Below are 72,089 nucleotides of genomic sequence, written 5' to 3' on the forward strand. Positions count from 1 at the left end.
GATTAAAGAAATTTTGAAGTTTTGGGTTTTTTTCTCTCTTTGTTTAACAGAGGAGAGGTAGAAGAGATGTGGAAATCAAAGAAACACTTTTTACCATGCAGAAGAAAATGGGGGGAGGTACTAGCTAAAAACCCAACTAACAAACTGACAAGTCAATTTTTTTATGTTTGGATATATACTCATAACGTGTTTCTTCTCTTCTAGCACCTCTTCACTTTACACCTAAAATATATGTAATATACCCACAAAGGCTGTAGACCTGACTGTTGTTGAAAAGGGTATCTTATTGATGCTCAGCTGGCTTTCTCTACCCTGAACTACTAAACTCCTCAATGACTTTCATTCCTTCATGTAACATGCTTCCTGAATGATCAGAGGGTCTTCACTGTACCCCATTGCAGCCAAGTGCAATGAGTAGGTACATGCACCATTGAGTCTGTCACTGACTGCTATGACAGACACTGATGTTTGCTTTTAACAAGTCTAAATGTGGAATCAGGTCTCAAGAGCAAAAGCAGAAAGAACTCTCTTCTTCATTTTTACTGAACCCTCCAAACAAGGCTACAACAACAACAACAACAATCATTCCCCCCCCCCCCCCAAAAAAATACTAAACTGAAAAATGCACAAATCAAAAACTTGAAAGTCAGGTGTAGGTTAAGAAGACTGGAAGAGAGTGAGTGGAAGGGAAACAGGCGGACAGAAGATGAGGGGGGAAAGTGTTATCAAATGAAAAATGATTCTGAATAATACAACTTCAGGAGACTGAGCTAGAAAGGATCTAGGTTTAAGCAAAGAAAGATGGAAAATAAACAGCTTCTTGGTCTCACATGATGCTTCTTAATGGTTTGGAGTTATAACAGGGAATTTAACAGCTCACTGGGCTGTAAGTGAAAGAGAAGAAAGAATGAGAAATGGAGTTTTGATTCTTTTTTTTTTTTTAGCAACCTAATCTAGTGGATGGTGTCCCTGATCATAACAGAAGGGGAAGCCTAGAACATTCCACACTTAGAGTCTGGTTGTGTTTTGTCTGGAAAAACCCATCGCACATTGGGTTGAGATGTGGGAGGGGGATGGAGTTAGGGAATTGGATTTTGGGCCATCTCAAACCATGACAGTTTTGGGGGGTCTGGTATCAGTTCTTACCCCCAAGAACTCTGTAGAACTCAGCTGCTGACTCTCTTTCCCTCAGGTCTCCTTCCAGGAGTCCCTTCTCTGGTGCTGCATGTCTTTGTTGCTTCTTCGGTTCAGTTCTTATCTGTCTTGGCTCTCTGCCACCATTTCTCCGGTCAGTGCCGGCTGCTGCTTTCTCCGGCCACTGCCACGGCCACTGCCCACGATGGAGAAAACATCTCCCAGCATAACTATAGGCACCTAGCCCAGCATTATGCTGTTCCAGGTCCCCACAGGCCCCACCTGGGGCTGGGGGCCAAAGCCCCCCTGTGGGGCTCAGAGCCCCTTCCTCGTGGCTCACAACATGGCCACCTTCTTCTCCCTCAAACTACAACTCTTCTCTTCCGTTTGGTTGTGGTATGTTTACATTTCCGCAGGAGCGCTCATTGGACAGAATTTCAAAGCTTCCAGGGGTTTCCACCCCTTGGGGTCTACCACTTTTTTATCCTCTGGGGGAAAACAAAGTCCAAACCACTACAATGTTCTTTAAGGTCTCTTCTAAACCATTCTATGAATTTATGATATTATTGGTCTGGCAACTGGAATGGCACTTCATTGACAGGATGGAAATCAGACATTCATCAGTTAGCTCAGGGCTAACAGAGTAAGAAAATTAAGACTGAAACAACAAAGCTTAAAAAAGGGCAGGGACTGAAAGACGTGGGTGAGAGAAACTATGTTGAGTCAGGAAGCAATTGAATGTAAAAAAGTAAGATGTGGTTGAAACTAAAGCCTGTGATCACATAATTAATTGTAATAGAATACAGAACAAGACAGTTTGAGTTGCGCTTCATGGAGTTATAGTCATTCTTGCAACACTTTCCAAACTTCTGTGTGCTTAATTTCTAGGACTAGTACTGCAGTACCTATATCCTGTTTGCAGGAAAAGGTAATTTTGTTAACAAGGAAAGAGGTAGCAGGGCTAAATCTTAATTGAAAACTTACACAGCCTAGTGGCAGCCCTTTAATTGCAGTTGTTATAGCAGAAAATGTGTACATTTTCTCCAAAGACTTGAACCAATGTATAAAGACACTGGGTTCCAGTGTCATAATCCCTGTGGTTAGAATGTTTTTATCATATGCTACAGGGGTCTACCATTTTGTCATGTATGTTAGTCTTGGAGATGGTGAGTAAGAAAAGTTTGAAGGATTCATCTGCAAGAGCATGTTTATCCCATGGCTTACCTTCACAAGTCTTTTTACAGAGAAATATTTCTTATATACATAGTAGGAAGAAATGAAGTTTCAGGAATAGCCATGATAATGTAAATAGTTAGTAATGTAGAAAGACAAGTTAAATCAAAGCAACTGCTTTTCACAACACAAAACTGTGGAATCATAGAATTGTTTAGATTAGAAAAGACCTTCAGGGTCATCAAGTCCAACTGCTACCAGCAAGGACTGGAAAATGCTCAATGATTGAGCCAGGTGCAAGGAATCTGTTCAACCAAACAGTTAAAAATCATTGTAGAACAGTTGCTTTCCACACCAGTGCTATTCACCTGGAGTGCACTGATGTTGGCAGAGACCCTACTGAGAAAGCAAGATGAGGCTGTACAACTAATCAGCATCCCTGGCTAAAGCTGAAGATACAAAAAGGCACAGATGTACCTGTACTTTGGCAAATGACCAGAAAGCTTGAAGCAAGAAAAAAATACATTATAAATGTAGACTTTCTAGGCATCTCTGTCTTTGGCACCCACAAAGATTCATCGTATTACTGAACCAAAAAGAATTGGTACAACATTCTTCACCTGACCATGACCCATTCACTCAACTGTGCCAGGACATAGCACAGGACTGCTTATGGTTGAGATTCAAGGCTGCAATTCAGTATGCAGTGTTGCTGACACACTCTGAAAAGAAGGGGAATGGGCAAAAAGAGGGAGAAGGTAGAAGGTTAGCATGTTCCTGTGGGCTCAGGACAAGTTCTCCAAAATCATTTCTGGTTTGTTTGTAGGAGTAAGCAGTAAACAGAGCAGTGTTTATGTGTATGGTTTCTGAGACCACCTTACTTTACTGTCAGCCAACTCACCTATTCTTTCTTTAGAAGTTGCTAAGGAAATTTTAAAGAAACATGCTGATTTTACTGTTTGATTTTATCTTGCTAGAAGGACTGAAAGTGTACTCATAAAAACTAAACGAAACCTGCTGTAGGAAAGAGTATCTTTGGTACCTCAGTGGGATACACTTGATGCTTTCATGAGGGCACACGAGGATTATGTGAGTGCCTTAGGATTTCTAGGATTTTTAGCTTTTTGTAGATTTTACTATAGCTGTGTAGTTTCTCACACTTTAGAACAGCAGCTGACACTTACCCAGTCTTATTCTAACACTCCATACAGAATTTTCTAAATTCTTCAGGCTTGTTTAAGTTCTTTTTCAAGGAAGGTCTATAGCAAACACATCCTGTTTAAGAATTATAGGCACTCTAGACTGGAATAACAAAGTATCTTGTACCTAAAGCAATGTTGAAGACCCAGAACCTTGAAGAAGCTCCAAAGATAATATGTACCAGAAGGAGATCCAGGAAGATGAGGAAGAAATGGGTCTTGAGACCCCTCACCCATTCCCGGGGAGATGTACCGGGGGGGTAATTCGAGGGAGGAGCTGGGGGAAGTTAGTTCTCAGATTGGGTGGATAGTACCATAAAATTGTAGAAGCCCTGGACATGGAGCATGCCAGAAGGCCTTCATTAAAGATCCACTCTCTATCTTATCTATACTAACATTGTCTGCTGAGTCTTATTCTCCTGATTTTTAGGCAACGTGAGGAAAGACCCTGCTGTTCCAAGTCTCCCGAAGGTTGTTACATTTTTAGTAGCGTGGAAACTCCTTCCCTTTGTGAACAGAGATAGACAGTCTATATTTGGGAAGCAAAGTACTAGAAACTGAAGTAGTGATAACCTCCGGCAATAATAAAGTACTTCATAATTCTACATCCAGATAAGCAAGAATAAGGCTTGAAAAGTTTCTAACTGAGATGCCAAATTGAATTCACCCTACTGATAGGGACATGGTACATATAGAACTGAAATGATTTTCCTGAAGGCCTCAGAATATGTGAAAAGAGAACCAAGATTTCCTGAACACTAATTCATTGTTATTTGACTGTGTTATACTAATGCATCCAGCTTTTTCCCCTGTGTTTTTTTCCCCTCTTCAAGACAAGAAGTGATCTTCATGTAACCTTCCTACCTCCATATGTCACAACAAAAAATTGTCCCCACGAATTTTCTCTAACTTACGTGTTATACATCTTTCACTTGATCTTCCCACTGTGGATGCTCGATAACATTTTCTCAAATCACTGCTCAGGCTGAGATTTTTAACAGAATAAAATTATTGGTGCTTGTGTGTAGGTCCAACTAGGTCAGCAGTAAACATGAAAATCGCTCCAGCAAAAGACTGGTGTCTGGAATTCGTGTTGCAATAAAATAATATTAAATGTCATAGCAAAAAAAAGTCCTCATAATCAAGCTTTATGTTATGATTCATCCGTGATATTAGAAGGGTTGACAGTTGAAGGATTTAGAAATACCACTAGGCAACTGTCACATTTCCTCCTGTAATGTGTCAGAACTGCAAAAGATGAGCATAATTCATAGGATGTTGTTCTACTTCCTTATGTGTCAGATCTGACTAATTCAAGAAGTTCAATTTGTTTTTTTATGTAAGTGTGATGTAACCCAAAACTTGGCCATGATTTGAAGATTTTGGCATAATTTTAAGGGACCCTGGATGTTTGGAATTTTTTTGTCCCAGAAAAAATTAATTCTTAAATTTAGATTGTTGCATCTAGAGGTCTCTTGTTCATTTTATTTGTAAAACTGACGCACATTATTAATTTCACAACAGCTGAAGGACTCAGTTCTGTTGGTGCATTGGGAGCACAGCTCAATGAAATAGTTTTTCAATCAGAGGCTCAAAAATCTTGGGAGATCTGTAGATGGTTTCTTAGGCTTCTTTTGCTAACTTGTCTGTATAAACTACTGTCAGGATATTTAAAGCTATTGTGCAGCAATGTATCTTTTTGTAGGAAAATATTATGAAGTTTGTAATTGGGAAAAAAAATTAAACCACTGGCCTTGAAGGTTGTTGAGATGCCTGCATGCTCTTGGGTGTTGCACAGAATTCTATGTACAGTCTCCAGTGTTGCTTACAGCCTTATATAAATCAATGCCACTGTAACTCTGACACAAATGACTACCACAGCCTCTAAGCTTTTTATGCTAAGCTTGACCCGTAGGTGTAGTTCATTGTCCCACACATTTTTAAAGTAAAGCAGATTGTATAAATGGTATTTACAATCTCTGCCTAGTGGTGGTAGCACCTAAGGAAATCATGTATGTACATGGGCAAAGCAGCAAAGAAAGAATAATAATGTTTTAGATACGCTTCTATGTTCTCTGTGTGCAATGATTAATGCTTCTGAAGTCAGCAGGAGGCATTGGTACAAGTTGCTGTGAACATGTTGAAAAACTGGACCTTCTCTGTATACGTTCAGTTCTGATTCATCTGGGTTCTTGTACAAGCCTGTGAAACAGCAAGTGCCGCAGTCTCATTTCCTCCCTTTAAACAAAGGCAAGAAAATAATAATAAACTGTTTTTCTGAATGCTGTTACTGCTTTCCCTTTTCTGCTCTCTTCTCCCAGACCACAGCAAGGAGTTCCAGAAAGGAGATTAATAGCTTTTAGAAGGTGTCACTGAGACTGTGTGTCAAAACTAACAGAAATAAAACAGCCTGCTACTTTCTCATCACCATGTTCATGTTTCAATGTTCCCTGGAATTTGGACGCAGGACAATGAACAGCAGTGGTATTCCTCCTGAGGCTGCTGTGGCGGTAATAGTGTGTCAGAGCAAGGTGCTCCTGATACCTATTTCAGGCTTTCATAGTTCTTTTTCTTACAGCTGCACACAGTCAGATTTGGAGAAAGCCTGCTTTGGAGTGAACTTCCTACACACTAAATCCCCCACACAATCGGACTTTGGTTCATATGACCTAAACTTATCTTTTTCTATAAACAAGCATCAGACTTTATTTTGTTAGTGGATTTGAGGAATAGCCATCTTGATGGTGATTATTAATACCTTCTGTTACTCTACCTGACTTTATTCATCTGCAGTCATTCTTTCATTATAGAGTATCTTCATTCCTCCTAAGGGACCCACTTAAGAAGTTCATCATTACCCTCCCCAAGCAGAAGTCATGCAATGTGACACCAAAGCATGACCAGTGAACATCCCTCTCAAAACGCTTCACCCTCCTCTGGGCGTTGGTTTGAATAAACAAATAATGATTGCTTCCTAGAAGCATCTGACAAAGAATACTGGCATTGTGATGTAACTGGTTGAAAGCAGGAAAGGCAGGACTCCTGTCTACCACACCCTGTGTGGTCATGTACTTGGAATTCTCTTAATGCTCCTACAGCCTTTGAAGAGAAGACAAAGGCCCCATTTCTGTAGCCCATACTTCCAAGGGAAGGTTATTATGAGAAATACATTATCACATTATGAGAAATAACTCCCAAAAACTGGCTGTCCTCCAGGAAATCAATTTTTTAAAGAACCTTAAACATTCACAGTCTGATATGACATAACTCCAGATTAAATATCAACCAAACTTTTTGCTGTACTGTAGGAATCTCTCTGACACTGTCAACCTATTAAGGAAATAATAAACTTGTATAGGCTTTAGGTACTTGCTGGCTACCTTCCAACATATTCTTCCAACATAATTTTTATAAAGGGGGAAAAGCAATGACAATATATATGAACATTCGGGTCAGTATGGTAGCGCGTTTTATGCTGGTCAAAAGGTGAGGTCTGACTGATTGCCCAATCAGTCAGGTGAAAACTTTGAGCAGCCTCTGAATTAGGCTAATGTTTATGACACCGGTGAGTCAAGTTCATCTTGGATGCACTCTGGTTGAGAGAGGGCTTGATTGTGGGTACTCCCCTTTGGATCTGGCTTCAGGAAAATTCCTACATTTTAGAATCGTATTACAACTATTTTTGCCCTCTAAGACATCCTAAAGACTTTATTTAATGGAAATTGAAAGAAAAAGTATTATGAAGAGGTCCATTATTATTAAAATCAATGATATAAATAACCTGAGTTGTTGTGTCTCGTCCCCTAAGTATGACGTCCCTTAAGTATATCATCCCTGTAAATAAATTTGCTTTTATTTTGTTATTTCTTTCCATTTTGAAGTCTAGCACTCCTCAACATGCATCTTTTGTGGAAAGCAAAAAAAAGAGAGAACACTGAGAACAAGACTTTAAGTCTCTTCTCAAGCTGTCCGTTGTCCTGTTTCATGACTTTTGTCCTCTTATTTCCCATGTGTTTATCTTCAACAATCACTCGAGCTAAATTTGCAAAGAACTATCATTAAAATGAGGTTCCCATCTTAAAGGCTTGAAAGTAGTTACCTGATTAAACTACATGCCTGAAGTTCATAAAATCAAGGTCATGATGTGATCTTCAGAAATAGACGTGTGTCGCATGATGGCACTATGGGTTTTTTACAGTATTTTCACCCTCCTGGACAAAGACAGCACCGTGTTCTGGACCTCAAAGGTCTAAGGCATCAAGAAAAATTAAACAGTGGTTTAATTTCATTTTACTTTCAAAATGTTTAATATAACATGCACTCTCCAATTTCTTATGTAAAATCATGGTTTGGCCTAAGGCAAGTCTAATGCCATGCTCAGTAAAGTCATGTGAAGAAACTTTTATTCCTTCACTCTTACACCCTGAAGGGGATGCATATGAGATGGTGTGACAACAGAGAGACTGTCCAACAAGAAGCTGAACAGCTTCATCTCTTTATCCGCACAAGAATTCACACTTTGTTGGACTGAAATATCAAGACTTCTGGCTACAGAAAGAATGAAGGAGTTGATAGGAGGCTTTAACAAGGTGTTAAAATTGGTGAATATGTCTATCTGGACTTAAAAACAAACAAACAAATAAGCTAGTAAAGACTGATCTAAATGACCTTATTTAGAGATTCAAAGTAAGAGATTCAGAAAGCTCTGAATCTCAGATAAAGATTAGACAGCACAGGGCTGAAGAAAACAGGGTAACACAGAAGGACAAGAGGGATACTGCTCACACTGTAGAGAGTAAATTCATGTGGCCAAAGCTCAGTTAAGGTCCAAACTCAACAGCACTGTGAAGGACAACAAAAGAAGCTCCTTTGTTAAATATGTTAACTAAAAAAGAAGAACCAGAGATAATAGTCGTCCATTATTCGATTAGGTCAGTCACCTCAAAAACAAGATGTAGACAAAGGAGAGGCATTTAGTGCCTTTTTTTCCTCTTTCTTTAACACCATTGAGTCCTGAGCTCTGTTTTGGAAGACTGTAATTGGGGAAATTATAAACTCCCAGCTGACTCTGAATTTTTTTGGGCCTTACTGTTTCAGCTACATGCACATAAATTTATGAGAACCACTGAGACCCTGTCAGTATAGTGAAAAAGCTGGCCAATGTCATTGTAGAACCTCTCTCCACTATTTTTCAACAGTATTGTGAAACTAGAGAGGTCCTAGTCAACTGGAAGCACAGTAAATGATCTCCCAATTTTCAAAAATTGTAGGAAGGAAGACTTTGGTAATTACAGGCCTGTCAGTCTCACTTCAGTGACTTGCAAAATTATGGATAAGTTTTTTCCAGGAGTTAGTGAAAAACACTTGAGACACAATAGAGTTACTGGTGATAGCCAGCACTGATTCATGAGGGGAAAGTCCTGTTTCACTAAATTAATTTCCTTTTATGACAAAGTCACCCATCTAGTTGTCCATGGAAAGGCAGTAGATGTGGGGGCTTCGATTTTAACAAAGCTTTTGATACAGTCTCTCACGGTGTCCTTCCGGACAAAATGTCCAGCACACAGCTAGTCAAGTTCATAATATATTGGGTGAGCAATTGGCTGATAGATCAGTAAATGGGGTTATATCAGGCTGACAGCCAGTCACCAGTGGGGTTCCCCAGGGCTCAATTTTAGGGCAGTGCTCATCAGTAGTTTTATAAATTACCCAGATGCAGGAATTAAATGTATATTAAGTTTGCCAATTATATTAAAATAGGAGGAACTGCAAACTCCCTCCAGGGTAGAGAGGCCTTACAGAGAAATGAGGATAAACTGGAGAGCTGGGTAATCACCTACAGCATGAAATTTGACAAGAGTAAGTGCCAGATTTTCTGCCTGGGACAGAGTAATCCTGGTTACACGTAATTGGTGGAGAGACCAGAGAGAAATGTCAAAGAGATTCCTTGGTTTGGGTAGATGGCAAGTTGGATACGAGTCAACGATATGTCCTTGTGGCCAAAAGAGCCAGACCTGTCCTGTGGTGCATCAAGCACAGCATCATCAGCCAGTCGAGGGAGGTGATCGTCCCACTCTACAGTGTGCTAGTGCAGCCCATATCAAGTCCTGTGTGCAGTTGTGGGTGCCTCAGTAAAAGAAGGACATCAGATGATCAGAGCGTATCCAGAGGAGGGTGACCAAGGTGATGAAAGGCCTTGAGGACAAGGCATACGAGGTCACTCTTCGTTCACCTTGAGAAGATAAGGTTGCGAGTTGTCCTTACCAGACACTACAGCTTCTTCATGGAGGGCGATGGAGAAGGATCTGGTCTCTCTGGCAACCAGCAACAGGACACGAGGAAACAGAGTGAAGATTCATCAGGGGAAATTCTTGTAGAACATTAGGAAAATGTTCTTTGTCAAGAGAGTTTTTGGTCACTGGAACAGGCTCCACAGAGAAGAGGTCACAGCACCAAGCTTGTCAGAGGCCAAGGGCTGTCTGGATGATGCCCTATCGTACGGTTTAGTTTTAGATAGTCCTGCAAGGAGCAGGGAGTTGAACTAGATGATCCCCTTCCAACATAACATATTTTATGATTGTAAAATGAAGAGAGAAGGTCTGACCAACAGGACAAAAATGCAATTTGTTTACTGTTTACTGGTTTTGTTTATTTACAGAGAAACCTGTTTCTTTGAAACACTTATTAATTTAACGAATCTGACAACCCTAGAGATTTAGCAAGGTGACCGTAAATAGGCATATCTTTTTATCTTTGTAATTCAAAAGTATACCCATGGACTTGCTAACTGTTACACTGATGCAAGGCCAGTGAGAGGTAAGAATCAGGCCACTAGATGGTGAAGAATAAATTCATGAATCCATAGGGTACATTATGTAGTTAACTTTCTGAATGTTGCTTCTAGAGAATAACAGAAAGGGTTTATTTTCATTATTTTTAGGTTATTTACAGTAGGATTTGGGGAACTTTCTATTACTATGAACACTTTTTTTAAACTAGTATAAAACTTTGGACTATTTCTTCTTATATTTTCGTTTTAAGAAGTTTGATTATTCAGGTAACCTGAAATATTTTTGAAAAATAATATTAATTTTTCAGATTTTTTAAAAAATGTCTTCAAAAAGAAAGTTTGAACAGAGTTGAATCATTACTTTTTTAATGCTTCTTGTATAACAAACAATTGTCCTTTAATAGTTCAATGTCCTAACAAAAATAATGATACAAACTTGGACTTTTACATAACAAGGCATTCATAGATCACTGAGGAATAATTTCAGTGGGATTCTTACTAATCTACAGAATGGTATAAACAATTGGAGATTATATAGAAACTGGTTTCTAAATATCCATATAACTGTAAGACATATTTGGTACTGGTGGCAGTAAGAAGGAAGATTATGATTTTGTATGTGTGGTTGCTTTTGACTTTCTTTTCTAAAAAAAAATTGGTGGAGTTTTTGTCATCTGAACTAAACATTATTCACGAATATGAGAGAGAAAAATGTCTTTGCATATATCTCACACAAAGGACTTCCAGATGATTATAGTGACACAACAAGGGTCCTGGTCTAAAATCAATGCACCTCTAAGATTATCAGATATGTCTGTGAATTTTTTGCTTGACTGTACTAAATCCTTGCAAAGTTCTCTGATCAATAAATCTCAGGATTTAAAGTACTGATGAAATTATTTTGCAGAGAACATCCAGTTGCTGTAACAACATTTTGCTTTCCCAAGCTCACCACGCTTTTTGTGATTCTAGATGCTGTAAAGGACCTGGCAATCAGGGTTGGTGGCCTTACCCTCTCAGCCTCCTTGACATGTGTCAGCTGCAGTTCCACGAATGTGGCTATTCACACCTTTGTGCCTAAAAGGATTTTCAGTGCTGTGACAGGTATATGCAGCAGCACCATGGGACAGGGAGCTAGCTAGCTACAGGACACATCCAGCACTGCTATCTACACAGCCAACACTTGCCTTGCTGTCAGAGCAACTGGCTCAGGTTGCAAGCTTCACTTCTTAAACAGGACGAGGGTAAAAAAATATTAAAAATAACAAGAGTTTTGGGGAGGAACCAGCTTGTCTGCAATAAAACCTGTTTGACGAGTGGGAATATCATTTGCACTGTACTTATACTCCTATCCCAGTTAGAACGGGAGACTAGTTAATTTTCTCGTGTTTTTGTTTTGTTTTGTTTTGTTTTCCACTTTTTCTCTTTCTCTTTTCCTTCATTTTCTCTTTTCCTTTATTTTCCCTTCGCTCCCTCCTTTTTTGTCTTTTGCTCTTCTCTTTTTCTTTTTCCTTCCCTTTCTCCACTCCTCCATCTCTCCTCTCTTTCCGCCGAGGGCACAAGCAGTTCCCGAGCGCTGTCCCGGGCGCCTGGCGCAGTCCCCGCCGTGCGGGGGCGCCCCGCGGCCGCGGCCGCGCCGCGCCTCTTCTCCGGGCACCGCGGCGGGAGGGCGGTGCCTCGCCTCTTCCACCTGCCAGCGGCTTTAAAGTTGCAGCCGGGCGGGACGCGATGACTCGGGTCGCGCTGCCCAGGCCGGCGGCTGTCGGGGTGCTTCGCGGTCTCGCACACGGAGCAGAGCCGTTTTCCACCGTCGCCCCGCCTGCCCGCCGTCGCCTTTTCCCGCGGCGGCAGAGTAGGGCCGGGGAGGGGGCGGCAGGGGCTGGTGCACCCGGGAGATGCCCAAGCCCGCGGCGGGTCCCCCGCGCGGCGCGGCCGCCGTGGGTCTCGGCGCCTCCGCGCCCCGGCAGCGGCCGGACGGACGCGGCTAGAGCCGGTGCTGCCGCCGCCGTAGGCCCCTGCCGGGCAAGCCATGGAGCCGCCTGACTTCCGCGACGTCGAGCAGAAACTGGGGCGCAAAGTGCCCGAGAGCCTGGCGCGGCCCCTGCGCGGGGAGGAGCTCGCGGCCCGCCCCGCCGCCGCGGCCCCCGGCCCCCGGCACCGCCGCGCCGCCGCCCTGGCCCGTCTGGAGGCGAAACTTCAGCTCCTGAGGCAGGAGATGGTGAGTAGCCGGGCGCCGGCCGCAGCCCTCACGCTCCTCCGCCTCCCGCTCGGCGGCACCGGCCGGGATGGGGACGGCGCTGCGCTCCCCCTGCCCTGCCGGCCCGCCCTGGGAGAGGCGCTGCCTGACCCGGGAGCAGCCGCCGCCCCGCATCCATCCCCCGGCGGGGCCGGGCGGCAGCGGGAGCTGCGGTGCCGGGAGGGCAGGAGGCTGCTCGGCGGAGCGGCGTAGAATGAGGAACTTGCCGGTTCTTTCCCTCGCAGCGTGGCAGTTCGCCAGTGACTCGCTGTTGGCTTCCGTTCCTCTGTCAGCTCGTTAGAAGTACTGAAAGCTGGAGTACCAATAAACGAAATAATGCACTTATCTCTCACCTTTGTAAGTGCATTTTCTGCATCGCACCTGTTTCCTGCTGATGACTAATACCTAAGGAGGCACGGGATATTTTTGTGCTGGAAATTTAGCCCAGAATTCAGGGACTTGATTTCTGGACTTCAATCTTCAGAGATTTAATTAGTTCCAAACAGGCTACAGATGATGCACACTAATTCTTGAACAACTATTTATAATTTGGTGGAATGATTTCTCTTTTTTTTGCTAGTGATCTGTGATGGGACTAAAGTGTACGTAGTTTGGAACTTTTAACTTGTTTACTGTCTTTATGCAGGCGCTTTTCCTCCTTTGTATGCCACCATCTCAATAAATTTATTTTTTGATGATGCCAAAAAACTGGCTTAATTTTTTAAGACAAACAAAAAGAATGCTCTTTGCAAGCAAGTGAGCACCTAGTGAACACTCAGCACATACAATCTTGACAATGCAGGGTACCTCAGATTTGCAGCCACAGTTAGCTTCCATTTTTATTAGGGAGTAATTGTTATGTGAGGTGTTAAAAGACTCTTTTCAGTAGCAGTTCTTTCCATAGCTCCTACCACTAAGCTTATTTGAACACAGGATAAAATTTGATCATGTTGGGATGAGGATTTTTCTGGCAATGTGTTGAGATAAATTTGTGCAACAGTCTTGGAACTCAACCATTTACACCAAACAAATCAATCTCAGTCTGTGTGAACGACTGTAATGCCATACCTTCAGTCCCTGTGCAATGTCACATATATATAGATAGATATAAGTAAAAGGTGTGTGGGTTCATAAGTGTTTTTAAAGAAGAAGCATGCTAAGCAAAAAGAGGAAGAGAATGGATATTTTGAGAGTTAATAGCCAAAATGGTAATGTTAATCTTGAGGGGTAATTTATAAATCACACTTGCTATTGTAGGGCTTCAGGTTATTTAAGAGATACACACAAATCAAGATATCAACATATTGTGTGGAGACCTTTTAGGCACCTTTCAGTATCTAAACAGGGCCAAGAAGAAAGCTAGAGAGGGACTGTTTACAAAGGCATGTAGTGATGGGACAAGAGGGAATGGCTTTAAAATAAAAGAGGAGAGATTCAAATTAGATGTTAGGAAGGAATTCTTTATTCAATGGGTAGTGGGGCACTGAAATAGATTGCCCAGAAAAATTGTGGGTGCTCCATCCCTAGCAGTGTTCAAGGCCAGGTTGGACAGGGCTTTCAGCAACCTGATCTTTTGGAAGGTGTCCCTGCCCATGGCAGGAAGATTGGAACTAGTGATATTTAATATCCCTTCAAACATAATTCTGTGATTCTATGCTGTTAGTTTAATGATCACTGGGAATTTCAGTTTAGCATTGAGTAACACACTGTCAGCATATCTCATGTTTATTTTTTAATTTTAAGCTTGCACAATATTGTAGAATGACCTGCAGGTAGCTTATAATGTATGGGATGTCAGACTGCAAAGGAAGCAAATAAGGTAGCCAGGGTTCTTGGCATGACTGTCTAGACATATCATGACAATTAGGCCTTTTAAGGGGGAGGATGCCAGTGAGTTGCCCATATCACCCTTTCCATTCAAGTTGGTCTCTTCACCTACTTCATAATTAAAAGTTTCATGTCACAGTCTTCGATTTGCCTCTTCTTCCTCCTACCACTCAGTTTCCCTCTTTTTCCTTCATGCCTTAAGCATAAACATGTTTTAGTTCCAAAAGCCTTGACCTCTGCTGTTCTTCATCACTTCAGTGACTGACTGACTTTCACATCTGAACTCATTGCTCTTGGTAAGCAAGGAGAATTCAGTTATGCATCTCTTCCCATTTGACTTCTGATCTGTGTATGCACATTAAACCACCAGTAAAATGACTATTTGTGAAGTGTTACTACCCTGTCTGTATCCTATTCATGCTTTCAGCTGTGTTCTGTAATCCAGATCGTGAAAGTGAACTACCTTCCTGAGGTTTGTCTCTAGTCTCTAACATTTTCATTATTTTCCTCTGTCCTAAAAGTTTCTTAATCGTCTTAATCTGTCACTTTCCCCTCTGCAGTTTTCTTTGTGAGATTTTGCAGATGTAATCAATTTAAGAACAATACCAGGTAAAAATTGTGGTTCCTTTCTATGTTTTTTTTTTTCTCTTTTACTGCATATCAGTCAAAACTTCTTATTTCAGACCTCTTTCTTATTTATTGTTCTTTGGCTTTGCTGCATGGCCTAAGATGCCTTTAACATGTAGAAAAGTAGTTTATAGTTGCTGCAGTAGTAAAAAAATGCAAAAAATGGAACATACTAGAAGTTTTGAAAACCGAGTGTCATCCACCAAGCTGTTTTTTTCTGGTTGTGCTATGATGGCAAATTCTGCAGCCCACTCACTGAATTTTGGATAGACCTATCTATGTTTTTTTTTGCTTACTTGTTTCAGACTTGAGGCAAACTTTTTGTAAGCATATACAAAACAAGGTTATTCAGGCTCTTCTTTTCTAGTCAAATATGGAAAAAATTGACAATATTTGACTTGGAAATGCTAGGTTTGACTGTGAGTTACAGTACCTGACAGATTGGTGGGGGGGGTGTGGCAACTGCATGCCTCCTGGGTAAAGGTCTTGAGGCTTGCAATTGCTCTTTCAGATCCTTTTGTGGTTCACAGCATATGGTTCTTTTTCCCTCAAGCCTGGTTTTGCTGATAGTCACTCTAATCACACAAAGCACCACAGAGTATCTTTCTAGAAAGGCAGACCTGCTTGGCCTTACTTCCCTTTCCTTATCCTCCACTTTCCCCAACAAGGCCACAATGGAGACTGGGTTGGATCCTGAAAACCTTTGAGTTAAAAGGCCATACAGTTACCAGAGTATCAAGATGTAATTGCCAGTGCAGGTCAAAACACTGTGCTCTGGTCAGCCTAGAGTGTAATGAGTACTTCCTACTACCTAATGTGGCCTTGACTCAGTATGAAATTTGTCACAATGTTACTGTTAAGCTCTTTTTTCCTGTGGTATTTTAGGTGGAATGTTCCACTGGGGAATTAATAATAACCCTTTATAGCTGCAGCCCTTTTTCTAGCGTACCATGCTCCTGAGGTCACCATTCAACACATATAACTTCAGCAGCTATGCACTACAGTAAATAATCAGTGAGGCTTATTCTGCAGCCTGAAATGATACTGCTTCAAAAGCCTCAATTCTCCTTCACAAGTTCTGAGGTTACTCAAAGGGAGATTTTCCTTAACACTTGAAGAAAGAGGGTGGGGTTTGGTTTTTTTTCCTTTAATTCAAAAGTTTCCAGAATCAACTTTTTAATGCCTTTTTTGAAAGCTAAAAAATTAAAGAATATAGTCTACATTACATGCAATAATTAAAAAAATATTTTGCATAAAAATGTATCAGGCAGAAAAGATACACCATGGCTTAGAATTGAGGGGTGGATGGCAGCACTGGGACTTTTAAATGAGATTCCTTCTGGTGAACACTGTTGAGGATCAAATACTGTTTATGAGTCTGAAAGTCAAACTTGGTATACTGAGTGCAGCAGTTTTTAGAGTGAAGGATAAAGAAATTGAAACAATCCTATTTTCAAGGAGCGAAGCATGCCAGATTTAGTCTAAACCTATTTGAGATAGAGGTACACTCCTATGCTTTCTCATTCTATTATTTTTTTAGTTGTGATGGGGGGAAACAGTTTTCCCCCCGCAGTTATAAAATGGTAAAACCCCAGGGGGTGGTGACCCTTGAAGTTTTGAGGTTTTACCCAATGAGCGCTTCTGCAAAATATAAACATATCACAAGTAGAACGGAAGAGAAAGTAGTTGTAGTTTTGTGGTAGAAGAGGTAGCCATGTTATGAGAGCCACGAGGAGTGAGAGCAGGAGCCCCTCTGGGTGGCTCTGGCCCTCCAGCCCCGGCTGGGGGCTGCAGAGACTTGGAACAGTGTTAGACTGGACTAAGTGTCCGTAGCAGAGACGGGAGATGTTTCTCCACTGTGAGCCACAGCAAAAGATACTGAAAAGCAGTGGCAGAACAGCAGTGGACGGAGTGGTGGCAGAGAGCCAGGAGAGATAAGACCAAGCAGCAACAACAGGCAGGCAGCACACAGAGAGAACTCCTGGAAGGAGAGAGAGAAAGAGAACGAGAGCCTGCAGCAGCAGAGAGAGAGAGGAAGTTGGGGTAAGAACTGAAATAAATCCCCATACCCCTCTGAGACCTCCGAGAAAGGAGGAAGATGATGGACTCTTACTTGAAAGAGTCTTAAAGTGCTACAGCACTTACAGAGAGGAGCTGAAAAGCTCCGAGAAGAATGCGGAGGGTGACCTTGACCCCCCTGCTGCTTGAGACAGAGCACAGAGCTCTGTAAGGAACTTGAATCCCCTGAAGATAAGGACTGTCACGAAGACCCCTGAGCTTCGTGACGTGACGTAGTGAAGTGACCCTTGTCCTGGTGAAGACAGCCTACGGAAGAAGACCCTCGCTTGGAAACGAGTGGCCGAGGGGACCTGGATAACCCCTCGTGAGTACTGGCAGAGATCCAGCCACAACTGCTGCATGAGAAAAAGATAAGCTGCTGCCCTAGAGAGACTGCTGTTCTGAAGTGGAAAGGATCTTTCCTTCTTCCCTCCTGGACTTTTATTTGGAGGGGAGAAGAGATTTGATCCATTGTAAATACTTATGTCATGGTAGAGATAGCTAAAATTGTATATAATATATTGTAGTATTTGTTTGTACAATTATTGTAATATATATTCCCTTTCTCCCATTTTGAGTCTCGTGTAATGTCTGGAAAACCATCTCACACTAGGTTGAGATGTGGGAGGGGGCTTGGACTAGGGAATTGGATTTTGGAGCTCTCAAACCATGACATTAGTATAACTATTTGTTAAGGGCTAATTGTCATTGATCCCTGACAAAATGAAATAGAAGTAAAAGCATCTTTTACTGACTGTAATTAAGGCAAATACAATCATTATGGTGCCAGTCGTTCTTGGGGGTTTGTGTTGGTTTTGTTTTGCTTTGTTTTCTTGTTGCTTCTTTTGGTGGTTTGGTTTGGGTTTGGTTTATTTTGGTTTGGTTTTTTTTCACATATCCTTAGCATGTCAGTGAAGAAGCAAGTTGGAGGGAAAAACTGTTGTCACTCTCTTCTTCCAGCTCTACAGAGTTTGAACAGTGATTCAGATTTATTAGATCCACAGCTGGGGGGGGAGAGTCTACACTTATTAGTTTCTTTAAAGAAAAAAAAGTCAACAACTGTAATTTGAAACATCTCTTTATCACTTGCTGTAGGTACAGGCTGCTACTTTCACTGTTTCGTATGATAACATCAGTTGTCTTAACTGAAGCCAAGTCTGGTTCAGTGTACCTAGTCAGCCATGCAAAACTGTGTATCAGATGCTGGGTTTCTATTAGATTAATTGGAATTTTTGCTTAAAATCTGGACTGAAGATAAAATCTTAAATATAAAATTACTAGTGGCTAAGCCTCAAGCCTGTGTAGGACAGTTTGATTAACCTTTATTTATTTGTGAGCAGTTATTCAGTGAGGCTCTTAGAAATAGAAAGACATATAGAAATAGAAATTAACTTATTTCCCCAAGTCCTCCTGAAGTTCACTGAAAAAGGTAGTAATCCTGGATCTTGCTAGGAAGTTCTCTCCATACTCTCCAATTCACATGATGTAGTAAAGGAGTTTGTAATTTTTTACATATAGTGCAAATTGGGCAGTGATACCAGGATACTCATGCTAAAAGGCACTTGTAGATTTGTCCTTAGGGAAAATGATCAAATCTAACAGGAAAAAATTGCAACCTAAACAAAGTGCCAGCACTTTGCCAGGTTTTCTACCTTTTCAGATCATCTCTGGAATGATGAGCTGAGCAAGATTATTTAAATTAATGCATATTTAAACATATATTTTGACTGGCAAATTTCACCAATGTGGGGCAGAAGAATTTGAATTGTGGAGTGTCTCCATGTTGCACTTGGTGCTTATGGCTGTTCTTATTCAGCTATAACAGATGCTGAAGTGTTTAAGTCCTTAGGAAGTACAGACGAATATGTGCATACATTATTAGCTGTTGAATGGCCCAGGGTGTGAAACATTGCTGATACCTTACCTGGCAGCATTAGTGTGAGATACTTTGGTACATACGCTCCTGTCTCATGTATGGATCATCACAGCGGTGTTGGGGACACTTGCAGTCAAGACTTCCAGTTAGACTGCCCATGTACTGTGAGACTTCTGCCAGCCTTTATTTCGAAGAGTATATATTATAATTTCATGATTCATTCATGATTCATCATCATGGCTGGGCTTCGCGAACAAAGATTTGGGAAGGCTTTATCCACATTTGTTACAGGCACGTTGGTGACTTATGAGGCCAATACGTGACAGACATATCCGATTGCAAAAGGCACAACAGAAAGACTCCTTAGATGGTGTATTCCGCAAGACACGGTTCTTCCTGTGTTGCCTTTTCTCCTCGAGAGTGATCCTGCGTGTGTTCTCAAAGGCATCTGGAGCGTTATAGATGCTGTGTCTCCAGGCCTCCCGATTTGAGGCCAGAGTAGACCAGTTATGGTGATCAATATGGTCAAGGCTGAGATGTTGTTTCAGGGAGTCCTTGAATCTTTTCTTCGGGGCTCCTCTCATGCAGCAGCCAGTGGCAAGTTCACCATAAAGCAAGATCTTAGGGAGGCGGTTCCTTCATCCTGGAGACATGCCCTGCCCATCGCAGCTGTGTTCTCATCAGCATGGTCTCTACACTTGTGACTGCTGCTTGCTCAAGAACAGATGTATTGGTCACATAATCTGACCAGTGGATGTTTAAGATTGTACAGAGGCAGTGCTGTTGGAAGCGCTCTAGGAGACACAGGTGGTGGCGGTAGATGACCCGTGATTCGGAACCATATAAGAGAGTAGACAACACTATGGCTCTGTAAACACTGATCTTGGTACTTTTCTTCAAGTGTTTATTACACCATACCCTTTTGTGGAGTTTTCCGAAAGCACTATATGCCTTTGCCAACCTGTTGTCTATCTCCCCATCAATCTTACCATCTGAGGAGATGAGGCTGCCTAGGTAATTAAACTGCTGGACTGATTTGAGCTCTGATTGGCCAATGGTGATGTGGGGATGATGGGGGACTTCCTGAGGTGCAGGTTGATGGAGGACCTCTGTCTTCTTTAAGCTGACTTCCAGCCCAAAAAGCTCTGCAGCATCTGCAAAGCAGGATGTTAAACGCTGCAGGGCTGCTTCTGTGTGGGCAACAAGGGCGGCGTCATCAGCGTAAAGCAGCTCCCGGACGAGAAGGTTTAGGGTCTTGGTGTGGGCCTTCAGTCGCCTTAGATTGAACAGTACGATATCGAATGTAGATACCATCCTGATCATCGAGGTCTGCTGTGGCCTTTGGAGCATCATGCTAAAAAAGATTGTGAATAAGGTAGGAGCGAGAACGCAGCCTTGTTTCACACCATTCTTAATTCATGATTAATTCATGATTACTTTTTCAAGAATAGAAGAATCCTTGAAGTTGCTTTTTAAAGTCTGGTTGCTGACAATTGAAAGATATGGAAACTAAAGCCTTTCTGCACAGAGTTTTATGGTTTATGATAGCTTTTAGCAAATAGATTATAAACTTTCTAATGAAATCAGCAGAACACCATGGTTTTCGTAGAATAGCCTAGGATGGAAGGGCCATTCTATGAAGGGAGCCAAAAAATTGTCTAGTTTCACCTTTCATAGGACCCAGAGTCTGGGTGAGACTATTGAACATTCTGTCCAGTTGCATCTTGAAAACCTCCAGCAACAGGGACTCCTCCACATACATGAGGAGGTTGGTTGTCATCACTGAAAAAAAATTATCATGTATTAAAATGAAACCTCTCCTAGTTCTCTTTGTAGCACTAGAATACTGTGATGAGACATCCCCATCCCCAAGACTTCTCTTCTCCAAGGAGAAAAGAACCTGTAGTCTTTCCTCATATGACCAGTGTTCCAGCCCTTTGATCATCATAATTTTGTGTGGATGCTTTCTTTTGTGTGGATACTTATGGCTAAAAATAATTTAAAATTACCTTTTGTCTGTGAGCTGGTAAAACTTGAAATGTACAATACTAAATACCTATATTGAGCAGAGATGATGGCAAACAAGTGCATTTCTACTCTTCAATATTTCCTTTTTCATAAAAGTAAATACTTAAAGAAGAAGAATACACTTTCAATTCATGTTTTAAAGGTTACAAGATTATTTGTCTATTCTCTGCCTTTAAGGCCAAAAACCTAGTAAACTTCCTGCAATGGACGTTTATTTCCTATGTGTTTCATTTCTGTCAGTGTCCTGGAAGAGAGGCTGGATACTTGAATCTGGAACAAACAAGGATAAAGTTACAGGACTAAAAAGTCAGAGGGTCTGAGCTGTTGAAAAACAGCTGGAATTCCATTAAATCGAGTGCAATTTCTCTAACGGATTTTCACCCACATTTATAAGCATGGAAGTTAGATTTCTTGCATGTAAGCATGGTTCTCACATTACTGTTTGTAAAGTTGAAGAGCTCTGATTGTAAAATTATGGACAACTTCATAATAAAAGGGAAACTTTTTTGATGTGAAGACAGACTTGTAGCCTTTGTTATGGAGCTTCTACTCTAATAAATGAGGCTTCTAATTATAAGCTTTTACCTGTGTTCATGATAACCAATCCTAATCTGAAGGGTGACCAAAACAAGTGACCAAAATTCATCCAGGAGGTCTGTAAGCCACCTTGTATTACAGCTATGAAAGGTATAAACAACACAGCTTCAAATCTAGAAGCATATTGGGATGGTCAGTTACTTCAGAGATAACCTGTCCTGTCTTCCAGTGGTGAGTCCCTCTGCTGCCTGCCTGTGGATTAGCATGTGGAATGTGTCTGAGGATTTCCCTCCTGAAGTAGCTCCAAAGAAAGTTTCCCTCCTTCCATAAGAGAAGGAGAATATACTGGGGAGTGTATATATATATATATATATATATATATATATATTTTAAAATTAGCTACTCTGTTTTGTTAGGATATGCAATCTCTTCTAGACCTTCCATAAACATAGAGAAGAGCTTAGTGGCACACCTGTGCAACCCTGCTTTCATCAATCCAATCCTCATCCTTCCCCACCAACTGGCCTTTCTTAATACTTTTGTCAAGGGAATGGTATGGCACATTTGTTAATTAACAGGAAACACAAACTAGCGAAGCTGCTAGAGAAGTTACCTGTTTCATTTACTGTGCTGTAAAATAAACTCCAAGTATTGTGTGGCCCTGCTGGGTGCGGTGCCAGGTGAAGTGAAAACATTTAGTGACTGTAAAGCAATGCTGAATTGCTATTTAGCTGCTGGGAGTTTCAGATTTTATAAACACTTTACTGGCTTAATTTGTAATTTTGTTTGCTGCATTCATGACTAAAATGCTTCCAGAAGGAGAGCCATTTTACTGCCATTATGCTTTGGCCATGAAACCTCTCTCTAGGTACAGCAGGAAACACATATCCAGGGATTACAATGTAACAAATGTGTTGAGTGCTTCCAAGCTCACAGGTTTTTACCTCAAGCGAGAAACAAAAATAGAACAGCTTTGCTGCTTTACGGTTTTCTATTCCTTTTTTTGTCTTCCTACAGAATTTCCACTGGCTTAAAGAAATGTATTTGAAATTGTTTCACTGCTTTTGTTGTCTCAGATACAGGCTTATGAGACATAGCAGACATTGTACATGACTAAATATTAAGTGTTTACTGAAAAGACTTTAATTTATGACAGAACAAGGGATGACAGGCACAGACTGACACACAGGAGGTTCTATCTGAATATGAGGAAAAGCTTTTTTACTTTGAGGGTGACTGAGCACCAGAACAGGCTGCCCAGAGAGATTGTGGAGTCTTACCTCTCTGGGAGTTTTCAAACCCCACCTTGACATGATCCTGTGCAACCTGCCTTAGCAGTGAGGTTGGATTAGATGATCTTCAGAGGTCCTTTACAACCCCAAGTATTCTGTGATGCTATGATTCTGAATATCTAGCATCCTTCCTGAAATGAGATTAACATGCACCTTTTTAAGAGTGGCCAAAGAAGACCTGTTCCAGCCACACTGAAAGCCTGAAGTTGTCCTCCAATGAGCATGATCATAAAACAGTGGTAATGTAGTAGTTTTATGTTGGTTTTGGTACTCAACAATTCCTTTCCACAGGCAGGATTTGGATGGGTCTGCGCAAAAACATGACAACTTTGAGAACTCAATCATTATAAACCCCAACGTTAGACTATTTTTCTAAAAGTCTTCTCAAAACTATACACCTATGAGAGGAGCAAATATGAAACCAGAATGATAATTTTTAGAGATCTTCTCCTGTTCTTTGGCTCCAAGTGCATTTTGCCTTCACAGGAGCACTTCAACCACTATGACTATTAGTGGTCTGTCCAGATGTCTTGGGAGAATTGTGCTGTACACTGAAATATTTTTGTTTCACGCTGTGGCCCATGGCAGGGTCCTAGTGTTAGAGGGTTTGTAGGAATCGTAAATCCTGCAACAGCAGAGGAGAAAGCTTCTTCGCAGAAGAAGAATAGTACCACTGGCATGCCAAAGCAACTATAAGTTTCTTCAAATGCCCATGGAATTTACATCCTCCTTTGCTAGCATCTAGCACTAGTTGTTGTGACTGGAGCACTGGAGTGGAAGCACAGCCTGTGTTTTTCCCATAGCCAGACAAAGTAGCCCTCTGTGACGATCAATTCGTAAAGTTATTTATGCATTCACCAGTGCAGAGCATCAGTCCTCCCATTTCAGACAAAAAAGAAACGCAACCAAAACAACAGTATGATGTTTAAGCTTTGTTATTGCTCTGTTTCATTTTCATTAATTTGTACTTAGTTGACAAAATTACTTCAGAAGAGTCCTAACCAGCCCTTTTCAAATGCAACTGAACTTCTCTAATCCAAACCTGTTGCGTCCTGGTTTTCCTTGTCTAGTTCTCTCATTTTCCAGGTCACCCTTGATTATTCGCAAAGGCCATGTTTGTCTTTTCCTAGCCATGTGTTGCAAGTATTGCACTTTATTTCTGCTTAGTAGCTAGTATTTTCTCAATAGGAAGAGAAATGGGAAATATAACTAATGACCTTGATTCCTTCCCACTCTACTTATACCTCTGGTAACTGCGTTGATAGGTATGATTAGTATTCTTTGCTGAATTAGAATCACTTTACACCACCCCAGTACTCTTCTATGTAGAAATCTTCATTAAGAACAGGTTTAAATTAAAAAAGAGTAGTATGACATGAGTTAGAGTTGTGCAGGAGAAGCTGAGGACTGCACTATATGGTGTGGATGATAGTTATTGATCAGAGGGGAGTTCAAATAATATAGAAAGACTGGTACCTACAGTGCCTGATTTTGCCTTGAAGTTTATAGTTCATGACTGATTGCTGTTGCTACCTTCTCATATCCTTCCCTGGAAGTATAGGATTTTTCTTTGTTTAATTGTTAATGTATGCTTTCACTGTTCTACCTGAATAATCACGCCTTGTGACCTGCAGAACAGATTACTGCAGTATGTTCTGTAGGAAACAATGGGGTACCTGGCTTTTTGATCCATAATGGCTCAAAAGCTGCGGCTAGCGCAACTTTCAATAACCTACTTTGCTAGTTGTGCTGGACAATTTCAGCATTTCAACTTGCTAGAGATGGTTCTAAACTCTTGTTTGCTTCTGGATCTTTAACCTGTAGATTCTATATGCATCTTATCTGCTAGTTGTTTGATACCTTCTTAGTGGATGAGAGAAAACTAAAGAAGCTAACTTTTTATAGATATCTGGAAGTTTGAAAGGGTGTTTTTGTTTGAAAGACTCAAAATATTCAACTTCATTTTATCTGAAAGACCTAAAATTTGCTAGTACTTTCTGATAGGCATAAAGACTGTGCAGGAATTGGTTTTTTGTTTTATTTTGTTTGGGGGTTTTTTTACGTTTTTGAATATTTTCAAAATTTGGTGTTATCTCTGTAAAAGCAATATTTTCAAATTTTGGATATGCCTATAAGTAAAACCCATTATCTTTTTCACTTTTACTTTAGTTATATGCTTTTGAGCATACTTGCACAGTGCCAGTATTAAAAATAATTAATTTTAAAGGGATGAACAGGTCTGGAGTGGTTATTAACCAAACGAGCAGATATTTTATCCATTTTTTGCATTGTGTTTTTAAGAGCATGTTTTGGTCAAGACAAACATAATACAGAGAGTGAAATTCAGTGAAATAAAAGAAATTAGATATGCTACTGAGCCCCAGAGCTGTCTCATGTTGGTGGGGTGACACATAAAGTCCTGTATTGTGGCTGGTGTCCAGAGCACTTAATAATGATGCTGTGATCGTCCATCTGCTGTAACACTTTCTGACACCAACAGCCAAACGTTACCGCTTCATATTGACCTGAATGTTTGCAGTGGTATTATCTTGTCTGTCAACGTATGTGGGTCCATATTATGGATTGTTCTGGACATTTTCACCTTTGTCATAGATACATCTCTAAGGTCAGATGATGCTTTTATGACAGTAGCATGAGATATTTGGAAACATTTGGTGAAACTTTCCAGTAGCATTAGAAGTTTTTGCTCTTCTCAAACTCCTACATTTCCTCACTGCTCCTTTTCGTGTTAATTCAACCAAGCTTTAAAAGAATCAGGATCTTCCTTTTACATTCATTCATCTTTATGAGGCTGGATGTTTCTCTATCTGAATTCTGTGGTACTTCTATATTTAAAGATCTTATTTTATTTTATTTTAATTTGGACAGGAGGTCATGAAATAGGGACTTAACTGATTAACCTTTATTTTTTTCCTCCTTCTTACTCTGAGGTGTATAGCATGTTTCTCTCTGATAATTCTTTTCATATCTACTTAGGAGATATTTAAATTGTTCCTTCTTTTTCACAGTAAAATAAAAAGATAGCCAAAAACCTAGAACAAAAAAACAAACAAAAAGACACTATACCTCCTGAGATTTTTTTTATTATACTTAATCATAAAAGATACCTCAAATTGTATAATGTTGGAAAAAAAAAGAATTGTACCCTACTGAGCAAATGATTCATCTGAATCATTGATATTTTTCTATCAAAGGTATTAATGCAAATGACAGGCTACACACATACACACTCCACAGAAAAGGACTGTGCATATTTCAAGGAGGTGGAAAAAGGCCTTGTGATCCACTGTTTCTATTTTTTGAGATAATGTGATTAAACAATTGCACAACTTGGCAGGATGTATTTTCCTGTCAAGTCTGAGAGGAATCAATTACTATGCATAAATTAAAATATTAAAATACGATGTTGCAAGAGAAATGTAAATCACCAATACTGTAATTTCCTGTACCGGATGATAACCATACTAGCATAATATTTTAGTCATTTATTTGCAAGAAGTGTCCTTGGAACCTGTTAATTATGTTATTTACTCTCATTGCTTGCTGAGTTAACTTGCTCTCTGATGAAGTTGCTCTGCCTTCCTGATTATTCTGGTAGTGGCTCAGGCTTGACTGCTCGCTTCCTTGCTTTAACTAATCAGCTGGTAAGCTCTGCTTTCAGAAGGAGAATCCTTTTTTGGCTGATGGAGAATCACAAGGTCTCTCCTTCCTGGTAAAAAATCATTGTGCACAAAGCTATGTTATGTGGCTGCCAAATTTTACAGGAGGACCTGCAGAAATATTTATCAGAAGCATTTGGTGAAGGACTGTACTGGACTGCAGCACCTTGAAACAGGTGATGATGACTACAGCTAGAGCTAGAGCTTCTGTTTAAAGTAGCAAAGTAGCAAAGGGTGCAGACAGAAAACCAAATGACTGAAAACTGAATGACTGCTCACTTTCTGAACAGATGGGACTTCAGTGATTGTAACAAATGCTGCCTAAAAAACTGCTATGAGGGTTTTAATAATTTTGGAGTCTTCAAGAGAAACAAGAGTATAAACAATCTCTTTGGCAAAAGTCAAAAATCAAGTGATTAAGACTGCTTCTGTAGCCTGCCACAGTGTTTTTATTGTGACTCATAATGGAAGTACAGCTGAGAAAGGTCAGTGTAACTCACTTTGCAGAAATAAAGTAGATCAGCAAACTGCAACTACAAATCAATGGATCGCATAAATTTAGCTTTTGTATAAGCACATAGCTTTTGTATGTGCTCTCTCATTGTCTGAAGTTTACCACAAGCCTAAAAAACAGGAATAAATAAATGGGAAAATGTTACAGCAATACATTTTGAAACAAGTCCATGATAAAAGAAACCAGGTCCACAAAAAGCTGTTGATCTACATATATCACTGTTAACCAAACTTTTATTTACCTAAATCAGTGTGAGGTAAATCACAGTCATCTGGCCTAATGATGAACTGCAGCACCTACCTCAATTTACTGACAGTCTCATCTCTGCCAGGCTTTGGTCAACATCTCTGTTGTTTGAGAGAGCTCACATACAGTGTCAGTCAGGTTGGTTGGGTTAGCCTGAATTACTGTAGTGCCTGAATTAATCAGAGCTAGTTGGCTTTGCTATGGAGTGAATGTAAAGTATTCCCAAAAACAGTTACAGTTTCACCTGTGCAAATATAATCCCTTCCAGTCAAGGATAGTAAACTTATGTTCTTACACTGTGTAAAAAAAAGCTCCGTTTTTTTTACAGCAGATGCTGAAGATTGTATTCAAATTCAGAAGTCAGCCTAGGCATTCTGATTTCTTCATCTTGATCCTGAAATACCATTGCCTAAAGCAGCATCATTATTTGAGGAAACCACTGCAAATATTTTGAATCAGTGAGACAATTTAGAAGCAGGCAAGATGTTTAAAGACAAGCGGATGCATATGTATTAATTAAAGTAGAATGTAGCTCCTGCACAGCCTGTTAATCATCTTGTGTGTTAAACGAGCAGACGTTATCTGTTTTTTGTGAGTTTATTTTATTTTAGACATGTTAACTGGAAAAAGAGCTTCTCTTCTACTCAGTGGTATCAAGAAGCTGTGGTAGTACCGTTTTGAGCTTGCTGACCTTCAAGTGGCATGCTTCTTGCTTTGTGGTGGTTGTCCAACAAACAAAGCCTCTGTACGTGTCACCACACTTGTCCTTGTTGTAAATATGTTAACTTGGTGACTCCAATTAAATAATGCTTGCATTCATGTGTTCTGAGCCTTGGACATTGAATAGATTGTTTATGGTCTTTTTAGCTTGTTATATATATTCTCTCACAGAATTGGCTGATGAGGTTTAGTTGTTCAGTTTTTTATCCTTATATATCTGCTTATTGTATTTGTATCTTGAGAAGACTTGAATAATTCAATATTATTAACCACTATTTACTTTCCACACTCTCATCTTTCTCTTTGTAAATTGATTTTCTTTAAAAATTGTTATTCAGTGTTTGTCATAGCAAAAGTAACACCAGGAAAAAGTGGAAGAAGACTAGCTTTTTTGACAGAAGAGGCATTGCAGAATGCAAAACAAAGTATTACTTGGACATTAATTTTTAGGGGTTTTTTAAAATTATATCTCAAAATAATTCATAGAAGTCATTATTCCATGGAAAACTGAGGTAATCTACCTTTAAAAAAAGAAAGGGGAGGTAGGCATAGCTGGCAAGCTGTTCATCCTGAATGATATAGGAAATAGTGGAAATTGAATAGGAAAGTGGGAAGGAGTGACTGACACATCCTAGAAAAATGAAACAACAGTAGCATTAATATTCCTGAACTGTAGTGTTCATGCACCTACTTGGCATGGAAACGTTCTCCTGGTTAGAAATTTTGTTTGTAAAAGGTGCAATAGAGATGGGTATGGCAGCATTTAACAACAGATGGAATTGACTCTTCATCTAACCCTCTTCACATATTCATTATCTTCTACAAGACTTCTCACATGCTGAACCTCTGAGTGACTTTGGTATAGTACTGTACTTTGTTGCTGTTTCCATCAAACTTCCGTTTATAGTTCAATATGTGTCCAAACTCATACTGCTTTAGAACATAGATTCCATAGTAGCCAACACTAGATCCATGTTTGAGTCCTGCTCAAGACCCTGTACAGAACAGAACTTCTGTTATGAGTGACTTAAATACCTCCCTGAATCCATTAATTTGTAAGTATAAGATTTTGTACCTTACTGTAGGGACTTATTTCACTGTGATCTGGCTAAAAGATTTGTCTTGAAGGAAATACCTTATTATTTAGGCTCACTCATTTCTTTTACTAAGGAGCTCTTTACAGCACACAACATGAAAGTGTTGAGGAAAAAATGAAACTAAAATAGTTTAAATAAACTTAGGAGTATATTTTCCTCAGACGACATTTTATCATTGACACTAATATCCCTGCAGACTCTCTGTAATTAGAAGCAGCAGCAACGTGTGAGCTCAGGAATATAAAAGAAAGTAATCTGCAAGAAGAAACTAGAGTTTCAAACAGCTTTCAGATATAAAAGATTATATTGAACAGAATTTTTAGCTTTACCATTTTTGGAAGGAAACGGCACCCGCTATATTTGGACCAGACTGGAAACTGCCTACAGAACATGCAACAGGAAGACACAAGTCCATTTTGCCCATATTCTGAGTGCAAGTGCAACTTTGATCTGAAAGCTAAGTGACCAACCTGGGACAGCTAATATGCTACTTTGGGTGAAGGCCAGGAAGCAATAATTTTCTTTGTTAGCAGCCCTGGTTATTAAGATTTTTATTCTAAAAACAATAACCTTGTCAAGTCCTTTTTTAAAAACACTGTATATATAAAAATAGCATGAATATTTGTATATGTCTGTACATATATATGTACACAAATGCCCATATGTTTGTAAATATAAATTCTCTTGAATATATAAGCCAGTGTTGTGCATATTATTATGGATGACCAAAAGCAAGGCTAGTTGCGTAAGGAAGAAATATTTTGCTAGAACAAACAGTGTGAGAGAGAGGCACAGACAGATGCTTAGACCATCTATCCCTTCCAGACTAAAGATCTGGTCCTGTCTGAATGCTAATCTGTCCACCTGTGCTACCAGACTGTGTTACTTGAAAGATGCTGTCACGTTAATTTCGTTATTTTCTCTTACTGTGACTAGCTGTTAATATTAAATATTTATGATCCTTCCTGTGGATCTGCACTATTGTAATTATATAAATTAAGCAAAAATATATAAAAACCTGTAGAAAGAATTTATTTTTTGCTCTCTTATCATGAATCGTTTCCTCTGTACACCATAAGGTTTGCTGAGGACTGATCTATACTAACACACACCTTCCCTATGGTAGTGCTGCACTACCTGTTACTGTGCATAACAAGTGGAGCTGTCAAACATGGTGATATTTTATTGTGTTTATTGCCTTTAGCTGAACCATCTTGGACTGATTTGTTTACTTCAACAGTTAAATTGGTTACAGCCGTGTAATTGACTAAAAACTAATGTGATTGTGTCGGGGCTAAAGGGGCAAGAAATGTCATTTTGACATTCTTGTATTATCAAGCAGATGATGAAGTAAAGCATGTTAAAGAAAGATGACACTTTTTGGACTACTTTTTAATGTTTGCTTTAGGAAAAGCGCACTCTTGATATGGGAGACTTGGTATGACATGGTAGCTAAGAGGAGGAGAACTCTAGTAATCAGGAATGCAAAGAATTGCTTCCAGTAAGGCTATTCCACAAAAAGGATGTAGCTGTGGGTGTATTTAGAGCAAAAAATTATTTCCAGTGAACTGAATCTCAAATATATGAGATTCCCTTTATCTAGAAGGGACTGTTGCATTAGAGTCATATTAGTTCTAGTTCTGTTGAACATTTTCTTAATCAACCTTTTGGGAAACTTGTCTCCGAGCTTGCTTATATTCAGAAAGTTGCTGAAATCTGTAGTTGCATTTGAGAAGCTGGGTAATTTACTGCTTTCATGGCAGCCTAGTTGCTGAACAAATGGTTTCTAGTGATTTATTAGTAGGACTAGAGGAACTGGCTTGTGCAGAAGAACAACAAAATGGTCAATTTGTTTTCATAACCTCACATCTGAAACAATGAGAGATGGACACTATTGTTAAAACTGTGAATGGTAAAGCCATTTTGCACAGTACCAGGTTAACTGTGTTAAATCCTGGGATGTTGGATTGAGAATAAATCAGAAGTCATTTTGGGGATTCGGAAGAAAACTGGGAATACATGTGACAGTTACTTAGGCAGTCTGTTACTGGCAAAGCTTGAAATATCTTTACATTTGGTTGACCCTGACCAGTAACTAAGCACCCACCAGCTGCCCACTCACTTCCCTCTCCTCTTCCAATGGAATAGGGGGAGAGAAATAGAAGAACAAAAGTAAGAAAAATTCATACGTAATAAAGACAGTTTAAAAAGTCAAGGAAATAAATCAAAAAAACCCAAACAAGTGATGCAAAGTCAGTGATTCACTATGTCCTGCCAGTAGACCAATGCTCAGCCAGTCCCCAAGCAACAGCTGGATTGGAAAGACCAAATGCACAGGTTTTATTGCTGAGCATAACATTATATGGCAAGGAATATCCTTTTGGTGCATTCTGGTCAACTTTCCCATCTCTGTCCCCTCAAAATATCTTTCTCTGTCCCAGTCTACTCGCTGAGGGTGCGGAGTGAAAAACAGAAAAGGCCTTGGTACTGTGCAGTCACTGCTCAACAACAGCTGAAACACTGGTGTGCTACCAACATTGATTTAGTCACAGATACAGAGCACAGCATCACACTGGCTGCTAGGAAGCATCCCAGATACAGCCAGTACAATCTTCTGCAGTATCTAGCAAAATAGAAATACATTAAAATAGCTTTTTGAACAACTGCACCAGGTCAATGTAATTAGGGTACTGAGGATATGACATTTGAGTATGGAAAGAACCATGTTCAGATTGTACTCTCAGCAAAACAAGATACAGTCTCTGCTTCCTGAGAATACAGATTCCGTTCCAGTCCATTGTGTATGAACAATACGGGTACTATTTTTCTGTATAACAGTTGTCAACATGGAGAATACCATAAAATATCTATTGTCTGAGGTTACAGATCTTACTTGTATTTTTCTTTATATCTCAGTTGAGTGAAGATGTTCAAAGGTGTCATAGATTTTTTTTTGCCAATACTTGTTATATTTCAGATTAAGAGAAAGCAGCAATGAATTTAACCCTTAGGCCTCACCTTTATTTGTCATCTGAAGTGGCTTCTGAAGTGGCTTGCTTATAAATTGGCTTATATAGTTGGCCTATTAAGGAAAACATGAAGCCGATTAACTCAAGTATGTCTGTGAAATGCAACACCACAATGTTCCACTGTGCATTGCCATTAACACTTCTGTGTATGCGCATCAACCATCACAATTAAGTGGGAAAGTAGGAGTTGGTACTTAATGTCCATTTTTTTATTTAGTTATTTATTGCAAATTGTTGCTCTTTTGACTGTGAACTCATCGCCTTCATCTAATGTAGGTTTAAATAATTGAAATTCATATTTTCAGTAAGTTCAATATTTTAACAGACAGACACTTATACAGCAGATAGTAACATCGACGCAGGAGTAATGTGAGTAAAACTTGAATATCCACAAGCTTTTTTCCAAATGATGCACATCTGAAAATTTTAGGTTGCCCAATAAAGATAACTTCGAGTGAATGCTTAGATACCTGTAGCTGCAAGTAGCTTGGAGTAATTGCAAATAGAAATGGCTTGGTGTCTTGCTTCTCTGATTAGTGAAAAGCTATCCCCAAGTGTTGTCATATTAGATGTTTCTCATCTAAATAGCGTCATACCAGTGTGTGTATAAATATTGTCATTGACTAGCGTTCCCATTAATGGACTGCTTAGGTAGCCTGTTTAGGTTCCCACTTGACCTTCATTGAAAGCATTAGTATAGCAATATATTTTTTTTTTTTACTTGTATTTAAGTAGGTTGGCTCTAGATTTGAAAGCTGGATTTTTTCATGTCTTTTCTTTTAACCCATTCTTTGCCTCCAGCCTGCTATTTGGTTTGATTTTGAAGAAAAAAGAGTAATTTTTTTAATCCTTTTTACATTATAGGTTAATCTCCGAGCCACTGATGTGAAACTTATGCGCCAGCTCCTTATCATCAATGAAAGTATTGAATCAATCAAGTGGATGATTGAAGAGAAGGCCATTGCCAGTAGAGGCAGCAGTTTGAGTGGCAGCCTGTGCAGCTTGCTGGAAAGTCAGGAGACATCCCTCCATGACAGCTGTAACAGTTTACAAGACTGTAGTGATGGACTGGATGGAATATCAGTAGGGAGTTATTTGGACACCTTAGTGGATGATGTCCCTGGTCACCAAAGCCCTTCAGATATGGACAAGTTCAGTGATTCTTCTGTAACGGAGGACCCACAGCCTCTTCATAAGCATCCCAAAATTGATTCTGATGAGTACTACTGTTTTGGTTAATAAGGAAAAGTTCCAGTGGGACACAAATGCACTTGTACTTATCCTTTTTCTTTGCTGCTGTTTTATTTCAGGTGCAAAAGCCCCAGAGTTCTCTTGGAAGGAGAACATAATATGATACTTCAATGCTACTGCATAACTTTTCCGTTGCTTCTAATGCATTTTCTTCTTGATAGGTTGGGCTTTTCTCCTCCTTGCATTTTCTTTTTCATAATTTATTGTCACAATTTTTCTTTCTGTTTTTTTTGTTTCCATTTTTTACAGTGCTGTATTTACAGGTCTTTAAAAGTGGTGAAGAAAAAGCTTTATCTTTAAAATGAGACATCAGGGAATGAGAGCAACAATTTTGTATTTGTTTGCAATAAAATATCTTCTAAAAAATACATGTTGTCATAAATTTTATTGACTATCAGGTTTGGTCTTTCCAAAGACACTGTTTTTATTGAGCCTTAAATCTGAATCTTGAAAATACCTCTAAAAATAATTTTTGTTTTATAAGCAATGAAATTTGGTTCTGTTAGGCTGTCTTCACTTGAAATATAAAGTATCCTAAACTTTTCTGTGTGGGATTTCTTTCTTTTTGCAATGTTCTCATGTCTCTTGTCTAATTTTACCATTAAATTCTGATTCTAAGTTTACTTTTTTATTCAGCAGTGTTGTCCTGCTGTCTTTTGGTTACTGGTTTGCAAGTAAGAGTTTGCTTTAACCTTTTTGTGCTTGTTGGTGCAGTGGAGAGCTGCAGCTAGTCAGTTATGATAAAAACAGCTGAGAACTAAAACAGTAATTGTTGTGTGGAAAGTCTTCTGGTCCATGCTTTTGTGCAGAAAACTAGAAGATAGATTTTTCTTTTAACTACTTCAGAATTATAATAAACACCTGAAGGTTTTATCCTTCTACAGTAAGAAAAAATTAGAAAAAAAGAAATAGAATTGAACTAGACACTTTAACACATAATGAATGTGTATTTCCCGTGTACAGATAGTGAAAGAGGTATTGATACTTACATGTCATGTAAAAGTGTTCTGTTTTGCCATGTCTGGCAGTATTCTTACTGCTAGTAAACATGAAATTCCTCCACCAAAGAAAGTAATATTTGATAAGTAAAAGGCAGTGTCCCACTTAAGAACTTTTTTACACTTTCTGAAGGGATAAACTAGCACATGCAGCAGCAGATGTATGTTATTTTAGTTCATTCTGAGATAAAGTAATAATCCGATAAGGTTCTGCTCTTCCAAGCCATGTTTCCGTGGATTTGTCTTGTCCAGTCTTGAGCAACATTAAATGTGAAGAACAGGTAGAAAATCAAGAAATTGAAAGTGGTAATTTGTGCTTTGTGGGCTAGCTCCATTGCTTCTTAATACAGAAGATTTGTGTCCCTCAAAATTAAAAACCAAGACATGTATGTTTTGCTTTGGACATCATGATTTCTTCAAATATTAAAAAAATGTGTGGTTTTCAAGAATGAGCCTTCTCAGTTCTGCTTCTGAGATCAACCTGGGTATTTCAGATAGCTTGAAGAAAAATGGAGGCAAGCCCTCAAATAGCAATGCTGTTCTGACTTAACTTTTTTTTTTTAATTTCTTCCCAAGTTTATGACTGCTGGACGTAGCTTAAAAAAAAAAAGTTTGAATTAAAAACGTTGGGAAAAATTATTTCTCAGTGTAACATTAAATAGAACTTCAAATGTGAATTCAAAATAGGTTTTACTACTTTAAATTATTTTGATCTAAGGAACAGAACTAAATACCTGATATAAAAGTATGGCTATCTTGAAAGCTTTTTCTACCTTTATCTCTTGACATGGAAGTTAAATATCAGGATGTATACCCCCTCTGAATCTAATGAATGTGCAATATATAGAGTCTTTTCTTCCTCAACTGAGATTTTGGGCCAAGACACACATAAAATTTTTCTAATGTGTAAAAAATTAAAGAATATTCTTAGCATACGTTCTCAAATATCCCCTCAAGTTACACTGAAATTATTTCGAGGAAAATAGTCTGTAGCTGTCATTCACTCTTTCACAGCTGGAATAGTGCATAAGAAGTAATTACATCAGTGATAGATTTATCACATTATGATTTAGAAGTCCCTTTAAATGGGAATCAAAGGTGGGAGGGAAAAGCCCGCTACTAGAAGTGGTGACATAAAAGCTGTATGTGATTAGAAGTTTTTATTCTTCCACGTCTCGACTGGAAGTGGAGAAAGAGTACAAATGCCAAAACAGAGGTGTCAACAGACTGTTAGAAGTAAACAAGAATTTTCAGGTGTTTGTTTCTGATATCCAAGAACATGAACACTTCAGAGATTTAGGTTTGACTTAAATTCCTTAATTTCATTAACAGGATTTCATAGTCAGTAATTTACTCTGACTTATCACTTAAGACAGATCATGAAATTTGATCATCTCTTAAAATTAGTCAAATAGCTTACACCTGAACTACTACTTGACTGTTTAGACAATGGAAAATGTTCAATGCTCATTAAAAAAGTATTCACATTGAGTCATCAACTTTGGTTTCAAAGTTTCTTCTAACTTCCTCTTTATCTGTTGACCTTGGCCTTGCAGAATCTTTTTGTGGTAAAAAGCAATCTGGATACCCTCTTCTAGCATAGGCTTCTTTGTAATTTTTTATCTGATTTAGAGAAACTCAAACACAAAACTGTGTTTGTTTCAAATTGATAAAAGCAACAGTATTTAAAAAAGTGTAAAAATAGCAAATTTAATTCATTATTCTGTGTCACTTTTTACCACCTTGGCTCTTGTGACACACAGCTTGCCTTCATGCATGACAAACCATTTCAAGAAACTTTGTAAAATCACAGGTGATGAGCAACACCCAGTCCATTCTTATTTCCATACCACTGAAGTTTTGTCTTTGAAAGACATTCCACTATGGAACCCGTGTGATTCAGAGACAATAAGGGACAGTCAAAAATAAGGTAAATAGAGTATGCTTTCTGTTTTAGAATGAGTCTTTCCTATTAATAATAGGAACCAGCTAGTAAATTAATATGCTCTGGTTCACAAGCAAACTACTGAAGTGGGGGGGGTGGGGCGGAAAGCTTATATTTTCACATCTGAAAACTGCAGTTCTTTAAAGATTCTGCCAAGACAGTCTAGTTATGAAGTTTCGAGGCACTTTCAAAAGAGCAATTAAAATTCTTTGAAATCTCTCTGCCAACTGACAGGTCTACTATTGATCTCAAGATTGCACGACTATGTTTCCACAAATGCTGTGAAAGTGTGAAGAACCAAGCAGGAACTCTTCCATCTTCCATCAGTGGGCCTGAAACACTGCACTAGGAGACCAAAGACAGAGCAGCATCTCTGCATTTGGAAGAGGAACTACCATTATTCTATGAATAGAAACAAGATGACTAAAAAAACCAGAAATCTGGTGTAACTTAAAATGAGGCCTAACTTTTGAAGGGAGTGGTAGAATGCTGGAAGTACTGTAGAACTGTCATTTGAAGTTTCAAAAATCTTTCTCTGCATTTCCCTTTGAAAAAGAGAACTAGTTAGTCAAGGTGGGTGAAGTGCAGTCTGAAGTCATGTCTGGTTATACCACGTAGCTGCATCTCATATAACCCTATATAAGTGACTGAGAAACTGTGGGGGTTTTGTTCAGTAATCTTAAGCAGTTACTAAGCTGTCGAAAAAGCCTGTGCTAGTATTTTTCATCTTGCCAACACTTCTGAACCAAGTCTAAAAGATGTGTCTTTGATATAAAGAATTAATATATACCCAGTAAACATGAGACCAGCAGAAATATCAATCACTGTACAGCAAAGGAGGCTTTGTTTTGCTTTAGATGTACTCTCTTTCAGAAAGTTTGTCTTTCTCAGAATACCTATGAATTGACTATAGAAACAGTATAAGAGCATCCTGCCTTGAAACAAACAGAAGCTTTTCCCTTACATAACTTAAAAAAAGATTAATGCTGCCAGCACTTGACCCTCCCGTTGGCCAAAGATTAAATTTCCCTACTAAGTATGTCTAGAGTGAAAATAAAACAATTTATTTTTTCCCTCATTAAATTTTCTATGCTATGGCATACCACTAGTTTGGTCTTCAGGACTGACACTTCCCTACTATCTTGCTTGGTTTCCTCGGCTCAGTCTCAAAAATAGGATATTTGAAAAGATGTGTCTTTTAGTTACAATTAGGGAACTACAAGAAACAAATATATGATAATAAATACTAATGACAGAATTTTGAGTTGAGGGATGGGTTGTTGTTTTGTTGGGGTTTTTTGGGTTTTTTTCTTTTTTTTTTTTTTTTTTAAATAGGCTGCAAAAACTGTTTTGATATTCCTGAGCAATTTTTTAATTTTTCCCCCCCGTTTTTGTCTGATATTCATATAGAGAGAAAACAGCAGATTGAGCCCAAAGGTATGAAATCATGCTTTTTTCTGGGAACAGTTATCCTCAGTGCAAACTTATCAGCATTGCTGGGTCGAAAATTTTATAGCTGACAGCTATAACATTATAGTCCTTTAAAACCCTTTCGCATAATGACAGCATTGTTCATCTTCTAGAAACCTATGAGACCACCGAAACTTTTTTAGTTTAGAAAGGATACTGCTTTGATTTTGTGAAGGAAAACTTTAATGTAAGAACACAGTAAATTTTGGTTTATGAATTATGAACTCAAAGGACAAAGTACACAATAAAATAAACATCTTTTTGTGTTAGGTCTGTCTTATAGTATACTGTGTTTCTCTTTAATGTTGTTAGAGACAGCATTTGTCTTCAATCTGTATTATATCACTAAAAACCAAAAAGTAGTTTACTTTTTACAGATGGCATTATGTGAGGTTTTGTCAGAACTATTTAAAGTTGTAAGAGCAGTAAGAGAATGCACTGGAATACTGAATTAAAAATAGGTTTTAAGGTTTAGAAATTTTAGTTGTAAACTATTTATTATTGGCAATATGGCTATTGCGCACTATTTCATTTTGAAGAAAGAAAAACTCTTTTTTGACTCTTAAATATTATTTTTTTGCATTCCAAGTTAATTTCCAAGAACCAACACTACAGAAAGAGAACAATAAATGTTGTATGTGAGATTATTCATATAAAATTACTTGGTTAATTCTTTGTTCAAGTTTTGCTGTCAGAAGTGTTCCCATCATCTTACCGGATGAATGTCTAAACAATAGTGTATGGCTTATCTGGAAAATCAGTATTAAGCAATACAGCATAAAGTTGTATTTGTAATGAAGTGATTGTGCTGCCTTTTTAGAGAAAAACAAAACAAACCACCAAAAAAAAAAAAAAGCAAACCAAAGACATTTCTCTAGGAAAGGAAGGAAGAGAGACAATAACAGGGTAGTTATCAATGCATCCAGTCCTGTGTGTGCATCAAAAGGATAAGGGATCTCAATATGTTAAGGACAAATCTGACCTGCTGCAGGAGGCAGCCAAAATGTTTTGTATATAGAAAACAAATCTGAATGCTTCCTCTGCATTTTCAGTTTACTGAACTCTACCTAAAAGTGTTTGCTAAACCAAGGGAAAAAAAGATTATCAACCCAGCATTTGATAGTCTTCCCAGATTACTTGTTCTAGCTTTAAGACATGCTGGTTTCCAGGGGACTGTTCAAACGTTTGAAGAAAAAGTGCTACAGTTTTATTAAAGAAGTACACGAATATGAAAACATTTTTAACAGTAATTCATGCTTATTTTTCTCCTACTGATTTTTTAAAAGCCACCTTTTTCTAAAAGGCAGCCTTTTCCTGTGAATGTAAGAGGACTATGCCAATATTTACATATTTTGCAATCCAATTATTTAGGCACAGTTATTAACTTCCCAGTTGATATCACAAATTATCAAATTAGGGACAACCTATTCTTTTGTGCATCTCTGAGAATTTTGGTTGCTCAGAAGACCACCTCTTTCTCTCAAGAATACAGTGCCCTTTGTTCCTGACCACTGGCTATCACACAGTTAGCACAGTCAAGTAATCCTAAAAATATTTTGATGAGGGGAGAGGAGAAGGGTAATTAAAATGCTCCTCGTTTTTGCACAGAGAAGCTGTGTTTGGAACAGTGTCATAATTCTTAGGACAAATATGGCTTTCATTTTGCCACCCCACCTCCCTGTTGTCTGAATTAATGTAAATATTTGCTTCAGTCCATGAAGCTACTGAGAGTCATTGCTGGGTCACTTTCTTTCTGGTATTCAACATGCTGATATCAGCAGAGACATTTGCAGAGTGAGTCACAAGGCTGTATGGGAAGCTACCAATTTGTTTAATCTTCACATAGAACATGTTGCTCTTCAGAACACCACCATCAGGAAAGGTAGAGTTGAGAAAGGCTTTCAGATAATAATTATGGGTTATTTTAAAAAATTAATGTAAACCTAAACTTGCAATCTTATCATCCCGCTTGTCATACTGTAGCTTCAGTTACTCCAGCCACTCAAGAAGGCTGAACAATGAATTTCAGTTTGTTAGAGGAAGACCGTGATTTAGTGATGACTTTTTATGCCAAAGCATAAGTAAAAGAGAAAGATACCATCAAAATGTTATGAAAATATTATCATGATACTTTTTGCTCTGAAATGAATTACAATTCAGAATATTCCCTTGGAATTGCTGAAGACTACTTTTTTTTTCTTTTCATTTGGGAGAGAACAAAACCTCTCCAGGGAGCTTAGTTTCTTGGTGAAATGGAACACACAGATGAGGAAGTGAGTGAATATAGAGACAGTATTTGAATAAACAGATATGCTACTGACCCATCTGAAGTGTACACTTGCAATTGTCCTGGAAAACGAATATAATCTGATTGATTTCCAGAAGTGTATCTTAAAAACACCTCTGTTTGTAGTGGACTTTGACAGTATTTGTGGAGACCTCCTTGTGGGTAAATGCTTGGTGGCTGTGGGCTTTCGGGTTTTTGTTGGATTTTGCTTGGTTGTTTTGTTGTTGTTTTTTTTCCCCCATTACTGAGTAGAAGGTAAAAAACTTACATTTGTACCAATTTCTGGTTTAGGAAATCAAACACCATCCCTTTTTCTGTCTTTACTTTCAAGTACTTGGCTGTTAAAACCACTGAGACATTCACTGAATGATGATAATCTGTAACACCATGCCTGAAGTTGGACTTTCTCCTAAAATGCTGGCATTTCTCTACCTTTAAATAAGCATGATTGAAACATTTTAGTATACGTTTGAATTTCCACAGTAGAAAATCAGCTTAGAGCAGTGTACTGAGGAAGTCAACCCTGTACCAATGTTTCCTTACATTTCTGCACAATGTGAAACCTTTGATTTTTTTATTTCTCTTTTCTGTATTATAATAAATCTATGATACAGTAAAATATAAAGTGGCTTTTTCCCCTTACATTTTTCATTCGGACCAAAAAACATCTAGCAAGACTTTCAAGTTCTTGGTATTTCATAAAGATGTAAGAATCACTTAGAAAGAAAAATTTACTCTGTTTTTTCTCAAAGAGTTAAAAAATTGTATAGAACTTAACAAGGCAATATCCATGTTTTCAGATCCTTTACTATGGCAGGGCAATAAAAGGAACAAGTCTGGTTTACTCTGCATTTCTAAGTGGATGTTAATCTTGACATTATGACATGAGCATTTAAAGCCTGAATTGCCAGTTTTGCCATGTCATCAGACTTATGAACCATTGACAGTGTAAACATGATATATTGCCATGTTTTAAGACTAGGTGGCACATCATCTAGCCTGGGAAATGCTTTCAGTGAGGCATCCTCAGAATGGCTGATTTGTGCTACCAATCCCAGGTTGATTCTTGTGCTTTTATACTGATGAATATTAATCAGCAGGACCTGAGGTGGTATCTGGAATGTACAGTACACAGAAGACTGTACCATTAGAGTCTGTCATGAACAATGTACAATTCATTCAATTTATTAATGCTCTGTTTCCCCTTCAGGCAAATCATTTCACCACTGTGTGAGAATAAAGGGCTTCAGTCTGACAATTTTGACAAACTTGACAAGTTATTGGACAAAAGCCATGTTCTCAGATATAAACCCACAGCATGTTTTGCTGGGTTTTCTCATAACGAGGCCTGGAAAAGGAACACACATTTCCATCAGTGTCAGGTTATTTGATGCAAAACTTACAAGTTAGCATATGTCTGATATTGAAGAGAACTGTTTAGTGAGAAAGACTTGGAGCTGGAGAGGGAGGGGAGAAAGGACACTGCCAATGTCAAAAGATGCTGTTGTCATGGAGGTTCCAGACAGTGGCTCGGAACCAAAAGTACAAAGCAGGTTTAGTCATAAAAGACAGGAAAAACAATTGCATCTCATTTGTCCCATCTGTCTCCTTTCCACTGTTGCAGATCTCATGGATATGTACACTTGTAAGGCAATCACAAGGCATCATTCCTTTTCACTGGCTGTTTCTACACATATAGGTGATAATTTTATGAACCCTTTAAAATGCTACAGCTTGCTTGCCTCTCCCAAGCCACTTTTCTTTTTCACCTTGAGAAGAGCCTGGAAGAAAACTTAACCTGTGTCTTTTAACACTCAGGTAAGGAATCCTGGCAGAGGAAGAGCTGGTCACTATTCAACGCACCTTCGCCTCTCAAAACTACACTACAGGCTTTGCCAGCTACTGATTTGTGTTAACCAGTACAGTAAACAGAACTTTATTAGCCAAAAGGTGGTGAAGAAGGACAAAGTTTAAAGGTTTTATAATTCTTTAATTCAGTGATAGACTATATTCTGCTCATATTTCAGCAGCTTGTCTACAAAATGGGGCTATATTGTGTCAAAATATCAAAATAGCAGGTAAGAAAGTCTAGCTTTTTCCATGAATAAATTAAAAATAAATTAAAAAGAAGAGTAAGAATAAGAATTGCCTATGTTTTTTATGTGGAGCAATAAGGTACAAAGGTTTGTCACTTTTTCTTGATAGTGAGGGAAGTTCAAAGTACAATTTGGAATAAAGCCCAGAGTACCTGGAATCACATAACTTTATCAAGGACTGCCTTTTCATATGGACAAAATACTGTTCTCTGCTGTAGGTATCTCATTTTTTTAACATGGTTTCTGACTTCCAGCCTGTAAGGAAAAAAAATTATATACTATATATATCTTCATGTTTTCTACATATTTTATGTGTTATGTATAGAATTCTTTCCTTTTTTTGAGATTACAAAGTCAGAGTAATTTCTTGGACACCTAGCCTCATTTTGGAAATTAAGTGGATTTTTGTTCTGTGTACAGGTTCATTGTTTATTAATCTTCAGCAGTTATTGTTTACATTGTTACATTGTTTAGAATTATTTTAAATAAACTAGACTCATCTAGTTTTCATAATGGTAAAATGTATATATTGGTTTTTCCCTTTCATTGCACAAATTGAATTTATATAAGAATAATAGTACCATCTTCCTCTTTAGTGAAAGGGGACTTCCTTTCAAGCTTCTGGAACAATTCTGTTGGGATATTTTTGCCTTTTTGAAAACCAATGAAATATGAATAACATTTTGCAAATCTTGCAAATCAATCAGCACATTATTTTAGAAGTGCTTCCCAGGAGGAGGATTTGCTCCAGTAATAAGCTCACTCATTAAGATACAAATATGAGAAAACTGGTCTGGAAAACAATTGGCTTTCTTGACACACTAGGCAAAGTGCAAAGAGCTTACTCTATGCCCCCGCATAATCTTCTTAAAGAACAAGGCAAAGGACTATTTTATCTGTTTTACCTACTTGCCTCTAGCTATTCTGACAGTTCAGTAGAGTGGAAAAATGTACCTTTTCATGGGAAAGTTCTGGCAGACTCTCCAAACAAACATTACAAAGCTGATTTGTAGGCAGTCTCTGGCAAACCAGTTCTCTACAACAGTTCTGCAAGTGTAGACATTCATTTCAGAAAGATACTTAAGTATGTGGTTAACTTCAAGTGAGTGAGTAATCTCATTGATTTCAATGGGACTATTCATGACCTTAAATACCCAGCTGAACCAGGAACTAAATCTTTCTGGTTATCCTTTCAGCCTTCAGAGCCGACTCTGTGCAGACACTGAATCTTTCCAAATCAAAGTTCGCCAAACGGTCTTCACTTAGTATCTCAGACTCTAAAATGACTCTGTTATCATCACATTACTGGAAAATAATCCAGTTTTCAGTTGCTTCATTCTTAATCTTTACAGAGATCATCATGTAGCAATATTATCTGGTAACGCTGTCATTGAAATTGTGACCATATCAGGGTTCAATCAAAAAGTAGGGGATTTATTAGTCAAAGTATGAGGTAGTTTTCTTTTTTTAAAAGTCAGTACTTTTTTAAGGTTTGTTGTAATCCAGGCCAACTTTTCAGTCTTTCTGAAAAAAAAAAAAGGGAAAATATACATTGTGACAGGAATAGGGGAAAATATTAATAATTCTGTCATAGCTCTATCAGTACTCTGTCATAGCACCTGCTTAAGATGTATAAAATTTGTAATTTCTTTGTCAGCTTTCCAGATATCTTCAAATTATTCATGGGGGGTGGGGGGGAAGAAAAAAGAAAAAGAACTGTCACTGACTTTCCTTTTCCTTTTTTTTTTAATTTTAAGGCTATTTCATCATATTGGGTTAATACAGCACTACTTAGTTCTTTCACTGAAGAGCAGTCCTACATGTTGCTGGCATGTACGCTTGTGAACTGGGTGATAACATACTGTAGTGCTCTTCCTGAAGACATTAAATGTGTAATTAAAATACAGGAGAGTGAGATCAGAAGAACGAAGGGTAAATCTATTTGTAATTGTCTATCTGTTCTGTATGGATACTCTTGCTAGATCCCTATAATGTTTTTTCTGGTATCCTCATTCCATGAATTGTCAAGTGGTAGGGACTTAGCTCAAGCTATAGACAAAGGCTGGGTTTTCTTTTTCTTTTACTGTTGGAGCTACATTGTTGTCTGTCAGTACAAAACAAGCAACAAAAATCTCTTCTTTTTTCTATTGTCTCCTGAGGAGCTATGGAGAAGTCATTAGAAAGAAAAAGGGAGATAAATGCAGCAGAAGGCATCCTTCTAGTTAGGGATATACAAGAGAAACAGTATCACTGTGGAGTACTATATGTGTTTTCTGATCAAGAAGTTCAGACATGTTATTGGACTTTTCATATGTTTTGTCTCTGGACCTGGGTATGGATTAACAAAAAGAGATTCCTTTTTTTCTCTTAAAAAGAGAAAAAAAGTTAAATGTGGTTTAACTATGTTTATGCTTTCTCGCTGAACTCTTAAGCAGAAAATACATAGACTTTGTAGTTCTAGGAATGTAGAAGCAGAAATTTACAGAAAGAGCTGACATTTAAAATGAAAATATAACAATAATATCTTAGTATGAACTGTATCCTTCAAAAATGCTTGAGGACTAACCCTCTTTCTGTCAAAAGCTGCACACTTGCTCAGATTTATTTATCCAAATTGTCCCAGAATTTTGCCAAAATTGCTTGTGTGTGACAATAAAGAGCACACAGTATACCAAAGACTAGTGCCACACAGCGTGACCAGTGTAATTTACTGCTTTTTATCTGTTATGCTATCTTCTCCTCATATGTGTGTGTTGTGACCTCTGAATAACATAGACCTGGTAGGAGGAATCAAACTCTAATGTGAGAGCATAAACAGGTAACATAAATCCAGAAGATTCTGGGAGACTTGGAGCAGCCAGTCTTCTTACAAAAGGGGAAGAAGATCCAAACCCTTATTTTACAGATCAAATCCATTTCTATTATATCCTCTTGGGATTTTTTATTATTCTAAATGGAAAACTTGCGAGGAAATTTCTAGCTGTTAATGCTTCATTCCACTAATAAAATTAATATTTTAGTTATGAAAGTGATTCTTGCTTACTAGAATATGCACCTGTTTTGTTCTCATTGGAAATGCAAGATTGTTTAGGAAATGCTCATTTGATTCACCGTGAAGTTCAAGGACATTCAGACAAATAGTTGGCTGGATCACATTTAATGGATTATACCAAATAGAATGCAAGAACCAAAAAATCTGTATAATAGGCCGTGGAATTAAGTAAGTATTGACCAGTGCAGAAGGAATCAATGGCTGTTGAAAAAAGAATGATTGCAGTATACTGCATCCTCAGGGTATAAACATATAAACACATACAAGTGTTTGAACTTTTGAAGCTTTATTCTGTTTAGGCAATGCAAGAAACCCTTGGAAGTATTAACTAATCCAATTGTTACTTTCACTGAGAGGGAGAAGTAGTACGGGGACAGTTATTCTTGTAAAAATATGATAACATCTTTGTTGCAAAAAATACAGGTGACATAAATTCTTTCAGAATTGCCTAAATGTTTACAAGGGCCTGATCTAGTCTGACAAGAGCTGGAATGTCTGTTATTGTGTTAGGACAAAACCATCAATTTATACTCACTTCACTCCGGAAAGCTAGGTAGTAAAATGGCTGCAGGGGATTCCATACTGATTACATGTGAAAAGCCTTCAGATTGTTGTGGAAGGACACACAAATATTTTGGGCAGCATCTCACAGAAGTGTTGAACTGAATCATGTACAGTATCAGTGTACAAAGACATAACACAAATTCCTTGGTCAAAAAAGTGAAAGCAGAACTATCATAATCTTGTAAAAAATCTGGCATAGCAGTGTACTTGACAATTTTCTGCTTTTTGGAGATATTTCCATGTATGAAGTTCATATTTATGTTTTCCCTACAGAAGTATGTAGCCTGCTGCTTTCAAAAGAGTATGCTGCTACTATCAATTATTTTTCAATGTGATTCTCTGTTGATTGACTTCCTCTGTCAACAGAAATAAATGAATATTGATATTCTTGCCAATGTTATGAGAGAATACATTTTAACTTTTAACCATAACTACTTTTAACAAGCAGTTTAACTACTATTGAAGTCAGTGAAAGTTTGATAGTTTGACTTAAATAACTTGGTCTGAAATAAAAGTCAGCAACTTAAAAACTCAGCAAATAGATCCACATTTAGGTAGATAGGGAAGTAGTCCAGCATCTCAAAGTGCTGAAAACCAAAGTGAAACTACATATTCCTCATGTTTATGCCTTCTACTTGGCAGAAAATATTGACAACATCTTAGCAGAAAGGTATTAATATCTTAAACTCTGTGTTTGGAATTTTTTGTCTTCAATTGTGCTTGATAATTTTCAGTAAGTGCACAAATGAGATGCATAACACAAAGTCCTGAAATTTAAGAAAACAAGCCAAAATACTTGTTCTTCCCAGCAAGCTTGAAGATTTTGCCCAATTGTGTTCATTAGGAGTCCTACCGATATGACTCTGGCGACTGATTTAATTCTGACTGGTCACATGAATCATGCCCCGATCGAAGAACCAAGTGGTGAAGCTAAATTCAGAATGCCCATTAACTTCGTATGAATTAATTAACTGTGCACATGACTGGACAGTTCCATTAATTATTTAACTCTATCAAATTCAAAATTGACTTGGACTTTATGAGCATCAGTTAAACTGTGGATATCAGTTGGATAAAGCAATCGGCACAGGAAGTATTTACAACCTAACTAAGTTCTATGGTAGAGATCTATTTTTATTTCCTGTGGTTTTTTAATAGTCTTTTTAGTCTTGGCTGAGAAATACCAACTTTGCCACATTTAAGCTATTTATAAATCTAGGCCTAATTCAGTTAACAGTTTAGGTTGAGCTTAAAGGAGAATTATTTTGGGGATGTCAAGAAGGTTCGTTTTGACTTTTTGTGAATATACTCTTCCAAGTTTCTAAGCCAGTCTTAGAAAGGAGACTAAAACCCCAACTTCCAAATTAATAAGAAGGAAGTTCTTCCAACAGACTTCTTGATGTCTGTTATTCCAGTCATCCATTAAGATGTGAAAATCCTGATTCAGATCCATTCTACCCCCGATTTCCATTTCTTTGCCTCTAGATACTTCCTTGAATGATGTGGTTTATAGGTTAAACCAAACACCTAGGGACTGACACATCTCAGTTTCTGTCTCACTGTCATTAAGTTTATATGTATTTTCTACAAAACAGGACCACATCATGAGGAAATTTTGAAGGGCTTATCTTCTGTGAAAGAGTTAACCTTTGTCTTAGTGTCTCCTGTAAACCAAACTGAAAGGGAAGTAAAATAAAAACAATATTTTAGGCTGGATAAATTTGATATAAAATAACTTTTTTCTCTTTTTTTTTGTGTTTGACCTCTATACTAGCACATCCATTTTGAGAGAGATTTGAAGTAAGATGAAAGAGTTCATCCGGGAGATAATACAGAAGTTTTTTCAATTATATGGACATTTTGAAAGTAGATGTAGAGCCAGATCTGCTATGCATCCTATTTATCTTCTTCCTTGATGATAGCAGTCCTCAAGTGTTTGAAGAATGTAATCATATTCCTTCCTAGTAACTCTTTAACCAAATCAAGGTATTTATTTCATATGAACTTTCCTCATTAATTAGTCCCTACAACCACATGCTTGTTTCTGTTGCTTTCTCTGAACTCCCTCCAGCATACGGAAATTTTTTGGCACAGAGACACTTGTTACCATAAACTGTATTTGTGGTGTGGTCTCTTTTATGCTACACAGACTAGAGCTATCTTCTCCCTAGCCTGCAGCATTGTGCCTCTACATGTACAGCCTGAATTTACACTGGCAGTTTTTGTTGCTGCATTCCTTAGCAAGATCCTTTATAATTTGCTATCTGGTGTCACCCTGAGGGATTTTGGCTGAATCCCTATGCTGATAAATATCTTTGTTTCAGGTTATTCTTCCCCTAGACTAGCCTGTATATTTTCCAGATTTGACTTAATTTTCTTATTTTCTGATCAAATTTCTAATCTTTCATTCCTGTTGTCTAACTTTAGTGTTTTCTTTTACCACAATAAACCTTATAATATGTAAATATCATTTACATCCATTCTTATTGCTTTTAGTTCATCAGTGAGCAAGATAAATGAGACAGAATTTAAGGTGAATCTCTTTGGTATCCACCACTCTCTTTGTTACCAACTATTTTTCTATCTAAAGCATTACTGTTTTAGTAAACATTTTTACTATAGCCCCTAGCACATATCTGCATATATGCTATCTGATATCTTTTTCTTGCCCAATTTCTTTCCTGTGGTAGTTGGTTAAACAAGAATTCAGATTAGTAAAATGACTTTGGAAGTTAGAGGCATAAAAATGACAGTGCCCCTACCCTTAAGAATTTATATGTACATATTATTTTTGTATATGAAAATCTCAGTATTTCAAATGTAATTAACTTGTCATTATTGCTGTTCTAATGTAAATGCAGGACTATGATACCCAAAGACTGAAGGTATGACTAGCAGGAAATTTAGATTTGTGATGCCTGGACCCTAACCACTACACCATAGGAGCAAACTGGGAGTCCTTGTCCTAAACAACCTTTGTAGAAATATAAATTATTAGAGATAAAATATCATATTATTTTGTAAAAACAAAATAATTAAACACTTGAAAAAGTTGTCCTTTAAAATGCAAGAAGGAAGAAGCTTCAACTTCTCTTATAGAGAATTGTTTCAATGATGTAAAATCTATATATTCATATGTAGAAAGAAAAGTAATGTTACAAAAGGTTTAACTTGCTCTTAAGAACACTAATTCCAAGGCTACTTCAAAGTATGTATTTTTTAACCATGGTATTATTGAAAAAGTAGGCTGCAGCAATGCTAAATCATCACTCTCTGAGTTGTTCCGAGCAAGTATTAAAAGGAATTTAATAACAGTGCTTGGAAAGACTTTGTAGATTAATAATAACCTTGGAAAATACTTGTTTCTTAAGGAATGAGAGATGTTTAATACAGATTTATTTGGAAAGTAGGAAGGTGTTTATTAAGTACAGGCCTGGATTTCACTTTCTTGTTAATGGAGGACCACTGATGACATGGGTGCTTATGATTTGAAGAGGAAATAATATTTTATTTGACACTGTATTATAAAAAGGATATAAATGTTTCCACAAATGTTCCCACAAATGCTTTAGATGCTTAATCAACAAAGGATGTACCAAGTTGTTTTCATAAGGAAAGAGAAAGAAAGGATGATGCTTTAAGGTTAACTATTTGAAGTTTAGATTATTGGCTTAGTGGGGTTGGATTCTTTCTGAAGGTTAAAAACAAAGCAAAGCAAAACAAAACAAACAATCAAACAAAAATGCCAAAATAACAACAAAAAAAAAACCACAAAACACCCAAAAAAACAAACGAACAAACAAAAAAAAAACAAACCAAACCAAAAAAAAACCAAACAACCAACCAAACAAAAAAATAAAAACAGATAAAGCCTTAGAAAGTTAAAATGGTACATCTAAAAACTGTTGCTTCGAAACCTTGCATAATCTCCTACAACAGAGTTTGACCAAGGTGCCATGGATATTGACAAAAACTTATAATATGTCAAAAAGCACTTCAGGAAAGTGAAGACTTCTTTTCTTAAAAGACATTTCTTGTAGGCAGTTAGATGTCAGTATGTTATTGGTACATACATGCCATATTCATATATTCTTGAAGGTCTTCCACACCTTCACGTTTAGTGAAAAAGACTGAGTTCTCCCTTACAGGGCAGCACATTCCTGTTTTTATCTATCCTCTCACATGTACTCTTTTTTCAAGGACTTTGTTAGGAATTCCATTCCCAAGACAGTCTGGAAGCGAAAGTTTTCAAAATCCAGCAATCATGCAAAACATTATGGAAACGTAGAAACATCACAACAGGTGTCTGGAATCTTTTTTGGCTCATTTGCCAAACCCCACTGCTTTGGGCTGCAAGTCTGGCACATAGCTGGCAGTCTGCTTTAGAAAACAGGTAAATGAAGCCCTGCTGTTTGCTCAGCAAGAACTCACCAAAATATTTCCATTTCAAAAAAAATTAGTGTTTTCCAACAGAACCCTTCAAGAGAAAGTGTTTGACAATACCTAATAATAAATAACATTGAAACATACTTCAGTGCATTTGATTCTATAATGAAACAGAGTGGGAGAAATTTAATCACGATACATAAAATCTCAAGAGATTGGTTCAGGAATTCTGCAGGTAAAGATTCATATCTATTTTTCTGTGAACCAGATCTATATTACTCAGTGTGATTTCAGTGAGTTATTCACTATTCTTGAGAAATAGTTTGCATGCTATACTGCCCATCATAGATTTTAGGATGTTTACTATAGAACCCAAATATAATGATTCTTTTGTAAAAACGCATTAGATACTTTTTCAAATATCCCAGAGCAATGGTCTGTTTCCCAAAGAATTAAATCTGAGTAATTTACAGTCCTACTAATAATTCCTAAAGGAAGGTATTGAAGCTTGAATGATTGTGTAACCAGCTTGTCTTTAACATTTTTCAGATCTTGGATGAGTAGTTCCATCTCCAGTGCTTCAATGTGTTGATCTGTGTTCAATAGTGCATATCTATAAACCACTATGAGGTAAAATTCAAAACCCCTTTTTTTTGTTATATTTTCATACAGTTTGCTGGTTGTTTTTTATCTTCTTGGCCTCAAGAAAACACCTGTGTTTGTTTCAGCACTCCCTCTTGCACAATGCAATGTATACACATGCATTTAGCAAGAGGCACTTGTCCAACAGGCAGATACAAACTGCTGTTACATTCCTTTACCCTCACCCTTCCCACCAACAAGGCAAGATGGGGTTGATTTTCTTCTGCCTTCATTTTCAGAGGAAAAGAAAGTGCAATCTATTTTCTGTGCTGTTTCAACTACGATAGCAAAAGGGTGTAAAATTTCAGGCCCAGTGCTCTGTGCTTTAAACTCCCATGTTTCTCTTAGCATTTTGAGAGAAAAGGTGTTTGAGGGAAAAATTGCACCAGGTATGTTTACTGATGTGCAGAATTTTGTTTTTCCTATTTCTGTTGACAACAACGTGAGGTTGCAGAAATATTTATAGCCTGTTTGACAGGAAACTGCTGCAGAGTAGTGCTGTGGTCCTCCATAGACTGAAGATCTTATTTGTTAATACTTAAAACAGTGTTGTATAGTAATATGATATCTTCACTGTTCAGGAAATCAGACAGAGAAAATTTTTGGCTCAGTTTACATATTCTGATTTTAAAAATATACAATACAGTCAGTGTAGCCTTCATTGAATGGACAAACTCAGATAAAAAAATAAAGAAGAAATTTTTATCCAAGAATGTCATGCTTTCTTAAAATTTCCACCTTTTAATAAAGGCGATCTTTGATTTAAGCAGAAGCTGGAGAAACACATCTCAAATACAGTCAGAGAACAGAGCCATCAGAGAATATTAGGAGAAGGAGAAGAAAATGCTCTTACACTTTATAGCATCAGTGAGGCTATTATTGTGTCTGAAAGACATATTTAAAAGCAATATCTGAAATTGGAAAAGGTCTACTGAGATAGTCTGAAATCTGAATAATGGACTATATAGGGTAAGATTTAAGATCCTTCTACTGTGGAAGATTTAAAGTATCAATCCATCAAATAATCCAACAGGAGATTAATCTATGACTTGATCTCATTTTCAAAGTATCTACATGGGAAAGATTTATGTATCTTAGCAGAAAAAAAAGCATAAAGACATCAAGAGATGTAAGCTAGTGGAGGTGAATGTCAACTAAAAATAAAGCACTGTATTAGCAGTAGAGTGATTTCCATACCACCTGAAACTCTTAAATCAATACAAGCTGTCTTTTCAAAAGATACACTATAATTCAAGCAGAAATGATTGGTTTAGTGCAAAAATACCAGAGCTACGCTGTTGCTTAAAACTTAATTTCTCCTTTGTGGACTGGGAAGAGTTTCAGATCATGCTTCAGAGCTCAGCCTGTTGTAGTGCCTGTGGCTAGATTTCTTTATTTTTCGTGAGAGATAATTCAAAGACAGAAAGCCACCGGCTAGGATTCCTACACATTTTTGCCATGCACAGTGCTGTTTCTGATGTCTACAATCTAACACTGGAGGTAGGAAACAGACACTGGGTGCCTCACTTCTTGCATTTTACCTGTTAGACATATCATCATTCAAGTAGAGACTGGGTTAGACTATATAAAATTGCTATAGATACTGAGATATCACATGGGCTTTGCTCTCCTGAGCTTGAAACAAACTTAAGAATTAGCTCTCAAGTCATTCAAGCCTGTATTCTTGTATACCCCAAAGCTGAGATAATGTAGGTGAAATTGTGGAAAAGCTGTTCTGAATTTTAGAAAATATGATTTATGTAGGAGCAGCAGCATTGCATCCCAGGGTTTGTCCCCTTTCCAAACTATTCATTTCCCCAGCAATGGATACCTTCTTTTTATACCTTAACCTTTTGAACAGGTTTCCTGGAGGCTTCCAGGATCAGTGCTTCCTTCACAATTAAAACATTTCTGATGTTAAACAACCCTCCATTGTTGTTTCAAGAATAGCTGCTATATCACCTGTTAGGGGTTTCCTGTTTATCAGTAGAGAGCCCAGAGATCACAAAGTATCTCTCTGGAGTATTAGGAAGACTAAAATACCACCTTATACTAGTAGTATTGTGTATACTTTAACTACTACTGCTGTGGACATTTTGCATAAGTACAGACCATTTTGACAACTAACTTCAATAAATCAATTTTACATAATTGTTTTTTTTTTAAATCTGGTTCCAAATGGTCTTTCTAAACTACTCAATTGAAAGAGACATAAAAATGCTCTGAAAGACAATACTCCATAGCCAAGGCACATATTAAAAAATCATTCTATCTCTTCCTTTATAAAATATTTACTATCTAAAAGTTTGTGTTCCTAATCCCTTTCTGAATGCTTATATTAAAATATTTCTCTCTTTGTAACAGTTTGGACCAAAAAACATTAGTATGTTCCAAATATGTAAGAATTATGGAATTGCTGTTAAAATGTGTTGGGTTTAAGTCCATAGATAATTTTAAATACATGGTGGAAAGTGAAGGGAAGAATAACATATATAGTGAATTAATACTGTATTTCTATCTTTCTGTAGCTTCAGATATGCTTGGTGTTGGCTTAGTATTCCAAATTAGCAATAAGGATGTTAAAAAAGAATAAACTAAAATAGTTAATTCCCTATTCATTTGTTCTTATTAATGAATGCTTGTTTGTAAATTGCTTTGATGCAACTGAAGGCACAATTATTCAAGTCAGTAGACCAAATCTTTATGTACTAACAAGAATGTACCAGAAAGGAAGGTCTGACAGGTAACTGGTCTCATGAGGCTGCTATCACAACTGTTTATCAGGGAGCATTAGGAAGATCTTTCCTCCAGTTAACCAAATATAATTAATGAAAACTTGGCACCCTAGTGGCTGGTGAAGGAGCTAGACAAATTAGGTCCATTGTATTCCATGGTCCTAGCCAGGGGAGTTTCAACCTTATGAACATCATGATTTTAAGCAAGGGTAATTTAGACTGGGGTGCAGACATGAAGGTACTTAAAGCAGTTCTGTTTCTTTTTTCAAGCTTTATCTTTTCTCTGTTTCTTTTAATCGGTTTCATGTAATTTTTATTTTGTCCTTTGGTCCATTAAAAAAAAAAAAAGCCTTATGCAAAGCAAGATGATAAACAATATAGAAATATTTCTTCATTTTATCATTTCCTTTGGCTTTCATGGAGACAAATGTTTCTGGTTCCTGACAACACATTGGCAAGGAACAACAAAAATTTTTCTGCTAACTTGTTCCAAGTTTAACCCACATACTTAGGATCAGACAAAGAAATGTTTTAGAGGACATCTTATAGAAGATGTTCAGCTTAACGCAGTGGAGAATCAGAAGTTGTTTACAAATATAAAAGCTTTCCCTTGATAGTCATTTAATAAAGGAGCAAGGGCAACTCCATTTCTTGTGCCATTTGTCAGTTATCTGTGTACAATACTTCCTTGAATAATAGCTTTGGAAGAGAAGAAAGGTAGCAACCACACTCTCATAAACAGTTTTTTCCTCCATCTACATTTTACTGGAAGCAACAGGAATAGTTTCTAGATGATCTTTAAAAATATGCATGGTGGTTTCATTTTGTGCTAGCTCAAAACTAAGAACAAAGCCTCATCTTAATAAATAATCCTGTTATCATTTAATTTTTTGAGTTTAGGTCTTTCTTCTCTTCATTTCCACATTGAAATAATATGTGCAGGTGAACTCTGTCACCATGAGAATCCCTGCTGAGATCTACATTATAGTCATACATGTGGTTCAGTTTACCTTATATTTCTCACAGTACACACTTAGGTGACATGAGGATTTTAAAGTCCAATGATAATTAAACACATTTCAGTGTGCAGCATCTATGTAGTAAATGTAGATGTTTTACCTGCTTCTCTACAAGAACTGAGGAAGAATGTTTAGGAATGTTTAATGGGGAGAATACCACAGAGAGAACATACTGTTAAGTGAGTGTTCTTCTCTCTTTTTCCTCCTTTTGCTTCTTTCCCACCTTTTTTCCCTTCTTTCACTGCCTCTCACATTCCCTCACTTTCTTGCACTGCTTTGCTGTAGCCGTTTAGATCAAGACGAGAGAAACTGCAGACATTCATGCTTCAAGGTTACTTTGTTACAGGTTGAAACAAAATCATAAATGCCCTCCTGTGCATTAATCCTCACTTCCAAAACTCACGTGTGATAACTTGAAAAGCCCAGGTTTGTCCTCCATGAGTAGCTGCCAGTAACTATTTTCTCTCCTCTGGTTTATATATGTGGGTTTTTTTCTGTAATTCCCAGGGATTAGCCTAAACCTAAGGTAGGAAATATTTTTAATTAAAAATAGATTGAGTAAACCAATGAATTGTAACACAAAATCCTTGTGAACTAAGAGCGATACTGAATGTGAATAATGGTTTTTCCCATTTTAAACAGGAATGGATTTGCTCTTATCACTGATCTTCAGTTTTAGAGCACATGGAACATTTCTTTATTATATTTTACTTTTTATAATTAATTCCCAAACTCAAAATGTTTTGATCATCCTCTGGAAGGCTAAATATTTGAAGCCCTGTAAGCGAAAGGCTAAATATTTGAAGCCCCATAAGTCTCCTATCTGTCTTCTGTAAAACTGTGTTTCTTTGTCCAGCCCTGTGAAATGACAAATAAGATATGGGTTTCTAAGGCTGTACAAGGACAGGTCTATTGAACAAGAATAACAACAAAAATATATTGCTACTTAGTCAAAGAATTTTAAAACTTTAGAAATTCCAATCACAGCATATCCTTGAATCAAAATCTAGAAATACAAAAAATTACAAATGGACAGGATTCTCCAGATGATAGCAACAGTGAAAAGATCTCTTCTGCTTTCTATGTGTATCTGTACACATCTCATTTCATAAGAAAATCGTGTAATAACATGATGAAAGGTTTTCAAAGTAAGTAAGAGTTATTCAGCCATCTCAAGGCAAGATAGGGTTGTTTTCCTGTTCGCCAAGCGTTTATATAACGTATTTTCTTATCAGTTTCTGCTGTCTGCAGTTTCTTAAATCATGAGTCCTGGATCACTAGACTCAGAAATTAAATGAGTCAGTGGCAGTATGAAAATGTGGTTTCACAATTCTCCCTGATTGAATAAGAACACCTCCATCTAAAAAGGGTGATAGTATGCATGATGAAACTTTTGCTACTTTTTGTGATGAGAGTCTCTACCTTTAGCACCGGACACCCTGTTACAAGTTAGCTGCTTTTTCTGCAGAACATCGAGTAACATGTTACTGCAGCTCTGAGGTAGCAGAATTTGGCATAGTGTTTTCCAAGTTTTCTGTAATCTGAGGCACCAGGGATCAGCGAGTATCAGATTGAGTAAATTTTTGACATTATTGATCAACAGCATATATATTTAAAAGTATGGCACATCTTGAACTTTATTGTAATATAGTTCTCATATGCTGGTTTAGACACTAAAAAATTTACTCTGATGAATTAGAGTTGGTAATGAAGAATATAACATGATTCTGGAGGGAATTGGTAGGAGAAACAAACTCAAAACAAACCAACTAAATCAACTGAAAATTGTTTACTGCCCTCACTACTAATGTTATAAAGCAAACTGTGTTTCAGACATTTTTACTGCTTTCTGGTCCTGCCAAGAATTCTTAGCTTATGTATGTACTGCGTTTTATCTCTTTTAATAAATGCAGTGCTTGTGGAATGCAAACTACCCTTTATCTTTCAACTCCAGCAAAACATCTAGCTTTAAAATATTCCAGAATTCCATTTGTTTCCTCGGTAATATGTGAACTTCTGTGGTTTTGTTCTTGACACTGCTAGCATCTCATATAAGCTCACCCTGGAAGCCTCTAGACAAGAGTAACTGTAATATTCCCTTCAGAATCAAAGGTATAATTGGGAAAAGAATTGTATAAGGTCCTATAAGAGTTATTTTTTTCAGAACTCATACATATAGATCTCAACATAAAAATGACAAGGTTTTACTTTCTATATTACAATTCAAACTGAATCTTTAACCTTCCTGATAATATTTTAGTATTAATAGTAAAGGTTTTCAGACTTTTCTGTTTGTCTGGAATTCTTCAGATTTGATCATGCTGATTTCAAGAGTCAATGGCAAAGAGTATTAGACTCTTGTATTATAGGTTCTTCTAGAAGATGCTGGTGTCATTAAACAGGGGATCCAAATGGATTAATTCTGGCCCATTAGTACATCAACAAACGATTGGTACTTGAATGATATGAAAGAAAGGAAGCATATTTTTAGACAAGTACATTTATTTACACATTTAAAATGGATTTAGGTTTTTCAGGATTTTTATTGGCCCCCCATCAGAGTTTAAGGAGTATCTTGATATGCACTTCTAAGATATTTCAGTGAAACTGAGGAGTATGTTAAGACCAAGTTAATCTTGATTCACCTTCATGAAGTTAGGCTGCACACTTTTTAAAAAGTTGCTATCCACTTAGATACATTTCTGAGTATTTAAGCACCTGACAGACGTAACCTTTAATTACTCAGTAATGTTTGGACAGAAAAAGTAAAGCATCCATAGTGTCCTTTAATTTTGAAACTGTTTTTCAATTTATACGTAGAAAAGCTCTCCTGCCAGACATATCTTTGCATCATGCTTGAGTAGCTTCCTTTTGCAGCCCTATAAAACCCATCCACCAGGCACTGCACAATAAAGTGCTCCAAAAACAGTGACTTTGAAGAGGGCTCACATGCACCTCTTGCAAATTTACTTCTCCCTCTTTTTCCTTTGGCAGTAACCCCACAGCCACACACCACTCCTCAAAACATGTGGCAATTCAAATAATATTTAAAATTACTAATAAGTGTTAAGACTGTAAATGTTCACCAAATGTCTCTATAAGGACTTCTTCAAAGCATTGCTGTGTTTAGCTGTTTGAAGATGCACTAGCCTCATAGCTTAAAAATGTAATAGGAAAAAACCTTTGTGTCCTTAGGATAAATGTGTTGTTTCTTTCTTTATAGTTTGCTTTTGGATAACTAACACAGTTCACTGTGGGAAACTGGAAGTCTGAAAGGCACACAGCTCTGGTACTCTTTTTCCATTGAATCACATGGACTGAAACTCCTGTCTATATAAACACCAAAATACCAGAAATGCCAGTGCTGAAGAAGCTTATCCATCCTGAGTTTTACAGTGTCTGTCTGACTGGTTTGTCAAAGAGATTTGCAGATAAGAGTAAAACAGAACAATTTTGATACCAGGTTTCTCAAAACAGCAGTCAAAGCAGTAGGGATGTGTGCAAAATAAATCAGACCATGAAGGATTCCTAACTTTTCCCTTTTCACTTTTTCCCCTTCCTTTCCAGTTCTTTGGCACATCCATGTCTCTTGAGCAGATTAAGTTACAGGTTTCTCAGTTTACATCAGAGGAAAATCTAAACTTTTCCACGTAGAAAGGAGATTTTGCAGTCTGCAAATGAAGTGTATGTGACACAGTTGGTTTCTCCATCACTGTGACTTTAGAGAAGTCTGAGTTTTATGAGTATTTTTAGTGTAGCATTTGCCAGAGGTTTCCAGTTTCCCTAATAATTGAAAATCTGAAACAGAGAGGAAAACTTTCAGGATAGCTCAGAAGCTAGTCAAAATCTGTGAAGAGAATGTCTTCAGGGTCTGAGAAAGAGGACAGCATTACAAAGAAATAAAGGAGTGAGTTCAGGAAACTTTCATTTTAGTCACTTGAGGTTGTCTGTTTAAAAAAGTCAGCGTAGTCTGTGGTTGCACACAAGGCAGGTATTTTGTAATTGCACTAAGCTGAAACCAGAGCTGAAAGAGCTGTCTAGAGCTTGTGAAACAATAAAATACCCTTTGATTTGAAAAACGAGGTAGAGAAGCTGAAATACCATGGCTTTAGAGGGCTTATAAGTGACCATGAGGTTTTGGAAAACTGTAGGAATGGTTTATTCAGACTTGAAGAGTGCGAAGCAGGAGAGGTAGTAGCAGCATAAGTCAGGCAGCTGCCATGGATGTCCTGGCTCTCTGTGCTGCATCAAAGGGCACAATAGCCATCCTCTCCCTGTCAGCTGGTGAGTGAGAGACTTTCAGATGAACTCAGGAGAAGACGTGTGGGAAGCATCTAATCCTCTAATAAATAAATATATTGAGGAAGTCCCATGCATGGTGACCTCATACTTTGTACAGTAGTTTTAAAATACAAAATTCTTGCATGATTGTTTCTAAGTTCCACAAGAAATATCTACAAATAAATACACTTGTATTAATATTCACATGCAGAAATGTTTTTTATAGTTCTTTTCCTCCCTTTCCATCTATTCTGGATGTAAAGAATGCAAACACCATTAAGCAAAACATTATCAGTTGTAGTTAAAATTATAGTTATACATACAATTAATCTTCATAACACTCACTGTTCTGTGGCACAAAACTAATCACCAAGATCAGGATAAAAGTCACTTAAAAGGATTAAGAATTGCAATGTGCCTGAGTCCCCTTTCTACTCTGGGTTGATTAGAATATTCAGCTGTCACACCTGGAAAACTAAAGGCAAAAGAAAAAGTTTTACATCTGTTACAAAAGAACTTTTCTTCTAACAGTCATAAAAAAAATAAAAGGGCGGGGACATTCATTGAAAGTAGAAGAACCAGAATCCAGGACTCAGCAATTATTATGCTGAAAGAGCACTGATGTGGATGAAATGCTTTGCCTTCTTGTGAGCCAGTAGTGAAAGTGCAGACATAGAAATAAATATCTGAGTAGCAACAAAACCTTAATAAACCCTAAAGTTTCTCTATAATAACCAACTTTGAAGTAATCTTAATTCTTTGCTGACAAAAGGAATTAAATTTATGCTAAATTTATGTTAAATTTATTTAACATAGATGTTTCTCTCCATTTTATGTTATGTATTCTCATTGTAAAAAGAAAAATTAACATTGGATAAAGATTTTTGTGATTAAAAAAAACAAACCAAACCAAACCTATGAAAAATCTTCCATTCATCTGGAGTCTATTCTCGTCTACAGAATCATGAAATCCAAGCACACTAATGCAGTATTAGCACTCTAGGCTCTTTTGGGCTAATAGTAGGATTTTTAGCACTAAAAAAAAATCAGTCTTAAGACATGATCCTTTGAAGATACCTCTGAATTTATTGTTTAAGAATGAAGAGAGATTATGATATAGAGATATTTGCAGGGTAAACCCACCATCTATGAAATCAGGCACCAGTTAGCAAATAATAAACAGATGCTTGTTTAATATATTTTGGAACACAACAAGCTATCATATGCAATTCCTTCAACTGCAATAATTTCTACATATACTCATTTTTTAATGTTGATTGATTTTTTTTACTGTTTACCTAAACTTTTGACTACTTCTTTTTTTATGGAACAATTTGGAGATTTATTTGTCAGTAAGTTCATCACAAATTAGCTCATCTTAACTTTTTTTTTCCATGACAACAAGTCTGCAAACACTGATGGCCTCCTACAATACATTTGACCTCTTGCATGTTCTGTATTTTGACTGCTAATGCTTTCCAGCTCAGCATGCATCACTGAAGTTATAAACAGAGCAGAAAGGATGTACAGCAGAGCAAAGAGCTAAGTGGAATATGCAATCAAAACAAGAGATGTTCTTTGATGGTGTCTTGTTTTAGGTACTGTAAGGGCACCAGAACTGGACAGGCTCGGTATTTTACTTCAGTTCCATAAATAGGGGAGCTGAAATTGTGCTGTGCATGCACACATGCATTTGCACTACACAAGTGAAAAGCATTACCACAGAAAGGAAGACCGGGTCAATGGCAAGTTGAATATGGGTCAGCAGTGCCCTGGCAGCCAGGAGGGCCAACCGTGTCCTGGGGGGCATCAGGCAAAGCATCACCAACCAGTCGAGGCAGGGGATTGTCCCGCTCTGCTCTGCACTGGGGCGGCCTCACCTTGAATGTTGTGTGCAGTTTGGGGCACCACAATATAAGAAAGACACTAAAGTATCAGAGAGCATCACCACAATATAAAAAAATCATTAAGCTATTGGGAGGTGTCCAAAGAAGGACAACGAAGATGGTGAAGGGCCTTGAGGAGAAGCCATATGAGGAGCAGCTGAGGCCACTTGGTCTGTTCAGCCTGGAGAAGATACTGAGGAGAGATATCATTGCAGTTTTCAACACAGAGGGGAAAATACCTATCTCTTTACTCTCATGACCAGTGTCAGTACTCAAGGAAATGACATGAAGCTCAATCAGGGGAGGTTTAGGCTGGATATCAGGAAGAAGTTTTCACCCAGAGGGTTGTTGAATGCTGGAACAGGCTCCCCAGGGAAGTTGTCACAGCACCAAGCTTATCTGAGTTTAAGAAGCATTTGGACAACATTCTCAGGTACGTAGTGTGATTCTTGGGGTGTCCTGTGCAGGGCCAGAAGTTGAGCTCAATGATCCCGATGGGTCCCTTCCAACTCAGCAAATTCTATGACTCTATGCAATTACCAGTCCCTTGAAAAACATGACAAAAGACCAAGCTAACTAGGCATCTTGATGGACATATTTGTTACATGAGTTGTTTCATTTTAGAATTAGAAGATATTTCGGGCTTTAAAGGGACATAAATACTTGTTCTTTCTAACCTTTTATACTGATATTTACAGCTGTCATTATTATACCTATCAAAGTTATTGTTTTGGGTTTTTTTCAAGGAGTCTGTCAAAATAGATTTGGGGTTTTGTCTCAGTTTTTTATATTTAACAAATATGACTAATGAAATAAGTTTCATTTCTCATGGCAGAAACACACTTTCTGTGATCATATATTCTTAAGAATCACCAGCTTTATTGTTCTGTTTGGTTTTACTGAGTCCATGACTTAATTGAAGAATGGTTTTAAATACATTCTAAAAGTTTTGTTAATAGAGTTTCTAGCCGAATTCATAATGACCTTCTGATGTTTCCTATGTCCAAGAAGGAAAAATGAAAGCTAGGAAAATCTTATTACTTTCAATTTGAGGGCATTTAATTTTCAAACACAAAAGAAAAATCCTTTTCTAATACCATTTCTTATGACAATAACTTGAAACAAACCAGAAAGAGTTTTAATCTGGCTATGTTGTTATTTAAGCAGTTTTTCTCTTTGGGTAACACACATACAACTTTGTATTTTCTTCCTTCTCTCTTCTCTTTGCAATAAAACTGCAGAAATTAACACTACAAAATAAATGAGTTTTTGTTCTGGCTACACAAATTCAAGATCTCAATGAGTGCAATTTCAAGGAATACTGTTGTCTAGCTTTGGCTTATCACTGTCACATAGACTTATACAGAGCCAGGGCATAGCACTAGTAGATCATATGAAAAACTATCAATTATATCTGTCCTTGACAGCCAAAACCAAGCAGAACATAACAGAAGAGTATCAAATCCATGTAAGGTGAATTTTGGCCAGAGAATATATTCATTTGAATATTTTTTCTATTTAGTTTTGATGCACACAATACTATAAATTCAAATCTTTCATATTTTCCTTCATTTTTTTATTCAGAACTGCATAGAATGCAACTGTCTCTAAGAAGCAGACCTTACCAGGAAGATGTGCAGATGAAGCGATGAAGGTTCCACAAGGGGGAAAAAGTTATCTGCATATTCTGTCATTTAAAGAGCAGCCTAAGCTGTGGATTTTGATCTGTAACTACTTTTGTTTTTATTCTTCACTTCAAACAAAACTCACCAAGTTTGCTTTCAAATGAGTTTTGCCAGGGCTCCTTTTCACTCCATCACCATTTAGTCTGCTAACTTCTTTTTCACAATAAAGCATCTGGAACCAAAGCTAACTTTGCTGTTCATTGAGATATTTGTGACCACATTTAACTGTCCATAATAGCCATACTACCTGTGTTGGAAAAAGAGAAAAAAATTAAATTAAGTCCTTTGTTTTAATCTAGTTTAAATAGCCTATCACAAATGTACACATTGATTTGTTAGGTGTAGTGAGAAAGTGCAATGGATGTCTACATTGCACTGCTGTTTTATCACATAACCCTTCATAAGGAATTCTGTTCTTAGGACCCTCGTGTTCACAGAGCTTATCTTGCTTACAGTTTTCATATTCAGTGTCAAAATATTCAACTTCTGTAGAAATGCATATAGGAATAAGGGTTGTACTTGATTATCTTGGAGATCCTTTCCAACTTTAGTGATTCTATGATTCTAAGAACACTGACTCTATTCCTCATATTTCTCTGTTTTTGTCTTCTGCAACGTTATTATGCTAGAACCCTTGGCAACAGTGACACAACCTTGCTTTCTGGTTTGGTCTCATTTATACAGATTTCAGTTGGTGAAATAGGAGAGCTAATGCTTGCATTTTTCAGCTGTCTTGGAGCTCTATTTACTACATATTTTCTAGGCAAAGTGGAAAATTTCTGCATGATCAATAAACATTTAAGCAATGGTAGTTTATAGTCTTCTGGGCTTTTTCTCCCAACAGTTCATTTAATATCTGAAGGTGATCTGTTCTAGGATATCCTGATTGATAGTATTTCTGTTCTTTTGGGAATCTGGAGCTCAGCATGAAATGAACTGCTTGCAAAATGAAGAAAATGAGATGTATCTTCCTTCAGAGTTGATTTTATTTGGAGCAGCCAAATTCCTCTTTACCTTTTTTTTAAAGGACATTATAGATAGATAGATAGATAGATAGAAAGATAGATAGATCAGAGTACATAATACATTACACATTTCTTACACAGTTATATATATATATATGCTTACAAACATACAGTGGGATTGTATCCTCATGCCCCTTTACATCTTGGTTGCAGATTATATTCCTCAGGAAAGCTGGCATTATGAAACAGTATGGAGGGAAAGACTTATGCCAAATTCCCTCCAAAGCTAGTGCTAAAAGAAATTCAAAGGGAATGCGGAAACTGATGCTGTCAGTTTCTTAAAGGTTTGAATTCTTAGTTCATTTGAAAATTGAACTCTGACCCTTGGAGCACCATGTGTTTTTAAGGAATCTTTACAGTGATTCTCAGCAACATGACCTCAATGCTAGTGACTGCTGTTTGTTCTAAAACAGATGTATTGGTCATGTAATCTGACCAGTGGATGTTTAGGATTGTATGGAGACAGTGTTGATGGAAGCGTTCTAGGAGACGCAGGTGGTGGAAAAAATATGGAACGTTTCACGAATTTGCGTGTCATCCTTGCGCAGGGGCCATGCTAATCTTCTCTGTATTGTTCCAATTTTAGTATATGTGCTGCCGAAGCCATGTTGCTGAGAACTCAGTTGCGCTGGGCAGGGCACGTCTCAAGGATGAAGGACCACCGCCTCCCTAAGATCTTACTTTACGGTAGAACTAAGAACTTGCCTCCGGCTGCCACAAGAGAGGAGCCCCAAAGAAAAGATACAAGGACTCCCTGAAACAACATCTCAGCCTTGGCCATACTGATCATCATCACTGGTCTACTCTGGCCTCAAATCTGGAGGCCTGGAGACACACCATCTACAACGCTGCCATTTCCTTTGAGAATGCACAGAGGATCACTCTCGAGGAGAAAAGACAACGCAGAAAGAATCGTATCCTGCTGAATACACCACCTAAGGAGTCTTTCTGCTCTGCCTTTTGCAATCGGATATGTCTATCTCGTATTGGCCTCATAAGTCACCAGCGTGCTTGTAACAAACGTGGATAGAGCCTTCCTAAATCTTTGTTCATGAAGCCCAGCCATGATGATGACAGTGATTCGTAGTTCAGTGGTCCATGTTTAGCCAGAAGTCTGTCTCAGCTTGACTTCAGCTGCAGGACAGGGTTTTTGATCAAACTGGGACATGGGACTCCATAAATGAGACTGTGGGACACCATAGTGGAATGTTGTCTAATCTTCCGTCCTTTTTCTGCAATCTGCTGTTTTGTAAAATACAGTTAACGGTGAATATTTCTTAAATGAATCCCTCATGAATCATTTAATCCTAGATATGATTAGCAAGTTCTTAAATGTAATGATTACTAAAGTGCTTTCCCTTCCATTCCAGTGGGATTCCACATGCAACAAACTGTGACACTTTCCACCAGCTATTAGATGTATAGTGCTTTATAACTCACCTTTGTGGGAAAACTGTCTTATAATTGTACACTATGCCAGCACAGATCAGCAGCAATTCTTTACTAAAATTATGGCATTTCAGCTTGGGGCCAAAAATTCTCAAGTCCTTTGGTTTATGAAACCACAAAGATCATTCATGGGACCAATTAAAATGCTACTTGACTAGTTATTTAAAAATTTTATCCTTATTAATGATATTACAATAATCTTATATTAAAGAAACCAGGTTTAAATGTGAAGGGAAGACTGGCTGAACATGATGTTTTAATACTGGTAAGAAAAAAATCTTAATCATTAAGTTAATGCAAATAAGGACATATTATACATCTGGCAGGAGGAAAGTATGGACTCTGTGACCTAGCAGTTTACCTAGATCTGTAATAATTTAGTCAGTGTTTTGATATTATTTAGCATAGCCTGAAGTCTTAAATTTAGATGTCTCATCAAAGAAAGACGTCTTTTACTCCCTTTTAATGGGCTTGCTTAGTGCCTCGGTTTAGGAAAAAATAAATTCAAAAATTTTTGTTTGTTTGACCCTGGAGGTAAGAAGATTGAGTTATATTACCTGTGACTGACTTTTCCTAGTGCCAGAGTCCTAAAATGCAATGAAATCAGATTTCCTTAGATTAGTAGGGTATAAATAGTATGTCAAGATCCTACTTTTTCAAATTAATTTTTACATTTAGTTCATTATTATGTTTCTAAAGAGTCACATTGATTCTAGTAAGAAGTTATTTATATATTTGGAAATGCATTTTCTCAAGTCTAGTGGAAGGACCAAGTTTAGTTAAAGCCCCTTTCTTTTTCTGTACTATGTATGTAGAGAGAGAGAGAGAGAGAGAGAAAGAGAGACACTATAAATACATATATACTACCACATGCATATACATATATACATATATATATGGCAAATTATACACTTATTTGTTTTTATTTATATTTTTTTGATAGATTACATATAATGAGTTAAAGCTGTAAAGAAGAAAACCTAAATCATATTACAGCCTGAACACCTGTTGTTACCTACTTTCTCTTGCCCCTTTCACTTACTGCTATATTGGGGTGATCTTTTTGTGCAAACGAGCCCATTAACTTCTTCAGCTAAAGCATGAAATGTTCAAGGTGAAACTGAGCAATGTATTAAATCTCTCTGATATACTGATGTACTTCTGCTGGGAACTGTGCTCTTCAGTGTAGAAATTCCTGCATAATTTTAACACATATGAACCAGCCCTGGTAAGGAAGTGCAGCGCTGCTGTCAGTTGCATGGAAACAGCCCTGAGATATCCTTTCTTGGACATATCCTGAAAATCCCCAGGAAATTTATGCTTAATTGCTTCTCTGGGAATTACTTGTAGCTCACAAGCAACACTACCTTGCTAGTTTTCCTTTTTAGTACATTTCTCTGATATTCACAGCCTCCCCCTAGCTAGTGGCAAGGGATGATATGTTTTGATGACAAACTACATTAAGTCTAGTCAGTGGAACCAAGCAGCCCTGCTCTCCTTCTGGCAGTTTGCTTTGCTTAAGCAGGGATACAGCAGCTCAAAGTTTTCCTTGTTTACAAGCTATCAGTGATGGATTGAGCAAGAAGGGTCTGCTCTTTTTAGTGTTGAAGAATGCTGAAAGCAGCTTGGTCAAACTATCAGACTCACCTTGAGGATATGCAAGACAGATGTTCCCCAAATGAGGTTGGGAGCAGCAAGAATATGAAGGCCCTGATATGGAACTGAGAGTCAGAAGTGTCGAGCAGTAGAAACAACCAGCTGATAACACCTTTTTCAGCAGCAAAGCATCTATTGCTAAGTAAGTCTGAAAACATACAGTCTAAAAATATATATGACTAACAGTCAATTACTTTATATTATAAAAAGGTCAATCTCATTTTTGGTCCCAAAGCTGGGAGAGTTTAAATAAATTATTTAATATCCTGTGGATAAAGTAGTATAAAGGTTCAATTACACCTGTACAGTCCTTCAGACATAAGCTATTGACTAAGTCTGGGCCTAGGACTAGATCCAGCCACACCTAGATTCTGAGAAGGAGTTTAAAAGGCAAGGGGGTCCTGTCTGAACCTTGTGACTCAATGGTAAGGCTTCTGTAAAAAACGCTATTTGAAGCTCTCACTCTGCCCGTAACACCCTTGTAAACCTGAATTACAGCTCTTAACAGCATGGGAGTGGTGTCCAGCCCTCTGCAGGGAGGAGGATAACTGCTACCAAAAGCTATTCAGCAGAGTCACTGCTAGCATGACTGTCCCCACACCTGTGCCTGCAAGCCAGTGCCACAGCCACAGACAGGCTGCTTGGTGCGGTCCACTTTGGGCTGACCTTTCTGAGCAAGTAGAAGGCTGATTGATGTCAGCAGCTGTAAACATAACGAAAGTCAGATAACCTTTGCAAAGGAAAAACCTGGGGTCAGATGGCTTCCCTGAAGTCAATGCTACAACTAGCCTTCGCCCTTTATGGAAAAAAGTTTCTTCTAGCTGCAAAAGAAAAAAAAAAGAAGCTCTTGAATTTTGTGTCAGACAGTGAAAGCCACAGTCTCTGAATAGTTTATGAGAAGTGGTCCCAGCTAAGACACAACTGTCCAAAGTTATCTCAGCATTTTTTTAACATCATGCTTACCTAGAAGAATGAATGAAGATAAATTTCTCCTTTGGATAGCCACAATGAGCTCATCACTAGACTTTAATTTGTTACTGAAAGCAATGGAGATTTTGAATCTGCATATCTACAGTTGAACAAACCCCTCTGTTGACCCAAATACCAAAACCTTCATCCATTCAGTACTAAATCCCGTCTTTGTTTAAGTTAAACTGGCAACAAATAAAGCCTCAGGATCATGTAAGATGATGATCAGTCCTTTAGAACTGTTAAACCCAGTTTTCTGTCAAGTTACAGCAAAGACTTTGTTTTTCACAAAGCCAAATGCAGGTTGATCTATGACATCTTTGCTTATGTTACCTGGAGGAGCAGGCACTGAGGTACTCAGGAAGCGTGCTACCTCTTTTCTGTTGTCCATTCTGTCTTTCCTCAGCATTAATACCATGTGAGTATTCCCTTACCTTAGCACTGTCTGCATTGCAACATGACCATATATTAATACAGGGCTTATAAGCAGTAATAATTTAAAACTTATACCCCAGAGGTTAGTTAAGGGTTAGACCCACTGGATTCTCTCCAGTGATATGCCAATTACTTGTGGCTCAGTTTTACAGGGCCTGAACCTTAGCAGGATGGATTTCTTAAATCCAACAGTTTTCACTAGGGGTGGAGTTGATGTCACTCATATTCAACTGTGCAAAAGGATGTTAACTACCTGGATAGATTCCCAGTTTAGTCATTGGTAAACATCATATTCAATATCCCAGTAACCCCAGCCTGAGGTAAATCAGTCACAGGAAGTGCTAATCTCAATTATTATCTCCAAACAACAACAACAAGATCTCAAGGTTTGGTACCACTTAGAGTATCTTGTCATCCTAGAAACGCTCCAGAGCAACAAACACAAGTTTACATTGCCTTTGTAGATCAGCTTTGAGACAAAGGTCTCAACGCACAGAAGCTGTGCTCCCTCAGAAGATTTGTGCCTAAAAGTTTCTTCTCCTGATGTGCCTATCCTTAAAGTAACCTATCTTAGCTTAAGTAACATCCAATTTACAGTTTTTCTGAAGTTAAAAGCACCTAAACAGAGGGGCTAAAATTTTTTTCCTCTTGACTTTGGATGAGTGTGAAATTAATTTTTCCCAGTTATGATCTCATTTCCATAACAAGACTGATTGTCTGGTGTCAAGGAGTAAAATAACTTGGCAAAGATCCAATGAAAGACATTGAATAATTTAATATACTATTCACAATACAAGGCAGAACAGCTCCAGTTGATTTTTAAAATTTTATAATTGAGTGAGAGATCCACTTTTTCTGTCAGTATATACAAGAGCTATATTAACATAAAAGTATAAAAACTTCCATCAGGATGCAATGGATTTTTTAAATAATTATTTCATTTTTATAAGATTTTATTTATATATATGTATATTTTCCAGAAAAGTAAAAGGAAAAAGTAAACAAATATCCTAAGGAGATTTCAGCTGCAGACAAGGAAAGCATTTCAGCAATTAAAGTCTTACATATGGACTTTGGAATACAAGAAGCAAAGCAATAAGCAAAAATTGTAAGTAGCTCTTAGTAATAATATATGCAGAGAGGAGGCCTTTTGGATGACTCAGTAGAAAGAACAATCATTTGCTTCTCTAGGTTTACGCTCTCGAAACAGTGACTGTGGACATGTGTAATTCAGATGAACTTCACTGCCAGAACTTCCTGAATTCTGGAAAGGTTTGCTATTTTAAGTCAGTGTCTTCTAACACCAAAACATATGCAAAAAACTTATGGAAAATACCTAGAAAAACGGTTACTCATAGATCCAGACTTGAATACATTTGTTTACATGTAAGTGCTTGACAAACACTAGTTGAATTTACTAAACATCATTAGTATCTTTTCATACCTGTCTTAAAAAGACATAGCCTAGAAACAATTGAAAACCATAATCATGGTGGAAGACATGATGCTAGTGTCTACAGATGAAGTTTCTTGAACACTGAGATGTCTGCCATTAACAGTATCGGCCTCAAACACAAAACAGAGTAGGGCACCACGCATCAGTCTTTCCCAATATTCAGATTTACTTAGGAGCACATACTTTTAGCAAACCGATTGCTTTTTGTTATTTACTGTTGAGGCCTTTTGCTACTGGAACTGTTTTAGAAAACAAATGCTGACTATGAGATCAGCAGACAGGAGATCACTGCCTCTTGCAAGAACTCTTGAAACATGAATGTACCTCTTAGCTGACTTTTCCTTCGATGTTGATAGCTAATATAGAGCAGACCAAGCTAGTGGAAAAGAAAACACATAGGATATACCACAAGCCAACTGTAACAACCATCTTTTCAGATAAAAATGAATTTTCTGATAATCATCTAAATTTGTAATCTCACTGGAACATCCCCTCTTCTGTCCTACTAAACCACTTGCAAACCATTCTCTGTTACAGCTGATCCACCATCTGCTGTCAGTCATATGTGTTACTCTTTACATATTACCAGGATTTATTTTAAAAAATTAAACCTACATAATGGATTTGAGGGAGGAATATAAAATTTTTTATTCAGAAGCATTCCCTCTCGTTAACTACTTTTCTACAAGGAATATGGTTTTATTTACTGGTGCCCAGAATCATTTCAATGACTCATGAATTGTTATCTAGAATACTATCTGAGTAATTATCTTTCAGAACAATCTGACTCTGATCCTTTCATCTTTGTGTATTTTGTGCTTAAAATAAGTACGAAGATACCAAACTGAAAAACACGGTGGGAAGGTAACAAAATCCATCCTGAAACCCCTGTCAGACAGAGATGTTACAGTAACTCTTTAATCTTCACTATCATAACCCAGAAAATATTTCTAGGAATCAAGGTATGAAAATTCTTAATATGTAACTTTTCAAAGGCTGTGAGAAATGGAATGATGGGTCTTTTCAACAACAATCTGTCTCATAATCTTACTGTCTATTGACTAGGTGGAAGAAGTTGTAGCAATGAATTATCAAACCCCACAGAAGTAATGGTCAAGCTCTGCTTACTTTTCTTCCCCGTGCCTTTTCGAAGTATGTCACTTGAGAGGTAGGTCACTTCCCAGGTCATATTTTTGAAAGAGTTCACCAACAGTCTCCAGAAAGATCTGCAGATTTTTTAGCCTTGAAAATAAAACTGCCCTGTGATATTTTTTGTATCTAAAGCAAACTTTAGGTTGGTGAAGTAATAGGGTCACTTTACCAGGGTAAAAGAGTATTCAGCTTAGTTTGTCAGTGCGTGAGGAAGACATGAAACAAGGGTTTCCCTCACGTGCTTTCTTAGCATCAGTCCTCAGGTTCTCATTACTCTAGACTTCTGAATTATTTGTGTCATTATTAGAGTGTAATCCATCTCTTCCTTCCAGTAATGCCTGCCTACTGTCTTCTCTCCTTCAGAAGCTTAACATGCCAGCACTGTATTACCAAGAATGGAGAACATGCACTGAAGAGAAGTTATCACACAGAAAGGCTCACAAGAACAGAGAACAAGACACATCATTTTGTTTCTTAAAATGCACTGCATAAAAGATAGAAGAGTCACTGGAGGACAGTTCTTGATAGTTCTCCTGACCTCCAAAATGTAAAGCTCTTTTTAAGCCTTCAAAGTGACTGAATGCCTCTACACAAAAATGTATACTAGATCTAATTAAAACTCTCTTTTTCTTTCAGAATTGTATGTCAAGAGACCTTGAAATCCAGTAAGGCACATCTACATAGCTTAAATATGATTAAATTTTTGGAGGACAGGCAGCTTTGCAGTGCATATTGATATTCTAATCTGAAACTATGTATAACACTTCATTGCAGAGCAACCATTTTCTTTCAACCTAAAATAAGACATTGTCCATATTTGTCATGCCATATGGCTACACTCTTGGCTAATTGTCTCACTTTAAGGCTCGTCTATGGCTAGACTGCTAGCATTAATGGTATCTGACTCTCAGGATGTAACTTCTGAGTTAACAGAGCAATCTAGGGTTGAAGCATATGCTGTACTTCTACGGTAGCATCACCCTGGACATCAGAGGCTCATTTTGGTAAATGGGAAGGTTAAAACACCCCATGCTTCTCTGACAGTTTGGATGAATGCATGAAAATCTACACTACTTAAAATATTTCTTCTATTTCTGAGAGCTTATGAGGAAAAACGAGCTAGCTGATATGGTTTATGTTTTGGCTGCATATATTAATGTTACTCTCTCTCTCTCTCTCTCTCTCTATCCGCATGTAGAATTCAACTTAGCATCTAGAGACAGAAGACTTCTGGCCTTGTAGTTCTCTAAAAAGAAGGAAGAAAAGTAATTGGCTGAGTCCAAAGGAAGATAAAACAAAGTTCAGTTCAGCTTACTGAAAATTAGAGGAGGATTACACAGTCATGAGCAGTTGCAGGCTGAAGCATAAGTAGCCATTCTCTATCAAGCCATTCTCTATCAGTAAGGCCACTAACAATGAATGGATTTCAGACTTTTAAACTTCACACACATTTTTATATTCATTGTAAAAAATACATATTATTCTTGTTTTATAGAGAAGTAAACCACAGTGACACACCTGTTTAGAAACCTAAGGGTTAGTAGTGTCCAAATTGTTGATATATGTACCTGTGTTTCTGCCTATGTC

At 37.6% G+C, this 72,089-nt stretch overlaps 1 protein-coding gene and 1 non-coding gene across 2 annotated transcripts; one reads left to right on the plus strand and one right to left on the minus strand.

Annotated features, from left to right (window-relative positions):
* The first annotated feature begins 12,011 nt into the window (after positions 1–12,011).
* Positions 12,012–33,853, plus strand: LURAP1L (leucine rich adaptor protein 1 like). Its single transcript, XM_032676150.1, has 2 exons — positions 12,012–12,514; positions 32,928–33,853. Exons 1-2 carry the CDS (start codon positions 12,326–12,328, stop codon positions 33,300–33,302), a joined length of 564 nt encoding a protein of 187 aa, XP_032532041.1. The 5' UTR covers positions 12,012–12,325; the 3' UTR covers positions 33,303–33,853.
* Positions 33,854–63,888: 30,035 nt separating this feature from the next.
* On the minus strand, positions 63,889–64,004 carry LOC116781277. The gene has a single exon (XR_004354844.1). It is a non-coding gene; the product is annotated as a U6 spliceosomal RNA (small nuclear RNA).
* Positions 64,005–72,089: the final 8,085 nt, after the last annotated feature.

Source organism: Chiroxiphia lanceolata, chromosome Z (genome assembly GCF_009829145.1).
Source record: "Chiroxiphia lanceolata isolate bChiLan1 chromosome Z, bChiLan1.pri, whole genome shotgun sequence".
Taxonomy (NCBI): Eukaryota; Metazoa; Chordata; class Aves; order Passeriformes; family Pipridae; genus Chiroxiphia; species Chiroxiphia lanceolata.

Bases quoted from the DNA above. Each gene is read 5' to 3' on its own strand.
- LURAP1L (XM_032676150.1), top strand. From the start codon at position 12,326: ATGGAGCCGCCTGACTTCCGCGACGTCGAGCAGAAACTGGGGCGCAAA. The intron at 12,515-32,927 runs GTGAGTAGCCGG...TTTACATTATAG, and splicing joins AGCTCCTGAGGCAGGAGATG to GTTAATCTCCGAGCCACTGA.